General features: G+C 35.6%; 3 protein-coding genes across 4 annotated transcripts; all 3 read right to left on the bottom strand.

The window, feature by feature from the left end:
* Positions 1-18,711: 18,711 nt before the first annotated feature.
* On the bottom strand, positions 18,712-23,544 carry LOC117905454 (extensin-like). The gene is made up of 3 exons (XM_034818372.1): positions 22,392-23,544; positions 19,035-19,650; positions 18,712-18,921 (listed from the first exon to the last, which is right to left on the bottom strand). Exons 1-2 carry the CDS (start codon positions 23,475-23,477, stop codon positions 19,063-19,065), a joined length of 1,674 nt encoding a protein of 557 aa, XP_034674263.1. The 5' UTR covers positions 23,478-23,544; the 3' UTR covers positions 18,712-18,921; positions 19,035-19,062.
* Positions 23,545-25,529: 1,985 nt separating this feature from the next.
* LOC117907280 (RNA-binding protein 2-like) lies at positions 25,530-43,399 on the bottom strand. Of its 2 annotated transcripts, none has more exons than XM_034820773.1 (8): positions 43,294-43,399; positions 43,091-43,164; positions 28,593-28,726; positions 28,206-28,491; positions 28,023-28,084; positions 27,843-27,924; positions 27,083-27,234; positions 25,530-26,117 (listed from the first exon to the last, which is right to left on the bottom strand). In XM_034820773.1, the coding sequence occupies exons 2-8, from the start codon at positions 43,152-43,154 to the stop codon at positions 26,112-26,114; spliced, it is 786 nt and encodes a 261-aa protein (XP_034676664.1). In that variant the 5' UTR covers positions 43,155-43,164; positions 43,294-43,399; the 3' UTR covers positions 25,530-26,111. The 2 variants fall into 2 exon arrangements, with proteins under 2 accessions (XP_034676664.1, XP_034676665.1); XM_034820774.1 differs by having other exon boundaries at positions 43,091-43,161; positions 43,294-43,392.
* On the bottom strand, positions 43,307-46,384 carry LOC117907278 (G-type lectin S-receptor-like serine/threonine-protein kinase LECRK1). Its single transcript, XM_034820772.1, has 2 exons — positions 43,836-46,384; positions 43,307-43,351 (listed from the first exon to the last, which is right to left on the bottom strand). Exon 1 carries the CDS (start codon positions 46,113-46,115, stop codon positions 43,839-43,841), a length of 2,277 nt encoding a protein of 758 aa, XP_034676663.1. The 5' UTR covers positions 46,116-46,384; the 3' UTR covers positions 43,307-43,351; positions 43,836-43,838.
* Positions 46,385-72,089: the final 25,705 nt, after the last annotated feature.

The following is a 72,089-nucleotide window of genomic DNA, read 5'->3' as shown; positions in this document are numbered from 1 at the left end:
TGATGCACATCTTACAAGTTCAGCAACATGGTCCATCTCACCAATATCCTTAAAGATCAAATTAAGACAATGAGTTGCACAAGGTGACCAACTGATGTGTTTATGCTTCTGAGAAATCAATCTCCCCGCGACCACATAATTTGATGCATTATCATTTACTATATGAACTACATTGAGTGAACCCACCCATTCAATCACCTCATCAAACAACATAAATAAATTAGTTGTATCCTTGACAATGTCTGAAGCATTAACAGATTTCACAAATGATATTCCTTCAGGACAATACACAAGGAAGTTGATGAGGGTTCTTTGTCTATTATCTGTCCAACCGTCACCCATTATTGTATACCCGACTTTTGCCCAAATTGCACGATAAGAGTCCACAAGAAACTGAACTTCCTTCTTGGCATCCTTTAAAAGATTAACCTGCAACTGATGGTAATTTGGACCTTTATATCCAGGACCAATTGCAGATATAGCATCCAACATTAGCTTGAAGTGGAAGGAATTTACAACATTAGTAGGAATGCATGCATCATAAAAGAATTTCCCAATCTCCATATCTGCTCTCCAAATAACTTCTTTCCTAGCTAATACACTCATCATGGAAAGTTGAGCTCCTTGAGTATTTCTTGGTCAAAATACTTATCCATTGTTGGTTTTTTTCTTTTCCCATTACTAGCTTCCATAGGACTTTGCATTTCTTGAACCTCTTCTTCACCTTCTGCCATATTCCCTTCAAATTGTGACACATTAGGACCATAAAGATTTCTATATTCATATGCTTCGTGGGTTGCTTTCTTGGAATTCACAAACTCTTACACAAAAAATTTCATTCGAAATCTGACATCAGAAGGAACCGATTTACATGGACTAATATCTCATTTCACTCCAGTAAGATGTTTCATTCTATGAATATCCCCACCTTTTGCAATCTTTTTACAATACAAACAAATAAGAGTTTTTGATTACTACTCAAAAGTGCTATTTGATAGCTTGTAATTAATCCTTTTCAACACTTTTGAGTAGTAGTTATTGCCTTTTAACCCAATTAACATGTTAAGGCCCCTTTGCAATCAATTCTAATCAAATTGTGTTAAGTTTTGGTGTTTTGATAGCTTTTTGATCACCAAAGCAATATGATATTGAGGAGAGTTAATTGGAATCCTTGTCAAAGCAATGGAAAGCTCAGAAGCATGAAGAACCAAAGCTTTGAAGTCCTTTGCCATAAGCAAATCCGGAATGCAAGGAGGGGAAGCAAAGAGAAATCTGCCATGAAGCATTCTTGATGACAGTCATGTCAGCCACTTTTGGAGCACTTCCTGAAGTTCAATTTATGCATGTTATATGTCATTTTAAAGCTTAGGAAGTCAACAATCCAATACTTCAAAAGGTGTGCAATTCGGAGTTGAAATGAAGGAGTTACATCCATTGGAAGCTGATCACTCCAAGCTGAAGGAAGAATTTTGCACAGCGTTGCGAAATCACCCTTTTGTTGCGAAATGATTTCGCAGCCTTTTTGCACAGTGCTGTGGAATTCCCCTGAAGTTTCACTACGTGATGGAAGCCAAACACTGCAAGATGAAAGCCAACTTCGCAGCGCTGCGGAATCAGTCTTTTACTGCGAAGTGATTTCGCAGCCCTTTTTGTGCGTCTGCGAAATCTCGTAGACCTCGTTTTCACCTGCGAAATGGTCCTTAGTACTTCCCGATATTTGTAACCGACACTGTGAGATATTTTTCATTAGATTTTTGTTGTTTAAATCCCCAAACTCTCCTTGTAAGCCACCAATTATAGGATTCCTTAGCTTTTAAGTTAGGAAAAAGGCTAAATATCCATGTAATAGCTATTAATGTAATATTCATATAAATAGAGCTCGGAGAGCCTGTTCTCAGGGTGATGAACCTTTTGTAAAAGTTTGAAAGAAAGTAAAATACAGAGCTTGAGCTCTACCTTACCTTCTCACTTTGATTGTATTTTTCATTTACTTAGTTATGCACTCTCTGAGGAAGTTTCCCCCAGAGAATGAGTAACTAAACCTTTTAGTTCCTTGGAGTTAAGGTTGCCGGGAAAGGTTCCAAGTGCAAGAATCAGAAGCTTTGTGGTTTCAGCTATGAATGAAGAGAAAGTGTGTCTCGTGAATGGTTTCTATGTTTTTAGTTAACTTAAAACGCCTTGGAATCACCTGGGCCAACACTTGGTAAGACAAGTGATCTCTATCCATGGAGATGCACTAGTTTACCCCTTGCGAGCCTCTGGGAGGTGACTTGAAGGTAGGATTTTATAGAATTGCCAACACTTGGTAAGCTTTTGGACTCTAAGGAGACATCCATTAGTTATCTCTTGCGAGCTTGTGAAAGGAAGTCCAAGGTTAAAGATCACCTTGAATGGTAAAGGCTAAGTGAGAGGCTCGAACCATTGCAAGTTGCATCAGTGAGAGATATTTAGAGCCGAAATCCAATTAAGGGATGCATTTGTACAGCACCGGTTAGAGAATTGACTTTATGTTAATTCTCTAATGCGAGGAAATGAACCAACTGACCGGAGCTATGCTTTTGCATGAGGAACCTCCCCTATGAACCTGAATCTCCAAGGAATGTTTTTCTTCATAAGTAATTTCCATTACTTGCTGTGTCGTTAGTCTAAGTCTAAACCCTTTTTCAACCAAAGTTTGTGTTTTATTTCTTAAGCTAACCTTGAAATGAAACAGCACCAATTCACTTTGAATTGGTATTATTTTCAGTTTGAAAACTCTTCCTAGTGAACGATCCTAGAGCCACTATGCTATAGTAGCTTTTTCTTTGCTACCCTAGTTCATGGTGTAATAGGTTATAAATTTTGTTGATTACTCCCTCCATCAAGGAGCACCAGCTGGACAAGAATCAGCTGATACACCAATTGGGCACGAATCAGTTTTCCTTCCATTTGCATATCTTTCTTCAAAAACATGCTCCCATGCAGGGTCGATTTTACTTCTAGTTGTTTGTGAATTGGTAGTTGAATCTTGACCAGAGGATGGAGTCAAGTTTGATTCCATTTTTTTATTTCTCTATCAAATTAGAAACAAAAATCTCACATTAATCTAGAGAATGAAAGTTATCAACAATTTAATGATTTATAATCAAGTCATCAACAATTTATAAAAATCACATATTAATATAGAGAATAAAAGTCATCAACAATTGAAAAAAATGAGAAATTTACTTTCAAACCAAATATTTATCTAAAATTTATAATTATTAAATATTATAAAATGTAATTTTTGAAATTCTTGAAATTCATAATATAATTATTAAATATTATGAGATCTAGATAAGAACAAAAAATCTGAATAGTTGAATATGTATAATGAGATCTAAATAGTTAAACAAGATATAAAGAAATGAAACTAAAGTATATAGGTAGATGCAAACAATGAGACTTAAAATTATATATGTGACATCACTTGATCAATGGTGTCTTTAAATAAATACCGAAAAAGTATATTTCTGTAACGTAACCAGATGCAAACCTCCATTCTACATTCAACTCTATTAGAGGTATGAGGTTCAATAATAGTATCGGTCACCAACCAGATGCAACATCATCCCCGACTTTGTTATGACATGAATCAATATGTAAATTGTTCCCCACACCAGCCAAATGCAACATCATGCCTGACATTTTTATAACACGAACTTGTATGTAAATTAATTCCCCACACCACAGTATCCTATACAAAATTCCATTTGAGAAGACACAATGAGGGAAATGAGAAGACACAATGGGGTTAAATAATAATATCATACCTTGATTTCCACTTTTCCAGGTTGTAGGCTTGTAGCTACTACAGGGGAGGTTACAGTTGGCCAGAGGGGGTTTACAGTTGGGGTTCTAGTGGTAGGGGGTGGCTTGGCAGCTTGCAACGACCAAAGAGGAAAAAGTCGGAAAATATCGGCGAAATATCGTCGATATATCGCGTGTCAGAGGCGAGCGAAGCGACATTTCGAGGAGATATGTCGGAGGGGCGATTTTTTGCCAAAAATCGCCAAAAAATCGGCGATATATCGGCGATTGGCGATAAATTGGCAATTTATTAAAAAAATCGCCTATGAAGCTCTTTTATCGGCGATTTTTTGGCGATTTCTGGGGAAAAATCGCCCCTCTCTCTCCAGCGTGATCTGACGGCCCAAATCACGCCCGTGTTGATCCGACTGCCAGATTTGAATCCCAACGTTAACAAAGAGATCCAACGCCCAGATTGCTTCCAAATTATGATCCGACGGCCAGATTTGAATCCCAACGTTAACAAAGAGATCCAACGGCCAGATTGCTTCCAAATTGTGATCCAACGACCAAAATTAATTTTGAACGGTAACTTAAGGTTCTAACGGCTATTTTGGCCCAAATTTCGTCTATAAATAGCCCATTTTGCATCAATTTCATCCATTTTTGCTTTGATTCTTCATTTGCTCTCTTATTACTCCAATTTTTTCCAAGGTTACTCAATTATTCAATCATTTTAAGGTATGTTTGTTTGAAATTGTAATTAATTTTGTTTGCATTAATTAATTCATGTATTTTTAATTAATTAGTATGTTTACATCTAATTGTAATTAATTTGTATATTTTTATTGAATTAATTTAGGTTAATTTGATTATTTAATTATAAATTGATATATTTATTTTAGATGATTATTTGTGATTTAGATTCACATTTAGAATTACATTAGTTAACTTAGCTAAATTATTTAATTAATTTAATTAACATGATTAATTATGGAATATTAAATATGGAATATTAAATATGCTCAATTTTTTTTATTATCGCGATTTATTTTCATATTCAATTATGATTAATTTCAATATTTAGTAAATTTATCATAGAATTACATTTAGATTTAAAAAATTAACTTAGCTAAATTATTTAATTAGTTAAATTATGTGGAATATTAAATATGCTCAATTTTTTTTTATTATCGCGATTTATTTTCATATTCAATTATGATTAATTTCAATATTTAGTAAAGTTGTCATAAAATTACATTTAGATTTAAAAAATTAACTTGGCTAAATTATTTAATTAGTTAAATTAACATAAATTACTATATGTAGAATATTAAATATGCTCAATTTTTTTCTTATTATCGCGATTTATTTTCATATTCAATTATGATTAATTTCAATATTTAGTAAATTTATCATAGAATTACATTTAGATTTAAAAAATTAACTTAGCTAAATTATTTAATTAGTTAAATTAACATGAATTACTATATATAGAATATTAAATATGCTCAATTTTTTTTCTTATCGCGATTTATTTTCATATTCAATTATAATTAATTTCAATATTTAGTAAATTTATCATAGAATTACATTTAAATTCAAAAAATTAACTTAGCTAAATTAGATAATTAGTTAAATTAACATGAATTACTATATATGGAATATTAAATATGCTCAATTTTTTTTATTATCGCGATTTATTTTCATATTCAATTATGATTAATTTCAATATTTAGTAAATTTATCATAGAATTACATTTAGATTTAAAAAATTAACTTAGCTAAATTATTTAATTAGTTAAATTAACATGAACTACTATATATGAAATATTAAATATGCTCAATTTTTTTTTATCGCGATTTATTTTCATATTTAATTATGATTAATTTCTATATTTAGTAAATTTATCATAGAATTACATTTAGATTCAAAAAATTAACTTAGCTAAATTATTTAATTAGTTAATTACCATGAACTACTATATATGGAATATTAAATATGCTCAATTTTTTTTATTATCGCGATTTATTTTTATATTCAATTATGATTAATTTTTATATTTAGTAAATTTATCATAGAATAAAATTAAATTTACATTTAAAACATTAACTTAGCTAAATTATTTAATTAGTTTAATTAACATAGATTTAAATTTAAGTGTATTTTTCTTGCAATAGATTTAGCATGGCTAGTGAAGGTGGTTATGTCGTGCCAAGGCGAGATCCGGCTTGGAAGTATTGTTCACCAATTGAGGGTAACCGAAATGGAACAATTTGTAATTTCTGTGGGTTGGTAATGAAAAGTGGAGGCATCACGCGATTCAAGTCTCATTTAACGCATAAGGACCCGCATAACAACACCAAAAAGTGTCCAAGAGTGCCACCCGAAGTGAAAGAAGAGATACGATTTTTGGTGCATGACAAACAAAAAGCAAAAGCAAAGAAAAATGTTGATATTGAAGACATTCGTAGTCAATTATGTGGCACAATGGGAACTCATCATACACATTTAGTAAGCGAAGATAATGATGATGAAGATGCTGAGGATGAAGATGTGTATATGTATCCGACAGATATGCACCCAGATGAGCAGGATGCATATCGATTTGCAGTTCGTGCCTCAGAAGCATCTAATTGGGAACGTGAACAACATGAGAATATTGTAGGAAGCAAACGCAAATTGGGAGAGCCTTCTATGAGAAAATCACAGAGTATGCGACATTCGCATCATTCACCCCCTATTGCTCCTTCGCTTTACAAGTCTTCTGCAGCAAGACAAAAAAATATCAAAGATATATTCAAGGGTGGTGCAATTAAAGAAATGATGGGACGCTTAATCAGCAAATTCTTCATTTATGAGAGTGTCGCACCCGCAAAAGCAAAGTCTCATCACTTCAAGAATATGATTATTGGTGCACAACAAGCAGGTAATTTCCAATTTATCAAATGTTATATTGTGTTATACTTTTAGTAAGTATAGTATTTTGTGACATGTTTTACATATAAAGTGCAGGAATGAGAATCGAACCTCCATCTCCATATGAAATAAAGAACAAATACTTGGAAATGGAGTACAAAGAAATGGAAGCTTATGTGAACCAACAAAGGGAAAAATGGAAAACATATGGGTGCACAATAATGTCAAATGGATGGATAGGGCCCACGAAATTAAGTATTATTAATTTCATGGTTTATTCTAAAGGGACCACGGTGTTCCTTAAGTCAGTCGATGCATCGAACTATAAAAAAGACCACAAGTATATATATGAGCTTTTGAAGACTACTATCAAAGAAGTCGGTAAGGAAAATGTGGTCCAAATTGTCATAGATAATGGGTCGGCATTCATGAAAGCAGGGAAACAATTGATGAAGAAGTATAACTTATATTGGACTCTGTGTGCGGTGCACTGCATCGACTTAATCTTTGAAGACATCGGTAAAAGACCTAGTGTTATCGAGGTGATAAACAATGCTCGCAAGATAACTAACTTCATTTACAATCATGGTTGGTTACTAGCACAAATGAGAAAGTATTGTGGTGGAGACATTATTCGACCAGGAGCTATAAGGTTTGCTACCAATTATATTGCTCTTGACAGTCTTCTAAAAAAAAGGGTTGCTTTGAAAAAAAATGTTTATGAGTGATGAATGGGCACAACACAAACTCAGTCGAACAAAACTTGGACGAGAATTGGAGCAATTATTGTTTGACCATACGTATTGGGACAGATTGAAAAATATAGTTTCATTATATGAGCCATTATACGTGGTGCTTCGACTTATGGATTCTGAAGTTGTTCCCACAATGTCATTTGTGTACGAACTTATGCACGTGATGAAAGAGAACCTTATTCGTCAAGGAGCTGGAGATTGGATGTTCAAAATAATACAAGATCGTTGGGAGAAAACACTAAAACATCCACTTCATGTAGCAGGTACTTAAGTACTATATATCTTTATAAGTTTTTACTTTGTATTTAAGTTTCTTTAAAAAAAAAATACTAACTCTACTAAATTTTATTGTAGCATACTTCTTGAATCCAAGATTTCAATATAGGAGTGGAGTTGGTAGTGATTCGGAACTACTTCAAGCTGTCCATGATGTTTTTGCAAAATTAGATCCAACTACTGAATCGCTTGGTCAATTTGGAAATGAGGTGAATAAAAAATTGTTATTTTTGTCAATAAAACAATAATTTCATTCATCTATTTATTTTAACGTTTACTAACAAATTAAATGTTGAATACATAGCTTGTACTTTTTCGAGATGCAAAAAGAGGATTCGGTGATCGAGTGGCAATTGCAGCAAGGTCAACCATGGTGCCCGGTGAGTCTTTATAGGAAAAAATTGATTATCATTATTGTAAATTCACCACATAAGTATTTATATGATTATCAAATTCGTTGCAACTGAATGGTGGTTTATGTATAGGAATCACACACCCACATTGAGAAAGTTTGCCATTAAAGTTCTCTCACAAACCGCGTCATCTTCTACATGTGAGAGAAATTGGAGCACGTTTGCTCTTATCCACACAAAGCAACGAAATCGTTTGGCTTACCCTCGATTGGAGCAATTAGTTTTTTGTTACTATAATATGAGGCTAAATTTATGCGATATGGAGGCAAAAAATGATCGAGTTGCTGAAAAAGATTACCTTGATCTTCTTGACATTGCAGCCGAGGTGGGTGAAGAAGAAGATAATCAGTTGTTCCAGTGGGTTAGGCCTATACACTTGGATGACGAAGTTGGAAATCTTGATCCATGAATTGCCGCTCATGCTCGAGAATTTGGAGTTAATGTTGAACGTATGTTGTCCGAAGAAGTTCACTCTGAAAGTTTTAGCAAATATACTGATGATTCACCTCATGCAGCATTGCATTCCCACCAAGAGATTGACTCCACAAGTACTGCAAGTACTTCTGCTTCTGGTTACGATGGTTCAAGAGGTGGAACTGATGATGGAGGTGATAATGGGGGAGAAGATATTGATGAACGTCGACATAGTCAATATCCAATCAGCCAATTTACTTGTGAAAATGATTTCACACACTGCACACAGGATGAAGACCATGGCTCTAGAAGAGCTAGTCCAGGCATAGGAGCTATTGGGAAGCCTTATAGAGGAAGAGAACGAATGATGGAACCATATAACGAGGAGTTACTTTCAGGGAGTTATGAATCTATGAGTATAGGGACCCAATTTAGTGACTCCTCGAATGAGGCTAACGTCTACCCTCCTCATGTGATGAGTTATGGTCAACCTTCAAGTTCAACAAATGAAAAGTATGGTATGTCGCGTTATTCCCCTTCCAGACAAATACCATACCAAGTTCCATATTAGATGGAAGAAGGATTTGGCGTTAACACATGGGTGAACTTTGAGTATCCTATCCATGTAGAGGCAGTAGGCAGGACTCAAGAGATATATGTATAGCATGTTAGAATTTATAACCAATATTATCGAGGCTCATTGAGTTGGTACCAATATTGTCTCCAACAGCAAGCCAGGGTTCCTTCATCTATCAATCCCATTGAACCACATCGATCCTCATTTTGGTACTAAAGGGACATTGCAATGTAATGTGTACAAATTATTGATATTTAATGAAATTAAGTATTTTATGTGACTTTATAATGAGAACAATTACGAAATTAACATTTCTTATAGATCGACATGATATAATTACATCTAATATCGCAAATTATATCATATGTATATCAAATTTTTCAATAAAACAACTTTAAAATGTCTATTATACTTCTAATTATATTATTATGAGGTTTTCCTTGCATTTCCATGAGTTTTTAACAATTTTAAGCCTATCGATATTTTTTTCCAGAATATCCGCCAATATATCTCCGATATATCCTTAAAATCGAAGTACCAATATATCCGTGATTACTGATATTTTCATCATTGGCAACGACACAACGAGGAAGACGCGACTCGGGCGATGGTGATCTTGCAACGACCGGTGGAGGGAGATTTTGCACGGTGAAATGGTCGACGGTGGGAACCTGTCGCGACGTGTTAGGGACGGGCTGGGAGGCAGGCGACAACTACGGTTTGGAGAGGGAAGGTTTGGAGAATGAGGTTTAATATCCTCCAAAACAGCGTCATTTTGATGCCAGAAACATCAAAACAACGTCATTTTGATGCTGAAAAAAAAAATTTTGAATCGAACCGAACGGTTTGGAATGAACTGATCGGTTCGTCCGGTTCACCGGTCAGACCACTAGTTCAACCGGTCCAATCCCAATTCAACCTGTTTCCAGTCTAATTGATCGGACCGAACCAGAACCATGACTAGTTGATGGTCGAACCAACTAGTCCGATCCGATTTTTAAAACAACATGATTTTAACAATCACCGTCGATGCAATAATTCCAACTAAATTAACAAGGGTTAACAACAATGGTAACCATATAACAACAACTCCAATAATCTTAGAATCATTTTCCAAATATACAAAAAAGTTGGTCATAATGCAAAGGTTTACAAAAATAGAAATCAACCATAATTTGAAACTCAGATAAACTACACAAACAATAGACTACAAAACAATACCAATGTTGCATTGATTGATCATCCATTCTTTGATGATGATAATGTTCTCCATGTACTCTTAAGTTTGGGTCTAGAATACAAAGAAATGAATATTGCCATAAGAGCCTGAGATACCTTGATCACTTTTGAGGAGTTATATGACAAGCTTGCTGATCATGAACCCTTTCTTAAGAGAAAAAATAAATTCCAAGAAAAAACTTGGTCTTGCTTAATTTAGCCATAAAACCAACACGAACAAGCAAAAAAAGAACAATAACAATCATAAGGGACAAAAGCACAACTTCCATAACGGAATACAATAATAGTCTAATCAAAACAACAGTTTCAACAATCATTATCGAGGCAATAATTCCAACTAAATTAACAAGGGTTAATAACAATGGCAGCCATCTAACAACAACTCCAATCAACTTAGAATCATTTGCCAAATATGCAAAAAATTTAGTCACAATGTAAAGGTTTATAAAATAGAAATCAACCCTAATTTGAACCTCAGATAAACTACACAAACAATAGACTACAAAACAACACCAATTGGGTGATGGACTCGAGCCATCTCTCATCACATCACCTCAAACCTTGAAAATCTTCCTATTCACTCATTATATAGAGGTAATGAGGGAATCCTTGTAGTAATGGACTACATTGGCCCATCACTTACATTGGTTCCACATTTCTTGTTACTCTAAAATCTACCTTTAAATTAAATAATATTTTATGTGCCCTTAACATTAAAAAAAAATAATAAATAAAGTTAATTTTGTTTCTTAGTTTTGTAAACATAATAAGACATTCATTGAATTTTTTCCAACTTGTTTTGTGGTAAAGGATTCAACAATAGGAGCATCACTTATCTAAGCCCAAGCAAGAGGAATATTTATGAATGGCTAACCTTGTTTTTAACTAAGGCAGTGATTTTTCTAGTTTTCACTTCTATTGGTGAATCTTTCCTCCAGTGATATTGATGTCCTAGTCATCTAAGATATCAAATTCTTAAGAAATTAGTATCATCTAAGTCACTTCCTATGTTAGAGTCAAGTCTCATAATTATTGTTATTCTTGTCTTTACAGTAAAATTCACTGACTTTAATTTTAAATTTCCTCTCTTTCTCGTTCCAAACCTTTAGAATTGCTTTATATTGATGTACAATTCTTGTTCCATTACTTCTTTTAACAATTTTTTTATTTTATTATTATTTTTTTTATCATTACACTAAATAGTCATGGCTTTACGTGTTTAAATAAAATACGAAGTGATGCAAGTGTTTGAAAAATTTAAACTTGTTATGGATAAATTTTTTCAAACACCCATTATTACTCTTTGTCTTGATACTTTGGTGAATCTTGGTTTTCATCCTACCTTAGAAAAACATGGTATAAAACACCTCATATCACTACTCATACACAACAAATAACATCACATTGTAGACATTGGCCTTACTCTCCTATGATTAAGCTTCTCTTCCTTTGTCCTACTAGTTAACTACTTTTCAAACCATCACGCACCTCATAAACCATCTACCCACATTGATTCTTAACTATCAAGTCCTGTTTGAAAAACTCTTCACCATATCACCCAATTACATGGAAATTTGCACTTTCGATTGTTTGTGCTACCCATAACTTCGACCTTACATCATTCACAACCAAGAACAACGTTCAAGGCCATGTGTATTTTTAGGGTATTCAACAATACATAATTGTTATAACTGTAAGATTTTCTCGTCGAGTTTATTTTTCTTTTCCAAGACTTGGTCACAAATTTCCCTCAAATCATGAATTCCTTGGTTTCCCTCAAATTATGATGGATTTGGATACCTTCATCGAACACATTCATCCAATGAACTAAGATACCTTCACAACACATATTCATCATCCAATGAATGGTTTCAACATGGATCAAATCATGATGGATTTGGATACCTTCATGGAACACATTCATCCAATGAACTAAGATACCTTCGCAACACATATTCATTCATCCAATGAATATGGACACCTTCCCATACCACATTCATCCCCTCTTCCCATTTAGAAAATTGTCTAAATCACTCTCCATCATGAAATAACAATGGTAATTGAAAAAGCTTTCTTCAAATGTATTGATCAAGATTTAATACAATAAATATGAATAGAAAATATTGCAGAAGGAAAGGCTAATTGTAGATTCATAATTTAAGGTTGAATGCAACATTAGCATGGCAATAGCCATGTCCCGTATCTGGAGGACATTTGATACCTTCGATAAATAGCTGCTCTTTGGTTTCCGGGAGCAGCCATTGTTGACTTCAAGAATGGGCTAATCAGAGGTGAGGATACTTGGAATATAAATAAGGAAAAAGGAGAGCAATGCTCATCCAACATTCCAACCTGATTCTTATCTGTAATGTGATATTCTTCAATGGTTTCCAGTTTGGTTCACTTCAATGTGATCTCTCTCTTTGCTTTCTGTTATTTCATTGCTTCTATACAAGGGATACTATGACTCTTAAAACAATAGAGCTCCAAAATTGTTAGAATAACATCATCTCATGAAGTTTGAAGTTGTTTACTCTAAAATGTAATGGCAGTCATATTCAAATGCTGCTTTTTCAAAATTCAACCTAAATCATTTGAATCTTGATCAAGTTAGGCAAATCTAACATCATCATCATCCACGTGCCAGTGCACATCTTTATGTTTCCAAAAGAAATGGATTAGTTGATGAATACTATGGTTTTAAAACATAAATTATTACCATAACGAAATGTGTAGTACTTCAATTGTTTTGAAATACAATAGTTCGACCGTAATCATTGAAATTAATCTTGTCGGTGTCATACAAAAAAATGTAACACTAATCAAGTGGTATTAATGTACCGACGTAGTTCTGGAATTTTAACCAAACAAATTCAAATTGCATTCAAATTAAGCAAAAATCCAAAATAAATTTAGATATATGTTGAAAACTACATTAATCCACATTATTATCTTTGGAAATATCCATGAGCATAATCCTCCATAGAATCCCTAAAAATATTTGGTCAATTCAGAATTTTCATGAATTTTTCAACACCAATGGTTTAGTTTGGTGGGGTTGTTGACTCGAGTAACTTGTGGCCTTAATCAATGAAATTTTTTAAACTACATAGATTAAAATAAATTAAATATTAGCTGTCTCAAGTCTCATTCACCCATATATGACCATCATTAAAAAAAAAAATTATAATCTCGAATCAATCATACGATATCTCAAAATTAACTCAAAGATTAAAATATTGACTGATGAGGGTGAAATCATTCTAATCATATTGATTAAATAAGAAATGGACAATAATAATTGGATGAATGGGATGAGAATTGACTGGCACTTATTTTAATTTTAGCTTTTACCATAAGATTCAAATCCATGACTTTGAGATGTCCACAAATGACATAGCATGTGTCGATTTATTGGCCTATACCTAACAGTTATAACTAGTTATCCATCTTCATCACTAATATTAAACACATTTTACCATGCCGGCGTCCCAAAATTGCATACCATTCAATTCACTTTGGATTGAATTTGTTGGCCATGTTGCCTTACTAAACAATGAACAAAATAATTAAGAGGAACATTAATGAAATTTCAAATGGTAGAGTGACATGTCGATGTTGCTACCCATATAACTTACTAGAGTTATGTTTGGTTAAAAAAAAGAAAAGTATTACAAAAAGCAAATAACATATTAAAAAAAGACAAATTTTTTATGTTTGATTTTATGGTAAACAAATATGAAAATAATTAAATATAATTTAAATTAATTAGACATATTTAAATTTAACAAATTTGAAGTAATAATTTTTTTTCTTTATTTTTATGTTCTTTTAATTTTTTTTTTTTTGAAATCTAAATATAACCAAGGGATAGGTTCATTTTTATTTTTTATTTTTTATTTTCTGAAATGTTGGAGCTTGTTTGGTAATTGTTTTTTAGAATAGTTTTTTATTCTCTAAAAAAACAAGAAATATGTTTAACAATTAAAAATTATTTTCTAATTTCTATTTTTAAGAATAGAAAATAAGGCATTTTCAAATAATATCTTTTAATTGTTTTCATTTTTTTTATGACTATTTTAAAAAATAATTTACAAACATGTAAAACAATTAAAAATAAAACACTAGATATAAAAATTATTTTTAAAACATATTTAAAATATATTAAAAATAAAAAACAACTTTTATTTTACAAAACATTAAAGAACAATTTTCAAAAACAATTACCAAATAAAACATTGGAGTTTTAGGTGGATATAAACAATTACGGTAGTAAAGTTTTGTGCATAATTGTATTGTTGAATTTAGATGTATAGACTGATCTTATTTACATTAGTCTTCTATTGCTAGTCAATCAGGGTATACTTAACAAAATAATAATTTATAAAAATAAAAATATATTTTCTTTCATTTTTATTTTTTAAAAACAAAAATAGTTAATAACTTTGACATGAAATATAAAATATAAGAATATTAAAACTTATCTTAAAAAATAATCACAACCGACACTAAATTCTAAGTTTTTCCTTGTAATCTAATAATTAAATAATTTACATCATAGACCTTATAAGTCAAATTAATGAAAGCATCTCCATTCATTAATTTTTTTAATATTTGATAAATTTTAAAACACAAGTGTGCATGTAGGGAACTCCCACAAGCGTATTACTACATCACGCATATCAATGCTTGCCTCACTATGAGGCAAAAATTAAAACTTTAGATCTTATATACTTTCTTTTATATCCAAGTGATTAAGTCTTCGCATATCCATGCAAGTATGTGTCTGTTCAAACGTCTGGATAATTAGATTTTTTTTTAAATGCACATGATTAAAAATAAATTAAATAACTGATTTTATATATATATATATATGAGATTTATTTAAGCTGATTTCGTTTATTTTAATTTTTTTAATTTGAATATATATAAATTTTAATTATATTTTATTTTTATTATTATAATGAAATCAAACATGAAAACTAATTTTTCATCAATCTAATTCTTTGAAAGAAAAAAAAATCCATGATGATGATTTGAAATTTTATAAAGAAACAAAGCGATTAAGATGGATTGGGAGGTGTGGAGGTTGAAAAGAAAATTAAAGAAGCACCGTTCGAAGAATCACATACAACCTTCCCACGCGAAAACGATATAAAATGTAACCCACCGCATCTACCAAGAGTCGGTCCATGTTCATGGATGGAGACCTTTCACTTGCAGATCAATTCCACTGAGAGCACGTGCCTCTATTTATTGCAGTCTTTCAACGTTCAAAACCCACTAGTCATGATTAAGATATATAAGAAAGAAAATAATAATAAAGTTAGACACATCATATGACTAGAGCTCGTTTGTGAGTAATTTAATTACAATGTTTTTAATTTATAATTTTTTGAAAAAAAAAAATTGATTATTAAATGATTTTTCATGAATTATTTTAAAGTAATTTTGGAAATTTTTAAAAGCTTAAAAAAAATGATAGGACACAAATATGCCTTATTATAGCCCTAATCTTGCAAGGTCTATAATGTTGAAAAAAAGGGCCCATATGATAAGGTATGACTTAGAACTTTTCAACATATTTCTGAGAGTAGGTTCCCTAAAATTAACGACAAGGGTCCTTAAACTCATTTTGAAGTTCGTGTTCCAGGCCTAGAAATCTTCAAGAAAATGCCAAAAAAGAAAAAAAAAACAAGAATTTTGTGGTGTTGTAGGTGAGAATTTTTCCAAAACGTATGAAAATGGGGCAGTTTTAAATGCAAGTGGGTTGAAGGGTGGGTCAGTGAGATTGATTGTTTTTAGCCGTGCTGGGAGGGTTTCCATTGATCTCTTCTCTCTTTTACTTTTCATGGTCTGCTTTTTTAGGTGAAGATTGAAGTAGACCAATTCAATCTGCACGGAGACCTAGTTTTCTGGCTGCCATAATGTCCTCTTTTTGTGCTTTGTTATTTTCCATGCCCAACTCAGTCAAGAGAAGGACAAGCCCACTTGAAGGGTTCTTAGTTCTTACTAATCAATCCTTTAATGCATGACTTAACATGTAAATGACCTATCAAGTCTTGGCAGCAACTCCACCCCGTACTCCAGGTCGGTTGAATTTTTCCACTTCAATCTAGAAACAAATGGATTGACCTGGTTCAAGTTTGGAGATAAATACTAAGATTTTAATTTATTTTTTCTTCCTTAATATAATTAATTAAGGGCTATTGGTAAAAGAATGACTTTATAAAATAAGGGTATGTTTGTTAATTTTCTTTTTATAAATTTAAAACAATTTTTTGCTTTAAAAAAGAATAGAAAAACATGTTTGATGATCATAGTTTTAGAAAACATCTCCTAATTAATTTTTTGATTTTTCTTTTTAAATAATTAAATAAATATGAGAAATAATTAAAAATAAAGTGTTATATGTAATAATTATTTTTAAAAAATATTCTTAAAAATTGTTTTAAAAAATAATTTTGAACAGCCTATTTTTAAAAATAAAAAATAAAAACAAACAAACAAACATTTCCTGAAATTTTAGAAGGAATTGTCACTCTCATATGAAGTAATTGTCAATCCAATGAAGGTTCTTCCATCTACTTGTTCTTGTCTTGATGCAGAAAGGAGGATAATATTATAAATGTGGTGACAGAATTCGTATCTGAGTAGGTGGAGCGGCATTGAACGCTTGCTTTCCTTCACTCAGACTTTTCAACCAAATCTTGTAAATGAATAGGGGCCCTAGGGTTTCACTTTCATGAGTCATCAAGACAAGGCCCCCACCACCATTTTATTGAGATTCCAGACCATGTCTGGTGGTGGACCGTCGAGCCACTGTATCTGATCACCTCCTCATTTTATGCTTCCTTCACCATCGTTACCAAACCCAGCTCCTTTCCATTGTTTGACTTTCCTCATCCACTAATATCATCTTAGCTTTCATGCATGCATGGGTCTAAAGTTATAATAATACTAACGCTCGGTCAAACAGTTACCTAACTGGCTTGTTTTTATTTATAATTATTATATTATATGGTTTAGGTGTAATGGGTATTATTTAATATTTATATAAACATAAACTTTTTAATATATTATTAAAATTCAAATAAATGGGTCAGTTACTTCAGTTTTGTCTCCTTGCTGTTGTATGTATTCCTTTATGAGTCATGACCCTGCTCCTGCTGCAGCTGCCCCAACATTGTTATTACATATGTGTAATCATTAACTAGTATAAGAGTAGATGGATGGGTATAACAGATTAGTAATTGAAGATGGAGGAGTCGTGCATGACATCATACTAGAAACTCTTGGTTTCCAAAAAAGACCGATGCTTAGCATCATCTAGAAAGGAGGGTCCAATACTAAGCGTACAGCTACTGCCTGAATTGCATACTAGTCAATGTAGTCATATTCCAATTGGAAATATGTTTTTGTTATCACTTTTTAATTATTATTTTGGTAACCAATGTTAGATGATGATTGGATGGAATATTGCTTAGAGTATTTTATTTTATTTTTCTACCTCATCCTCCAAACTTATCAAGATCATGAAAATAGTGGGAAGAGTTTTCAAGTGTTGTTATAATTAATATTTTCAATTTATATATATGGAAGAATGAATTTTTTTGTTTTTGACAAAATATAGGAGCTTGGTTTGCTAGTGTGATTTAAAATAATTTTTTGTTTTAAAAAATTTCTAATACTATTTTGACTGTTGTTCTCTTAAAACAATTTGGTGAAATACATAATCATTTTTTAGAAAACAAATCAGAATTATTTTCATCAATTTTTAAAAGTAAAAAGAAAACATGAGTTTGTTTGATCATGTTTTCTAGAATTAGTTTTTAAAAACTCTTTTTAAATCAAAAAATAAAAAATAATTTTTAAAAACAAATTTTCAAAAACATGACCAAATGGGGCCTAGGTTTTGAAGAATTTTTTAGATTTTTTTTCATTTTTTTTTATTATTTTTAAGTAATAATTGAAAATATAAAAAATACTTTGTAAACTTTTATATGGTACGTAAATATTTAACACTTTAATAAAATTATTTTTCATATTTAAGTTTAATTTGATTCAAATAATTAAAAATTGTTTTTAAGATCGAGTTATTCTCAAAAATGATTTTTTTTTAAATGTTCCAAACAAACCCTCAAAATCTATTGAAAAGTCAAACATATTTCCCAAGGACATACAAAAAATACTCCCAACTTCTCCTATTCATATTAGGCATTGAATAGTTGGGCCCCTAATGAAAGTAAAGACTAAAAAGAGACAAAAGTAAAACGGGAAAGAGAATTTGAGAAATTTATTTTATTATAAGTCAACCCGGCAGTGCAAAAAGGTTGAAATCTACACGCATAAATATCAAATACTATTTCTCTAACACGGAGAACACTAAAGTACATGAAGCAGTGTAACTGCAATTCAGCCATGTGAATGCATGAAAATGCAGGCCACCTGCTTAATTATTCGTGTCTAAGATTACAACATGAATCAAACATGGAGAGCAGCAACCCTTCCTTTTATTTATTTTTGATATTCTTCTTCTTCTTCGTTCCAACTTCCAACCTGCAACAACTTCTATGTCAGGTTTTTGCCACTGCAAAACCTATGGATGAACATAAAACAATGCAGAATTCAGAAATGGAATTTATGGAAAAAGTAGTAAATATGAAGCCCACCTTAATGATTGCATGCAGCAGAACCACTCTAGTAGTGGTGAGGGGGAGGGGGTGAAGAGTAGTCGTATTTGGGAGGTGGTGGTGGAGGAGACTTGTACTTGTAAACTGGAGGAGGTGGTGGCGGGGACTTGTACATGTAAGGTGGTGGGGGTGGGGATTTGTACTTGTAAACTGGTGGAGGTGGTGGTGGTGGGGATTTGTACTTGTAAACTGGTGGAGGAGGTGGTGGAGACTTGTACTTGTAAGGTGGTGGTGGTGGAGACTTGTATTTGTAAGGTGGTGATGGTGGTGGTGGGGATTTGTACTTGTAAACTGGTGGGGGTGGTGGCGGAGACTTATACTTGTAAGGTGGTGGTGGTGGGGGTGGAGAGTGCACCGGAGGAGGAGGTGGTGGGGATTTGTACTTGTAAACGGGAGGAGGTGGTGGTGGAGACTTGTATTTGTAAGGTGGTGGGGATTTGTTCTCGTATTCATCAGCAGAGGTTCCAGATGGCAAACTGAGATAGACAATCACCATTACAAGAGTGGCAAAGAGAGAAGCCATTGAAGACCCCTTCGCTCCCTTCCCTCCACTTCCCATTCTTACTACAAAAAGGAAATTTGGCTGAGCTATACTCTAAGGCCACCACCTCCACCCTTTATGTAGCTTACTCATTTACCTTTCTAACACTTCAATTCATCGTAGTAAAATCACTCCAAAACACCCAAACATTAATTTCTACTAGTAAAAAAAAAAAAGAAATCATTGCTACGTTTGAATGGGATATTTTATGATTAATTTTTGTTAAGAAAAAATATATATATAAATTAAGAAAGAAATTTGAGTTGGATGAAATTGACTTGGTGCATCGGGGTGATCGATGGAAGCTGCAAGCTAAAGAATAAAGTAGTAGTGTCGCCATTCCATCTAGGCTTCCTGGTGCAATTTTTCAAAGATAAAGACTTCCATGCCTACATATTTCTTTGTGAGAGTTTCAAAATTTATCTAATTAATTAATTGACTAGTTCATACAGTAATTAATAAACGTACGACTAATAAAAAGGAAAATGATAAGCCTTGAAAATGTAGTTTCTCCTACTTAGCTACCTACCTCGACAAAATCGTATGCTCTATTTAATTACTTTGAGAAAATTTCAAATTTTTTCTAAATTTTTTCCATATATTTTTTTAACATTTACACAATTAGGGTTTATTTAACATCTGTTTTTAAAAGCAATTTTCTATTTTTCAGAACAAAAAACCAATAGAACACGTTTGATAATCAGAAATTATTTTATATTTTTTATTTTTAAGAACAAAAAATATTATATTTTTAAATAATATCTTTTAATTATTTTAACTTATTTTTTTAAGATTATTTTAAAAAATAATTATATCATATAGAATTATTAAAAATAAAGTACTAGATATAAAAAAAAATTAAAACATATTTAAAAATATTAAAAATAAGTTAAAAACATTTTAAATTCTTAAATAGATTTTTGTTATACAAATATTAGATAATAACTTTCAAAAACTATTTTTTAGAATTGCTTTTGAAAGCAATTACCAAATACACCCTAGCTAGTTTTTTAGAACTGCTTTTGAAAGCAGCTTCACCATAATGTATTCCTTCACCATGCGGCTGCCTGCCGGCAGCATCATTAATTATATATTTTATTATCATTAGATGGAGGATTATGATTTTTTAATTAAACTAATATTATGGTTTAAATTACATATGAATAAATAAATAAATAATAATATACAGGGAGATGTAAGGCATTCCAGCTAGCATTACTCGAACCATTTACTAGCTGACATGGATGGTCCATTTTCCAAACAAGATCACTTTTTATTGTCCTCATTACATCACTCAGCTAATAAAACAAACACATATGTTACCACACAAAATCTTATTTACCAATTTCCCCTCTGCTACCTAGCTATCTAAGATTCATGTCTAGATTCTATTTCCCTTTTTTTATTTATTTAAAATAGACAATTCACCCCGTTAATGAGACATTTATTCCTACTGTCGGCCAAGTAAATCCTGAATTACTTGGGTACTGTTTGGGAACTAATTTTTAGAACTGTTTTCTATTTTTCAAAACAAAAAACACAGAAAAAAATTATTTTATATTTTTTATCTTAAGAATAAAAAATAGAGTGTTTTCAGATAATATCTTTTAATTATTTTATATTATTTTTATTTATACTTTTTAAAAGTTATTTTAAGAAATAATTATACAAACATTCAGATATTAAAAATAAGTCAAAATATTTTAAGTTTCAAAACAAACTTTTGTTTTACAAAAATCAAAAAACAATTTTGAAAAACCATTCTTAAAAATTAATTTTTAAAATTATTTTCAAATATAATTATTAAACAAGCCCTTAATCTTAGAAGAAAGAAAAAAAAAACTGAAAAATGAAGCCAATATTTCTTATTTTTAAACATTTGGAAGTTTCTATTTATGGCTGTAAAAAGAGTCAGACATGAAATGGTGAATAAAGAATTTATAGAAGCTCGTATTTTCTTCTTGTCAACATGTTTCCTTTTTAAGATGGAAATTAGGAGAAAATGAAATACACCAGACCCATTACCATTAGGGTTAGGTGTTGAATAATTATACACATGCTAATGAATTAGATGCACACCCAGTGAAAAAGACATATCAAGACAGTATCAAACAAAAATAAAGGGGAAAAAGGAAAAGAAGATAAGGTACCACGTGAAATGTATAGCAGATTAATTTTCCCTCTTGTTGGGAGAGAATCAAATTTGATAATTGCAAATTTGTTACGCTATTTTTTTTTTTTAACATTTTCGTTGATTAGTACACAAAAATTTTAATGTACATAAAAGATAATTAACATTTTGTATAGGAATCTGTTCAAACGTGAGCTTGCGTATGAAGGGAGAAAGAGTTCACATAGGGGGCGGAGAGAGAATTAATTTGAGAAAGATATTGATGATCTTATTATAAAATCAACCTCAGCATTCGCCAAAAAGGTTGAAATCTACGTAGACACACGATTCGTCTAAACACGCAAAAATACATGGACCAGTGCGACTGCAACTTGGATGAATACATGATGATAATGCTGGACCCCTAGTTTATTACTTTTCTATTTAACACAAGATAACATCAATCAAACGCAGAGACTCGCTTTCCTTCTTTGTAAAAGCTCTGCAGCAAGCCCCCTTTTCTTTATTTTGAGATTCTTCTCAGTTCTGCTTTCCAAACTGCAATATATAGTACATAAAGCTTGTGTCATTAGTCCATTTTCTTTATCAGGTCTTTGAATCTGGTGAAATATAATTAAAATGCAGTAGAATTGAAGCTTACCTGAATAGTTTGAAAGCGGTTCTAGTAGTGGTGAGGAGGAGGAGGTGATGCATAGAGGTATTTAGGAGGTGGGGGTGGTGGGGACTTGTACATGTAGGGTGGTGGTGGTGGAGAGTAGTACTTGTATGGCTTCTTGGGCGGTGGAGGTGGTGGGGACTTGTACTTGTAGACTGGAGGAGGAGGTGGTGGAGAGTGGTACATGTATGGCTTCTTGGGTGGTGGTGGTGGAGAGTGGTACATGTATGGCTTCTTGGGTGGTGGTGGTGGGGACTTGTACTTGTAGACCGGAGGAGGTGGTGGTGGAGACTTGTACTTATATGGTGGTGGTGGTGGAGACTTATACTTGTAAACTGGAGGAGGAGGTGGGGGAGACTTGTACTTGTACGGTGGTGGAGGAGGTGACTTATACTTGTATGGCTTCTTGTGCGGTGGTGGTGGGGACTTGTACTTGTAGACCGGAGGAGGTGGTGGTGGAGACTTGTACTTATATGGTGGTGGTGGTGGAGACTTATACTTGTAAACTGGAGGAGGAGGTGGGGGAGACTTGTACTTGTACGGTGGTGGAGGAGGTGACTTATACTTGTATGGCTTCTTGTGCGGTGGTGGTGGGGACTTGTATTTGTAAACCGGTGGCGGTGGCGGAGGAGACTTATACTTGTAAGGCGGGTGGTGTGGTGGGGAGTAGACTGGAGGAGGTGGGGGTGGAGACTTGTACTTGTAAGGTGGGTGGTGTGGTGGGGAGTAGACCGGAGGAGGTGGGGGTGGAGACTTGTACATGTAAGGTGGGTGGTGTGGTGGGGGTGGAGACTTGTACTTGTAAGGTGGGTGGTGTGGTGGGGAGTAGACCGGAGGAGGTGGGGGTGGAGATTTGTACTTGTAAACCGGCGGCGGCGGTGGTGGAGACTTGTACTTGTAAGGTGGGTGGTGTGGTGGGGAGTAGACCGGAGGAGGTGGTGGCGGAGACTTATACTTGTAAACAGGTGGAGGGGGAGGCGGGGACTTGTAGTAGTAAGGCGGTGGAGGAGATGAGTAATGGTAGTTTGCAGAGGTTTCAGAAGGCAAGCTTAGGGAAATGGTGACCACCAGAAGAGTGGCAATGAGAGAGGCCATTGAAGGCCCCTTCCTCCTCTTCCCATTTTCAGTACAGAAATGGGGGGTGGTGTTCTGCTCTGAACCAGGCCTTCTCCACCCTTAATATAGCTTAGGTTTTTACCCTCTCACAGATTCACACCTCACCCAATCAGTGAAAAAATTACTTTAAAAACAGTTGTAGCATTTGTAAATGAATTTGGGTTTGAATTGGTCATCTCCTTTTTAAAAAGAGAATGGACCACTCATTAATATATGAGTAGGAAGAAATTGGCTTGGCTGTGGGGACCGGTTCTATTTTCTAGATATGAAAATGAAGAGAGAGAGAAGGTGTGCATGCAAGCTCAGCAAAGGAATAAAGTAAAAAGGTCGTGTTTTTTGATGCAATCATTCACAGAGAAAGTCTTCCTCCTCGTATAGTCGTATATACTAGAGAGCTTTGAATTTTTGTCTTTTTCACCTAAATTTTCCATGGTTTTTTTAGGGTGCAGGTCCCAGGCGGCCCGACTTCACACCCACGGCCACTATCTCTCGTCTCTTTCCCTCTTAACCGGAGTGGTTTCTCTTCGACTCTGTTCACATTTTACATGGCTTTATAGCTTCCATGGACGTGTAATCGACGCCAAAATAATTATAAATTTGAATCTAATAAATTCTTCCTTATTTCCTAAATAACAAAAAGGATAAATATAAAGGGTATGTAATTCATTTGCATAATATTTGAGGTATAAATCATATTGTAAATCAAGCCGTTCATTTGGAAACAAAAAAATAAAATAAAAATAATTTGAGGTTTATTTGAAAACATTTCTAAAATTTTTTTAAAATTTTTATTTTTATTTTTTAAAATAAAAACTGTTTCTAGCAACCAAAATAGTACCTTATTTAATCATTTGTTTAATAAAATTTCAAAACAAAAATTGAATCAATAGTCAGGCAAGCCCTACAAGAAAGAAAGGATCAAAGCACTTTAACAAAGCTTTTTCAAAATTTATACTTTCATGTGGCTTAAGAGTACAATACTTCGAAAAAAATAATAGAATATTGTGAAGAGTAGAAATTGAAATTAAAAAAAAAAAGTCAAACAGTGAAACAGTGAAACCTAAAACACGTCATGGATGCCAGTCCTGCTGTCCTTTCTGCATGAATCACCTACTAGCATCATTTGGGTACGGAAAGATTAGGTTGAGATGAAGAAAGGTGAAACGTAAAGTAAAAGTGGCTTTAGGCATATCCAATTCGAGTATAAAAAGTACAAATCAACATTCCAGTTGTTACCACTTACTTCTCACTACTCACTATTCACTACTTACTTAGTGCTGTACCTCTCTCCTCTTACCTACTACTCTGTTTAATTCTTTGAAATTCTTGCAGTTGGGTAATCATCACTGTCAATCACAGCCCCTCTTTATATTTTTGTTTATGTTTAAGGCGCATTTATTCACTATTTAGTATTTATGAAAGGAGAATATTTGAGCAGGGAGGCCATCAGTTAATAAATGGACCTATCAGTAATAATAACAGAAATATGTTACAATTTTTATAAATACTAGTAGAAATTAAAAGAGTTCATAAAAAATAGCATGGCTATTGAATCAATTTAACCCATCAACTTACTTGAATATAGGCATGCTGCCTATATGTGATGGCTTCAAGCTGATTAGCAACAGTCCAATGAGTCTGAATCAACCCATCTTTTCGTAATAATTTATCTACAGCACGGTCCTTAGAAGTCCAAACTCTGAACCTAACGTGAATATGAAACCCATAGTAACAACTCGCAGCCATCCATGACCGTATGAGATATAGAAATGCCCAATCCAGCTGACACCAAGTAGTATCCCTTTGTTTTTTAAGGTCAATACTCCCCAAGAGGCGGTATCAGGACCGATCTACTATAAGAATAGTAGACATAAAATATAAGATGCTCAGATTATATGGGTCTGGCTGGCAGACATTGTGTGTGTGTAATATATATATTTCTAGTAGTAGCATGTAGTTGTAATAGGAAATGTAGCGATCTGTAGTTGACTAATGGAGATGTATAGGCACGTCAATTCCACCACCAAATACTGAAGAAAAATCAGATGCAGTTAGGATCACCATTCTGTGAAGATTAATGAGGTGGGACAGCTTGTAAAATGTCAACATCTGCTTCGACACCAAAGACATTGTTGTCATTTGGGAATCGGAATTCGGAATTCGTCGCTATCGACGTTACATTCCAATGAATGTATCATCATAACCTTAATGGCAAAGGTCACATTTTCACTGGTTTCACATAGGCTTTAACAGAAAATATAGAGTTTCATGCAAAGGATTCGAACACACCCAGTAAGTTTAGGGTTCTGATTTTTTCTTGGTTGCATGTCAGAGGAGGAGGAGGATTTTAATAGTACCTGTTCACTACAATGGATTGGTGATGCTCAACAAAACCTTGGTCAGCCATTCTAATGGCTGTGGAAACTTGTCCTACGAAGTAAACTATATCATGTAAAGCCCAAAACTATTCTGTGTTTTAACTCGAGCCATCCTCCATCAACAGCTCTGATTGCATGTGGTTTGGAATTCCCAGACTGTTTCCAATTATTATCCATTAGTCTTCTATTCACTACCAAATAAATGATGCAACCTTCACATCTCTCTACCTCTTCCTCAGCGCTACAGAAAGAATAGGACAAAAAAAAAAACAATTATTTAAGCCATATAAAATCTCTTAATGAAAATCAGCATCAACTGCAAAAGGATTATAGTAAAAAATATAAACTACTGCAGCTTTCAACAAAAAAATCCTGATCATCTGGAAATTCAAAGCCCAAATCTCAGCAAATTCCATGCAAAACCGGATTCCTCTTCCACAATAGCTTACAACACGAAACCTAATGTATCTTCTGTCTGAAAAACAAATCGATGTTTTCTTTTGTTTCTCTTTAACTTTTAATCCCTTTTTTAAACAAATATATATATACATATATAAAAGGGAGGGAAATAGAAGACTTCCAACAAGACATCCAATTAAAAAGAATAAAAATCGATCTGATTCCGATCTCATCAATCATCCATTCATATCAATAAAGAAGACTTGCACTTCCCTAGGTGAAACCTGCCTACAAAGCGTTTAGAATAAGAGAGGTTTGAACAAAATTCATTGAGAGAAAGGATTCAAAGGATATAGTTGAAGAATTTAAAAAAAAATAATTCCTTCAAAAAAAAAATGTTGGAGTTTCATAGGGTTGGGATCTCATTAAAATAAATGCTAAGTTCTCTATCTTCCTTCTCTGCAACGTTGTACGTGTTCTTCTCTCATTTATTCTCTTCTCCTATCTAGTCCATCAATCATGGTCAACTTTTTTTTTATTTTTTTCTTTTATTTGATAGTTTTTTAATAGTAGAATCTTCTTGATTTTTATAACAAAATTATTGGCACTTATGGTTGGACATATAAGAACTTCTCAAAATAGAAAATTAATCTCTAAATATTGTATGAACTGACCAAAGAAATTAAAGCAAAGCCATCATAGAAGATATAGTGAGTGGGCAGGATTGAACAATCTAGATTGCACAATACAGCTATGTTTATAATTTGCCAAAGAACAATCTATGAAAAAATATATAAAAGTACATACAAGTACATGAGACTTCATTCTGCTTGGGCGCCCTCTCTTGAAGCTGGTTTTGCGCTTCCCACGGGATCCAGAGCCAGACCTTGGATCTGGGTACTGAGAAAACTGCAATCTCATTTGGGCAGAATCACAATCATGTTCGTTGATCCTATAACCTGTGGAATTGAACAATTAATTCAGGACATTGCTAGGCACCAGTAGCATAAGAAAATGAATCAACCTAACACCATTTAAATCTACATCTTGGTAGGTTCCCCTTAAGAGATACCCTAATCCGTTTTTTCCTCATCAGTAAGCATTGAACCCCCTGCCCTTCCAGATTTTCTACCCCTTACAGGTGAGGTAGAACAGCTTCCTAGGAGTATCATGATTAACATTGGTTATTATAATCACAACTCCCTTTGAATAGCATTCTTTATCAGACAACACAAGCAAATATGAGAATTGTTTCTCTGGCCCAAATAATAGTTCTCATCTACATCTTTAATAGGCAGCAAAAGCTTAAAAATGATTACATAAATACAAGGCCAAATAACATCAAGAATAATAAAGAACATTCCTATAAAGCAGAGAATGCATAATAACAATCGTGATCACCATACATCTTCATATATACATATACATACATATATATATATATATATATATTGCCCTACCATCTTCGTATACACACACAGTACACTACAATGACAGAGATTTCCCTTCCAGTGGCAGAAACTGTCGGAAAATTTATTCATCAAGGATGAATTGGGAAAATGATCACCTTGCAAAGCACTCAATGCAGTTGCAGCACAGGCTGGGCTTGTAAAATCCACGAAACAAAGGACAAGAGGATCTCTACCACGCTGCAAAGCAGTATGAAGAAGAGAATCGCAGTGATGTAACGAAAACTGACTAGCCAAGTGGGCCTAGGAAAGTGGAATGTTTATTACAAGTAACTTACATGCTTGGATTCTTTGCTCACGAGTCTTACTTCTTTATACCCCACAAATGGGCGAAAAATATCTAGGATTGGGTAAAGGAATGTCAACAAATAGCAGCAGGAGGGTTTAGATTGAAAGAATGGGATGAAAAAAACATGAATCACAATAATTCCTTGGCAATGTTACAACATCTTGAAGGATACGAGCTACTTCCCTCCTTGTGCTGTCAGGAGGAAGCCCCTCAACATAAAGAGTGCTGGATGCATCAGGAGGTAGAGGAACCGTTTCCCGGCTTGGTCTGATAATTGCATCCAGCTGATGACCAAAACGCCTGCCTCGACCACTTGGTGGTAGATCAGAATCCAGGGCCTCCAAATGATCCATAACAGCAGGACCAGAAATTGAAAGACCAGATATTGCTTCACCAGTTGCTGTTCCTAACCCAACCCCACGAAAATCACTAGCTGCTCCAGAAGTAAAAGAAGGAATCTGCTTCAAAAGCAATAGGATGAATGCTTTAGCACACCAATAGGTAGATTAGTTACATGTCTGATTAAAATGAACATAGGCTCAGGTTTAAGAGCACAAACATCCTGGAAATATTGACCATATGCCAATCCAACAGTCTTTGAGTCCTTTACAGATCGGGGGCCACCAAAATCATCACCTTGAACTAAATAATTATGGACCTCATTGCCTGAAGGCAATCCAGAATATGGGAGATCTGCAAATGTTGAAAATAAAGGAGTAAATTTTGTACTTATGTTTCATTTTATTTAGCATGGTGATGCAGTCATCCAAGCAGGAATAGCTGAAAGGAATTCCAAAAGTCTTCAACAGTGAGAAGGATTCAGTTTCACTTCTTATAATATGTCTTGCACTAGACGCGTATATGAAGCAAACTCAATACTTCAAATTTTTTATTGATATTGTCTAACACAGTTGAGCAAGGAAAGGCATTTAGAATAGGGAGTGTGATTGAACATGGTGTAAAACACAGTTGGGATACCTCTATTCCCATTTAAATAAAGAGAACAGCATAGGACTAGTGAAAGAGATACCAAACCTAGGCTACAGTAATAAACACAGCAGTTATAAATGTAATATCTTAAAATGACAGGTCAAATTTTTGATAGCTAGAAAAGAAACCAAGTTACAAACTTTAAAAAATACAAGCAGTATGGCTTAAAACCCTTTTTTTATATATAGGAAAGAAATTAACATATTAAAAGGCATGAAAAAAAGGCACACAAAGTACACAAGGCACATACAAGTGCACTACAAGGCAAAGAACAAGAAGAGAGAATAAAATCAACCATAGACATGGATCCATCCTTTAAACCCCCTTTGACCCACTCCAAAAAATTACACATAAAAGATGATTTGAACTCTAGATCCAATAACTCAGCATTATCAAAAACCCTCCTATTTCTCACTTCTCAAATAGTCCAAGACAAACACAAGGAGCAACTTTACAAGCTTTCTTCCTCTTCTTCCCAGCGAAATGTCCATGCCAGCTTAGTAATGTTGTTTTAACTAATGAATGTAGCATATATGCAATTCCAAACAAGGAGAAGACCAAACTACCATAAAATTCTTCCCTTAGTACAATGAAGGAGTTTGTGCTCACCAGATTCCTCCTCACCTTTACATATAAAATTGTTGAATTATTAGGAGTTTGTTGCTATGTTTTTCTGTTATTTGTTTCCAATACATCCAAACTGATTACTAATCAGGTTGAGCTATCTAGGTATACTGATAGTTAGGTCCTAGAGTTGTGCTTGTTAGTTTAGGTCCTAAAGTTGTGCCTGTTAATTCCAGGATTCTTGGTATTTAATTACATGGTTAAGCTGTAGATTTAGCCTATTTATTTATTTATCAGTAATTTTCTAGTTGAAAAAAAAACTAACCAAAAACTATTTTTCCTCCTATTCTACATTCATGGTATCAGAGCATAGGTTGTTTTTTGGGAAATCGTGATGGCGAGAACAGCCATGACTGGGCAAAGGACTACAACATCCACAAGTGTTGCTAGTACAGGTACACCTCCAGTTTCTATTGTAACCCTTAATGAAGTTGAAAATCCATCTCTTCAATTGATCGTTCACAAACCGAATGGTAAAAATTACCTAGAATGGGCGCAGTCAATCAAGCTTATGATCGATGGCAAGGGAAAGCTATGTCACTGTTAGGCCACCTGTGCACTTCACCTACACTAGGCGTAAGAATAATTCTGGAATTGCAAGCAGTAGCTGACGTGGAAGGAATGATTGCAAATTCTGTTAGAAAGGAGGTGTTGGGTATTTGGTTGAGATTTTCTGTTAGGACCAGAGGGGTGAAGGGAATAAAAGGTGAGGTGGGATTTGGGGGGAGGGGATGGAAAGAATGATATAGAATTGGGCTTGCCCATTTGGGAGAGAACTAAGCCTCTCGAAAGCTTGGATATTTCATTTCAGACATTAATAGAGAAATACCAGTTATTCCTCTACTTTTTCTCTGCGTTTTCTGGTTAATTTCTTGCCTTGTGTGTATCAGTCACCTGATAGGCAAGACAACAAAACTAGCAGACAATGATCCAACATTGAAGACTTGGAGGTCTGAGAACTCGTTAATGATTGCATGGCTTGTCAATTCCATGGAGCCAGCAATTGGTATGACATATCTGGTTCTCCCTATTACAAAAGAAGTCTGGGAAGCCGTTCAAGAGACATATTCAGACCTGGAAAACTCATTCCAGATTTTCAAACTAAAAACAAAGTTGTGCCATTCAAAACAAGAAAATCAAGAGGTAACAGAGTATTATAATGAGATGAAAGCACTATAGCAGGAGTTTGACCTATGCTATAATGAAGTATGGGACTGCACAAAGGATAGTGTAAGGTATATAAAAAGAATGGAGAATTACAAAGTGTATGTGTCCTTAGCAAGACTAAACAAAGACCTAGATGAGGTTAGAGGTAGAATTCTTGGCAAAAAACCACTACCATCTCTTAGTGATGTGTTTTCTAAATTAAGGAGAGAAGAGGGTTAAAGAAAGATGATAATGGGAGAAAATAGTCAGCTTACAATTGAAGTTCCTGCCCTAGTAACAAGAAACAATCAATCTGCTCAACCTGGACAACCACAGCAAAATTGAAGAAGTGACAAGATCTAGTGTGATCACTGCCATAAGCCTCAACACACTAGAGAAACATGCTGGGAGTTACATGGAAAACACAAAACTGAAAACCGAGATCATTCAGTCAAACAAACCATGATCCAAAGGCGTTTCAAGTAGCTGAGGAGTGTAGTGGCTTGGGAGGAGCCGCAGCGATGTCTTCTTTCAGTAAGGAATAGATTAACTATATAAACTTTATCAACCCACAAATTCTCAAATAATGTGTCTTCCTCTTGTTCTTTGGCCCAAAAAGGCAACTACTGTTAAGTTGTTACATTTAATGTACTTGCTACTTCTAGTTGTCCATGGATCATAGATTCAGACGCAATTGATCATATGATCGGGTGTTTTAAATCATTTTCCTCCTATAGTCCATATGTAGGAAATCAAAAAATCAAGACAGCTTATGGTTCTCTTTCAACAATTGTTGGGAAAGGATCAATAGCTACTTCAAAATCTCTTGTCCTTCATGTTCCAAATATTTCTTGTAATCTCACTCATGACTTAAAATGTAGTTCTTCTTTACTCACTGTGAATTTTAGGAAATGGACTTGGGCAGGACGATTAGCAATGCTAAAGAAAGTGATGGACTCTACTACTTTGAAGATGGAAGTAACTTGTGTGGACAAACTCATAAGACTCAAATAACTAGTCTTAAATCATTTTTTGAATCTAGTAGCAATGAAATAATGTTATGGCATTTTAGGTTAGGCCACCCTAACTTTCAATATTTGAAGTATTTGTTTCCAAATTTATTCAAAAATAAAAATTCCTCTTGTTTTCATTGTGATATTTGTCAAATTCCAAAACATTATCGTGCATCATTCCTTATGCAACCTTACAAGTCTTCTAAACCCTTTACTCTTGTTCATAGTGATGTTTGGGTCAATATAAAGTTCCAACAATTTCTAGAAAAAAAAAAAATGGTTCTTAATGCTAATTGATAATTATACACGTGTTTGTTGGGTTTATTTGCTCAAAGAAAATTCAGATGTTGAACAAATTTTTAAAAAGTTTTACACTATGGTAGAAACTTAGTTTCAAGAAAAAATACAGGCGTTTAGAAGTTGACAATGGAAAGGAGTATTTCAACAAAATATTGGGCACATATTTCTTGGAAAATGAGATTATACATCAAAGCTCTTGTTTTGATACTTCACAGCAAAATAGAGTGGTGGAAAAGAAAAATAAACATATTTTAGAAGTAGCTAGATTTTTAATGTTTACAATTAAAATACCTAAATACTTGTGGGGAGAAGCTATTCTTATTGCCACTTATTTGATCAACAAAATGCCCTCAAGAACTTTGAATTTTAATACACCAATAAAATGTTTAAAGAGGGTTTTCCAATGTCATGTCTAATTTCTGCTTTACCTCTTAAAATTTTCAATTGTGTTGCTTTTGTACATGTGCATAATCATCATTGTAGTAAGTTAGACCCACAAGCATTGAAATGTGTTTTTGTTGGATATTCTCCAACACAAAAAGGGTACCATTGTTTTAATCCAAAAATAAAAAAAGTATTGTTACTATGGAAGTCACATTTTTCTAAGCTCAATTTTTTTAATACTCCTCTTCATTGGGAGAATGGTTATGAAGGCTCATTACTTGAATTGGAGGGGAATGACATGGTTTCTAATAAAAAATCAGAATTTTAAACTTCTGGCATGGTTTCTGATAAAAAAATCAAAATTGTTAAATTCTGATTTTTTTAGTGAATCCAAATGTTTTAATGGACTTGGATGCTTTACATTTAGAAGTAAGACAGCCTATTTCAATGCCCATAAGTGGAGTTCATACTAGAACAGAAAATGATCCAGGAACTAGGAAAAAAGGTGGATGTGAAATTGTCTACTCAAGGAAAAATCTAACTCAAGGGAAAGATGCTATTACAACTTTACAAGGCTAAGAGTCCAATCTGAGACCAGATCCGAATGCTATAGAAACTTCAAGTCCAGGTACTTCTCTTGATTTGCGTCACTTCTAAACCAAAAACTGATTTCTCTATCAATATTCCCATTGCTCAAAGAAAAGCTACTAGAACATGCACTAAGCATCCAATTTCCAATCATGTGTCCTATAAAAATCAGTCACCTTATTGTATATTTTTAGGTTCATATTTTAGAGCTTCCTGTATATTTTTAGGTTTTATCTCACAACTATCTAGTATGGATGAACCTAAAAATATACAGGAAGCTCTAAATGTTCCTGAATCGAGAGAGGTTGTCTTCAAGGAGATGAAGGCTCTTAAGAAAAATGGCACATGGGAAAAAGTAAACTTGCTTGAAGGAAAGACACCGGTGGGGTATAAATGGGTCCTTGGAATGTTATAAAGCTAGGTTGGTCGCGAAAGGTTTTACACAAACTTATGGGATTGATTGATTATCAGGAGACCTTTGCTCCAATTGCAAAGCTAAATACAGCGTTGGTTGTAAACTTAGATGGCCCCTACATTAGTTAAATGTCAAGAATGTATTCCTTAATGATGAATTAGAAGAAGAGGTCTTTATGGATGCTCCACTAGGATTTGAGGACAGCTTTGGAACCAAAGTGAGCAAATTAAAGAAGTCACTATATGGCCTAAAGCAATCTCCTAGGGCACGGTTCAAAAGATTTACAAGGTCTGTTAAGAATCAAAGCCACAGTCACTAGCAAACTGATCATACCTTGTTCATAAAGCATTTTGGAGATAGTAAGACAGCTATTTTGATCATCTATGTGGATGACATCATTCTTACTGGAACTAATGACATTGAGATAGCTAGATTAAAGAGGAGCCTTGCAGCAGAGTTTGAAATTAAAGATTTGGGGTCTTTACGGTATTTCTTGGGAATGGAATTTGCTAGATCTAAAAAACGGGATCTTTATTTCACAAAGAAAGTGTTTTAGATCCACTTGAAGAAACAGGAATGAGCAGGTGCAAGCCAAGTGATACTCCAATTGGAGCAAAATCACAAACTTGGAGAACAAACCGAGGGAGTGTTTGTTGAAGTAGGAAGGTATCAACAACTAGTAGGGAAGCTAATTTATCTTTTCCACACAAGACCTGACGTCGGATTTGCAGTTAGTGTTGTGAGCCAATTTATGCATTCATCATATTAGAACACTTAGAAGTTGTGTACCAAATTCTAAGATACCTGAAAAGTACACCAGGAAGAGGACTTTTGTTCAAAAAAGGTAACCAAAGAAATGTGGAGGTTTTCACAGATGTGATCGGGCTGGTTCAGTTACAGATAGAAGATCCACATTGGGTTATTGTACTTCCCTTTTGGGGAATCTTATTACATGTAGGAGCAAGAAACAAAGCGTTATAGCTCATAGTAGTGTAGAGGCCGAGTTTAGGGCTATGGCTAGTGGAGTAAGTGAGATTTTATGGCTGAAGAGAATTTTTGATAAACCAAAGTTGAGTTGAGAACCTCCTATGAAGCTCTTTTGTGATAACAAGACTGCAATCAGCATTATAAACAATCATGTTCAACATGATTGTATGAAGTATGTTGAAATTGATAGGCATTTTATCAAAGAAAAACTTGGAAGTAAAGTTATTTGCATGTCGTTCATCACCACAAAACAACAGATAGCTGATGTCTTAACCTAGAGTCTATCCAGGCCTAGGTTTGAAACTCTTGTTAGCAAGTTAGGCATGGTGAATATCTATGCTCCAACTTGAGGGGGAGTGTTGAATTATTAAGAGTTTGTTGCTATGTTTTTCTGTTATTTGTTTCCAATAAATCCAAACTGATTACTAATCAAGTTAAGATATCTAGGTATTCTGCTAATTAGATCCTTGTGCTTGTTAGTTCCTAGTTTCTTGGTAGTCAGTTACATGGTAAAGCTGCAAACTTAGCCTATTTATTTATTTATCTGTAATTTTTCAATTTAAAAAAAAAAACCTAATCATAAACTATTTTTCCTTCTATTCTGTGTTCAAAAACATCTATTCACCAAAATCCATCCTCCATTCTTTAAATTATCCGTAATTCAAACTCGTTCCCAAGAAAAAAAGCTTAGTTTTGTTGGAACCCATGAATTCTAGATAACATCCACCAAAAAATATTTTGGTCTCCCATGATCCAAACCAAATAATAGGACTTGAATGAAAAGTTGCCTCTCTTCAAGGCTATCCACATTGCCCCATCTTTAGCATCCCTTCTTATTGATTTTCCTCGCAATCTTAGAAAGAAAATTGCAACACCATCCAACTCCCGCTCGTGTAAATGTTTTGAGAAACACAAAGTCCAATGCCAACCTTTGTTAGCCTACTCTCAAGCATCAACTACTCAAGCATCCTATAAGGTAATTATAGCATACAACTACGGGAAAAGAGACCCTCAAAGAAGTTACCCCACATCATGTGTCCTTCCAAAACTTTACCCTCCTTCCATTGCCCACAACATAACGAAATCTTAGTTTGGAACACTCCTCACCCTATCCTTGTTGCCTTCCACAGCCCTACACCATACCCCTTCCTCACCTCCATAGAGTAACATCCTCCTTCTTTCACAAACTTCCCTATAATAACTTGCTTCCAAAAAGACTTCTAACACAAACCTCTAACAACACTTGCTTAGGAGAGCCTTGTTCAAAACAAAGCGATCACAAGTGTCCACCTCTCCTTTCTTCTTTGACATATTGACTTTTGACCAATTCACGACATGAGGCTTTTTATCAAGAGTTCCTCCTCCCCATAGAAATCCCTTTGAATCTTTTCCAAACACAAAAACATTTGGAAGGAGGGTTTACCAAATGCAAATTTAAGGCTTTAAAAGAAATTTTAATGGTTAGACCATGCTTTAGATGTATAACAAGAAACCGAGTTACGGTTTTAGGACATTTTTTTTTTATGATTACAACTTAATAAGTACGAAAATTAGGGTTCAAACATTTGCAACCAAGGTCTATCAAACATGGATTTGAGGTTATAAATGCATTTTGAATGATTTCAAGTTAACTCAAAGGTAATAAGTGGGGTAAAAAACTTAATCAAGAGGTTTGGACACCATGTACAAATATTCAATTGACAATCAACTTCAACTAGTCAAAACCATAGTTCTGATAGGCATAAGGCATTCTTGAGGTGCAAAGATCCCTCGGGGCCTAGGCACAAGTTGCAACCTAAGGTGTGCACATGAGCAAAGTGACGCATTAGCTGCATAACAACCAAGGGCATATGTGCAATTTTAAAATATTGTTTAAACTTGTGTGTGTGTGTGTGTGTGTGTGTGTGTGTGTGTCACCAAATATGATCCAAAATCCAATCCAAGTAACAAAAAAATCAAGATTTCAAACATTTAAAAGAAGCATCCAACAAAAAGTAATGCAACAATGCAAAATTTCAATAGAGTAAAAAATTTAAGAATAGAAGCATAAGAAAACAAAAAACAAAAACCAAAATGGATGTTCAAGAGGGTTTAGGTGCTAATAAACTAACTAACAAATTGGAGAAGAATATAACACTATTTAGCATTGACATCTGTCAACACAATGTCACAAGCATAAACATATTTGCCTTCAATATTTCCCAAAAAAGAGAGCAAAACAACATTGTTTTGTCCTCACCAATTCAGTTCAAAAAAAGGGAGCCAAAACGATGTTGTTTTGCAGTAAGTTTGAAGGGAAAAAAAGAAAAAAGAAAATAGACAAAGGGTGCCTCTTCAACAAAGGTCGCACCTTGGCAGGCACTGCACCTTAGCTAGGGAGTCATTGCACCTTGGGCCTTTGCATGCCTAAGAGCCTTTAACAAATATGATTGAAACAATAGTTGGATTGATGATACAAAAGTAGTCCTTCAACAATTATGGTAAAAAGTTCCAAAAGAGTGCTGATAGGCATAAAATAGTAATGTTTTAAATACCGAACCAAACCATCCAATTCAACCGGTAGGAATGTCAACTGGCGGCCTCTCCAATCCGGTTAACTGGATTGAACTGCTCCTTCATTGGACCGGTGTTAAACCATCCAAAACAACAGTACGGCCATTGAACCGGACTAACCATCCAGTTTCCCTTGAACCAGTCAAGGTTAATTTGACCAAAATCATAATGGACCCCCCTCATTTCTGGCCCAATGTGCCTTCCAGCAAGAGCCAACTGAATGTCTGTCCAGCTCCAGCCCAACAATATGTTTGTAACTTCAACGATAAACAAGGTATTTGTACAGGAAATATAGTTTGTAGACTTCCGATGTGGGAATGCTTATAATATTATAAGGAAAAGAAACTTCTCTGCATGTTGGGGGCTTGAACCATGGATCTTGGATAAAAAAAACACAGTGATTGTACCACTGGTTTATGCAACGAACTTATTAAATGTTTCAATAAAATAAAATATATAAATTATTGATGTTTTTTTTCAAATTTGTATCATTTAGGGCTATTTAACAAATATAAATATTTACATTCACAATTATTTTTACAATGATAAGTATGAAAATAATATAATAATTTTTAAAAGTTTAAATAATAAAATAGATAAGAGATAAAATTAAATATTAAAGTTTTCTTTTCATCTTAAATATGTTTTTATAGTTAAAAATTATACATATTTTATTTAATAAAATTTATTATATTAGTACATTTATATTTATCATTACCATTTAATTTAACGTATCAAATATAAAAAGGAAATATTATTAAAAAATTTAATTATATATATTTTAAAATTTTAAAATTTATTTTTAATTTTAATAATATATAAATTATATATTTATTTCGTCACAGATTAGACCGCGGGTAACCGCTGGTTAGATAGTGGTTTAACTGCTAGTCTGATCATTGAATCCTAAACCGATAACTTTTCTAGTTTAATAACCGATCCAGTTTTGATAACATTGTAAAATAGAAAGTTCAAGTGCAATTTTAGTTGGTTTGAGTTCTATGATAAATGAGAGAGAGAATGGAATACTCATAAAGGGATTGAATTCAATTCTTCTAGTGGATTGTCAATTGTCAATCTTCATCTAGTTAAAATAATAATACCAATCAAAAATTTGAGATTTTAAACTTGATTGTTTGGTGTAATAATGCCAACCATAATTAAAGCGATTTTTGTTCTAATATATTAATTATTCATTATGCCAAACTTTATAGCGTACTAAATTGTTGACTCCTCTCAGAAACCAAATATAGCTTCAACTAAATAAATAAATGGAAAAACTAAACAATCAAGCCATCTGGACATTTAGTGCTTCATCCAGACTCTATATTTTTTAATATACTCTCCTATACCAAACTGTTTATTTCCCGAATGCATTCCAATAATATCAGGGACATGTCATAGAAATTTGGAATGAAAATTCAATAAAATCTACATTACTCAACTGTTTATTTCTTATCCGTTCCAATAATATCAGGGACATGTCATAGAAATTTGGAATGAAAATTCAATAAAATCTACATTACTCAACTGTTTATTTCTTATCTGTTCCAATAATATCAAAGACCCCAATATAAAAATGAGGGAAAAAGCAACCATTCTGGAGTCTGGATATGCCCACATGAAAAAAATAAAAATAAAATAAAAATCTATTTCCTGAGGGGAACTCAAACTTTGGAGCTCTCACTCCCAAGCAGAAGCACCTGCCAGTTGAGCTGTCTGGGGGAGCGCTATTCTATAGATTCTTTCGTGAATTAATCTCTTTTAGTGCTTCATACTGACAATAGATGTAAATTAAATACACTCTCCTATACCGAAACTGTTTATTTCCTGAATGCATTCCTATTAAATCAGGGAAGTCATACAAAATTGAAATGTAAATTCAATAAACTTTCCTATATTAACCAACTGTTTATTACCTTTATATTTTCCAATAGTATCAGGGATCTAATAGAAAAATGAGAAAAACAGCACCCACACTGGACATGTCCACCCAAAAAAAAAAAAAAAAAAATCTATTTTCTGTGGGAACTCGAACCTTGGGCCTGCTCTTTCCAAGCAGGGGCACCTGCCAATAGAGCTGTCCTGGGAAGTGCTATTTTATAGCTTTTGTGAGTCAATCTCTTTTAGTGAGAAATTTAACTAGATAATTGCCCCACAAAAGTAATGATGACTGATATCATGCATCAAAAGAGAGGCAAAATAATGTGCATCTTTGGCTTTTAGTAGAAAAGAATTGAAAAAAAAAAAAAAAAGAAAAGAAAACCAAGCCCAAAGCAAGACGCTCTTTGAAAAGAAAACTTAATGAAAACTAATAAAGGGCACATAATACATTAAGAAGAGTTGTCTGCACATGCGACAGACACCAAAAGGAAAAAATAATGAAAATAGCCACATTTTGAATTCATAAAAGTTTTTTACTGCTAATGAAACCACAGAGAATCAATTTACTACCAAAAAGTCAATGGACTCCTCTCAAACACAGTAAATCTAAATGAGATATTCAATTTTCATAGGACAACCATCTCCAAGATAAATTGAAAACAATGTTGAGACAGGCAGGCAGGAGTCGTATTTCAAACGCATTGTTTTAAAAGGTGCAAGGTGCGCCTAAGGCACAAAAGTCTCCTATAGCTTCGGCATAGGGTGCAGCACAAGACGTGCACTTGAGTGAAGTGAAATGCAACATAGGATGCATATCAATTTTATAAAATATGATTCAAAATCTAATGCAATCAATAAAAAATTTAAGATTCGAAACATTTAAAAGAAACATTCAATAAAAAAAGTAATGAAATTATATAAATTTCAATATACAATTAAAATTTTCAAAGATAAAAGTGTTTAAAAAGGAAGAATAAAAGTCGATAAGGCACGCATCTTCAATAAGGTGCATGTCTTGGCTAGGAAGCACTATAACTAGGGAGTGGTTGCGCCTTGAGCCTAGGCGCAGCTCAAGGCGCACTTAAAGCACACCTTTTAAAACTATGTTCAAACGCAAACCAATGTGGCAATATGATCCAAAATAGCCATATCTTAGTATGAAACCAAGGTTTAGTTAATCTCGGTTTTGATGATAACAAAACAAGGTTTAAAACTAATGATTATATTTCAAGTGTGATTAGGCAAGACAATTTCCAAAGTGGCAATCACAAAGACAAATCAAGCTAAAGAAAAATCATGAAGAAGAAGAAGACCTCAAAGATAAGTATTTTTCAAGACCCAAGCTACATAAAATCTCTTTGTAAGGTTGTTGATGTACTAAGTTCTTCATGCATTACATTCTTTACTTATGCACCAAAATCATCCAAGAGTTTTATCATTTTTAAATCCTTTAAAATTGGATGATTTCATATTTTTAACTAAAACCTTACATCAAATGTTTTCCAAACTTGTTTAAGAGGTTTTAAATTAAAAAAATTGGTTGTTGAGCCAAAAACGACTCAACCGGTTGAACCGGATGAGGAACCGGTTGACCCCCACCTCAATTGGTTGAGGTCCAGTCAAGGGGCGGTCGAAGTCCAACGGTCACATGCCAAACATTAAATGCTAACGGCTAGTCAACTGGTCGATCCCCAACTCAACCAGTTGAACCCCTAATGGCTAGTTTGACATTTTTCCTCTATAAAAAAGCTTCAATTTTATTATTTCATGAGCTTAATCTTTCTAAACCTTTCTTGAATATATTTGAACCTTGGGAAAGTGTTTTTGAATGCACCATTGTTCTAAAAGTTGCATATCATTAGTGCACCATTCAATCCTAATTTTCTTGTATCGTTTGAGCCTAAAGTTTTGTACTAGGATTTTGTTAAATTATTTGTATATCTTTGAAAGGAAGAATCTAAGTGTGAGGTATCACTTAGGGATTCTCAAGTGTGGGGTATCACTTGAGAGGTTGTTTAAGAGTGGGGTATCTCTTAAGGATTGTAAAGGGTGCTTGGAGCCAAAAGCCCAAAAGGATAAATTGAAACCATGATCCAATTGTATTACTTGAAGGCTTGGTTTGGAAGCCTTAAATTAGTGGAACCTCAAGCTCAGGATTGAAGCTAGAGGAGAGTGGATGTAGGCCGGGTTGTGCCAAACCACTATAAAAATCTTGTGTTTATTTTCTCTCTTCCCTACACTTTTACTTTATATGCAATTGTTTTTATATTGTTTTATTATATATTTTCATATAATTGTCTCTTGCATTCATACTTTTAAATTTGAAAAAAGACAATCACCCTATTCACCCCCCCCCCCTCCTCTCTTTAGGGTGATTACCTTAGATTGGATTAGCCTAATTTTTCTAACACTTGGTTTATAAAGACTCTTGAAGATTTCCAACAAACTTGATTCATTTTTTCCCTAATCCATATAAAAATGAAATTATTTCATAAAACAGAAATTTCTAGGATGCAAATGAAACATTAGATCATTATATTTACCAAATCAAGTAATACATTATTGGCATATCTATACTTATATGGATAGTAGCTGAGCTGAACTTTGTAGTCATAGGCTCACAATCATTGCCATCTTTCCTATCTTAAATTACAAAAGGCACCAAATTTCAAGTTCAGAGATGTGTACATAAATCCATGATTTTGAACCTCAATAAAGCTGATTCCTTCTTATTCCACAAAAATTCAAAAACACTTTATATAATCAGATAATTAAGTGTCCATTTAGATATACTTCCTATTTGCTATAGGTAAAAATAGAAAATGGTAGCAAGTTCTATATAAACTACGAAAACTCTTAACAGTTTATATTAAAAAAAGGTAACGGCTTTTAAAAATTGTTTAAAAAATTTGAAGTATTAACAAATTTTTACTACATCAAATTTTAAAATTTTTTAAAGTAATTGTTAAGGACATAAGGTAAACGGTAAACCTATACTTTTTGTATAAGAGTTTCTACATTTTATATATAAGTTATTACTACTTTCTATTTTTAAAAACAAAAACAAGAAGTGTATCTAAATGGACACTAAATTATTTGATGATTTAAATATATATATATATATATATATATATATATATATATATCATGATCAATTACTTCATGACCAGATAATTGATCAATAACCCTTTTGGTATATATATATCATGATCAATTACTTCATGACCAGATAATTGATCAATAACCCTTTTGGTATATATATATCATGATCAATTATTTCATGACCAAATAATTGATCAATAACCCTTTTGGTGTTTGCAATAAAATCAATGATTCAAAAAGATTGAATAACCAACAATTCTAGCTCACTATGGTCAGACTTGAAATGTTGCAGCAGTGTGCAACTACAACCAACAACCAACCTAAGCAAAAATAAAATATATGGTCTGTGTTAATGTGACTAATAAGAAAGGCAACAATAACATGAGTTATGGTAAGATCAGTATGGGCTTACATTTTAACAGATTATCTGTACCTATATATATATATATTGAAAAGGAAAACATTGGTCATCTTTCCAACCAATAATTTTGAAAATCTGTATGCTGGTTGAGTTAGGTTGAGGTCACATACATACATTGCCCAAGACCAATTCAACAAATAAGATAAAATTTTAAAATTTTCTAAAGCTGACATGTGAACAGAACAATTTTTGTCCAACCAAACACATCGAGTTCAATAAGTCCAACACATAGACTCAAAACCAAACATAGGAACTCTACACCCATCATAAATATCAATTCCCGCCATTACAGGCTAGCGGTTGAACTTGGAGGGCCCAATTCCAACTCCACTGTTTGATTGCTCTACACACCAACATACTAAGAGCTAAATCCAAAGACTCAAAATCCACAACGACAATTCAAAAACAACAGTAACATTTTCAAATTCCCCATAATTGAAACCGCATCAAGTCCAACATTCAATTGAAAATCCCAATACAACACAGTAGATTCAAAATCACAAACAGAGTGCAATGTAATAAACACAAAAACAAATCAAAACAAACAAACCTAAATCAATTGCATGAAGTTCATAATTCCAATCAAATATCATCTAGGTTCAAGTGATACAAATTAAACTGAAAAAAAAAAAAATGAGGAGAGGGGAAACCATAGTCTGATCGAGGCCGCTTGGGCACGCCAAAGTATTGCCTACTCCAGAACCTATCCGCCATCCCAGGTCTTCTGTAAGACCAATCAAAATCAATCAATAAATATAAAAAGAGAATAACAGGGATGAAGGTGTTGAGTTGACGGAGATGGTTGAGATTTGTAATGAAAAGGGAAAAAAGAAAACCCGAAAGAAGAATGTACCTGCGATGGTGGAATTGGGATTTTGCTGAAACCCTAGCTGTCCTCTCCTCTGCGCTTGCTTAGATTTTCAAATTTATGGCACACAAAAATGAAGGGAAAAATATTAATACTGGGTTTTTTTCAATTAAAAAAAATTGACGTGAAAATATTAATATTACGAAAATGAAAATGAATAATATTTGTTGCTTTTATTACTAAAATAACGCATATATAATTACAGCCCAAAAAATATACACGAATTGTACATTTAAAAATATTCAATTTAAAATATACAACAAATTTAAAAAAAAAAAAAAAAAATCTTTTTTTTCTAAATTTTTCCAATGTGATTTTAAAGAAAAAGTGATGTGGGTGAAAATCGGAAGGTCTGAAAATTTTCGTCACAAATTTTGAAGACATTGAAGTGGTTTAATTGATAAGGTGAGGTTTTGGCCATTTATATACCACATTAGTGTAAGACATTGTGGAACAGATGAAATAATTGAAAAATAAGCTCAACTTATACATCTGAGACGTTGAGATTGGTACATCTAGGTTTTTACATTTTAGCTATGAGCCTCTCTAGACATGGAACTAGCAAAGGAAGCTCTAGGAGGAGCTGGTATGTCTACTGTCCCTTCCATCATAAGCACCACCTTCTTCATCAGAGGGCGAACCGATGGCTCGTCCTGAATGCACCAAAGCCCCACCTTCACCATCCGTTGAAGTTTCATCCCATCCACCTCTTCATCGCGCACCAGCTTGTCCAGCTCTCTTGCCTCGAAGCAGTCGTAGACATAGTCTACAAGTACTACTTCATTCTCCGAAAGATTCAATTCTAAGCTCCTTCGACAGCAAATGATTTCCATCAACATGATCCCGAAGCTGTAGACATCTGCTTTTACCGTTATAGGCAAGTTCCTGTGCCATTCTGGTGCAATATAGCCCCTTGTTCCTCTTATTCCTGTGTAGGTCCTGGTCTGGTTGTGCATCAGCAGCTTTGCCAACCCAAAATCTGCAATTTTTGCGCACCCTTTCTCGTCCATTAGAATGTTTTCGGGTTTTATGTCGCAGTGGATGATCTGGGTTTCACACTCCTCGTGCAGATAGAGGATGCCTCTGGCTACACTCAGGGCTATTTCAATTCTTTCCTCCCATATTGGCTTTCTTTCGGACTTGAAGAGGAAATCTGCAAGTGATCCATTTGTCATGTATTCGTAGACAAGAAGCCTATTACTTCCGTCATGGCAGTAGCCCAGCAGTCGAACTAGATTCTTGTGATGGGTTCTCCCAATTGATTTCATCTCATTTTGGAATTCCCATTCGCCTTCTGCCATCATCTTCTCGAGTCTCTTGATGGCGACTGTCTTGCCATTTGATATGGCCCCTTTGAAGACTGTTCCAAAAGCTCCTTTCCCCACTTCATCCCTGAACCCATTTGTTGCTTTTTCAAGCTCATGGTACTTGAATGGTCGTAGGGCGACATCTTCCGCCCATCTATCATTTCCCTGATTCGAGACCCTTTTGTATGCGTACCTGTAAATAACAACACCGGAGATTGCTAGGAAAAATGAAATGCTTGTGCTTAGGATGACAATTATTCGCAGCTCCTTCCTGCTTTCTTTGCCTACCGAACTAAAATTACCTACTTTGAATAAGGTTGTGACTCCGCCTTCTTGACTCCCAAATCTTAATGGAAGCGTTTGTTTTCTGCACTGCTGGTTTTTGTACAGTGCGGCTTCGCAGTTACCGTCACTCAAGCAGTTCTCTATGCAAGCCTGTCTCGCCATGGAGAGAACAGAATAGGGGTCGTCTTCCCATGTAATATCTTCCAATGCAATGATATTATACTCTATATCTCCATTCTTGCTCATGCTGACATTCCTCTCGCAATCGGAGTTATTCTGACCCGGCTTCGTGAGATAGAAACCAGGAAGACATACACATTGAGGGTTCTGATTTGTAAGAAGACAGTACCCATTCAGACCACACAAGCCTCTTGGGACACACTTATTTGTGGTTGGTGACCACTCCACTGTCCAATCACCATTCTGATCCGAACTGCTAGAATACAACCGCAATATACCATCTGCATCTATGGTCAAACGGTAGATACCTGTAGAGAAAGGACTCCCTTCATACAGATTCATGATATTAAAGCCAGTTCCATTCCGCAGGTAGAGTTTGCCATTGACATCAAGATTTAGACTCACAGTCGCTCCAGCAGTGAATGTGGAAGTATTCCAGTATGCTGTTTCTGGTTTTGCAACATCTATCGGGTATTGAACCAAGTTCCCATCGCTCTGCATAATGAGTTGAAATTTTCCAGCCGAGTGATTAGTCTCAGAAACGCTTGAGACCAGCTTTTGCCCCGCCAAAAGAGGCTGCCCTGGTAAAATGGTGTCTGTTGGAGTATCAAAACTCTGCCATATGACACTGGAGCTTGAATTTTTTAGGACAAAATTGCCATCATCGAGCATGGAAGCTGAGGAAGCAGGCGGAAGATCTCTGTCAACAATGGCTATGCTTTCCCCTTGATTCTGTTGCAAGATGAGCTTGCCGTCACTTGTGAAAATCAGTTGAACATCTCGGGAGAGTGGTGCAGCATCCCGATTTGCAGTCCATATGACTGTTCTTCGTGAAATTCTGTTAAACCAGATGCCAACAGCGTAGCCATTGCCTTTTTGGTAGAATCCAAAGGCAAACTGACCAGAATGTGAAGACCAATTCGAGGGGCCAGTGGGAGAGAGAGAAGAGCCCAGGGTAATGCTTGAATTCCCTAGTTGTCCTGTTGTTGTAGAGAATTCAGAGATGAAGAGAAGAAACAGAATAATCACAACCATGTTCAGATAGTTGTGCTTCCTATGCCTTTGTTCCCCTGATCATTTAAAGATAGAACAATAATCTCAGAATTCAGAAGCCTCAATTCATGAAGGAAAATTCTTGCATTTCCAGAATTGGAGTCTTCATGTCTTCCAGACTCAAAGGTCATGGAGTTAATGGAAATTGACATACTTTCTGGGAAGCATAGCACTTTGTCCACGTCAATGACTGAAGGCTGATCACACTGTCCAACAAATGGAAAAGAAGAGTTTAGAACTAGTTTTATTCAGATCCTTTGGCCGTATTTGTGGAACAATCAGATAATATTGTTATGAAGACTGACTCAATGGCAAGGAAAACACCAAGATGTACATATCTTCCTCGTTATTTCCCTATTCAATGCATTGAAAAGATGAGCCTTTTGATTAGCTTGACTTTGATTTGCCGTGTATGTCTAATATAAACGACCCAAACCAGTCAACACGCCAAAATTGTTTACTTTAGGTTTCAAGGGGCCATTTGAACACTCCTTTGAAATGCAGTTAGTGCCAATCCTTAGTAGACATTTCGTTTTATTTGGACTTTTCGTCTTGGTTTGGAGTAAAGTTAATAACATCTCAATTTCATATGAAGATAGATGAGCATCAAGCAACATTTTTTTGTGTATCTAAAACAAACAAAGGATAAGACTGCAAACGCCTCAATGACAAGGGGTTTTCATTCATTAAGCATATAGGAGTCATGCATTGACTGCTATTTAATTGGTTTTTCGGCCCTAGAACCACGTTTGGTTTCCTCACCCACCACCAGCAAGATGTTGCAGCACTATTTAGATGACCTCAAATCTTCGTATACATCTACTCCTCTCATCATACATATTGAATTTGGGCATCAAAAAATGTTGTGAATCCTCCTCTCTCAAAATCTGAGAAGTATATTGTATTGGAAAAAGGTTCACGAAACCAAGGAGCTGTATTAGTGAGAGAATGAGAGTTAGAGCTAATACTCATTACGAAGAGAGAATATTTTTTTGTTGCCACACACATCTCCCAAGGATATACACATGTCAAGGACTAGCAAATCTATAAATAGATTAAAAGGCTCATAAGGAAGGACCATTAAAAAAATACCAAAACATTTGGCGCCATCTGTGGGGATTTCCGAGCAAAAAGCCATATCCCCGTCACATAATGGTGGTGTCTCACCAAGCTCTACGAATGATTCATCCTAGACTTCCGAACAGCAACTACAGTAGCCAAAGCAATTGAAGGACATGAGGATGAAGATGGCATTAACATGTTGTGGAAATCCCACCAAATTACGTTCCTCAGTTGCCCCACAGCGTTCAACATTTTATCCTACCTGAATGCCACTCCTACTGCTGTCGTCAAGAATCTAGAGCAGAATTGTCGAAATTCATCTTACCCCGGCTGCAATGTGTCCCGATACTCTCTGGAAGGTCTTAGTGCCATTTTACCGAAATCTAGACTAGAAAATGACTTTTTATCAAGTGCATCTTTACTTATTCACTTCAATAGAGTTTGCTTCCATGGTTGACATATTTGTTACCTTTTTCAGCTTCTGCTTTAAAAGTTGTATGGATCTCCTCTCAATCTATGTTTTGATCGATGAATCTTAGTTGTACAAACGCCGATTTGTTGTTTTGAAATAGTCAATTGCTGCCAAGGATCAGATTAGAGTCGGGTCATCATGGATAAAAGCTTTGTTGTAATATAAAGAAAATCAATGATGCAGATGTAGATGCAGTGTTGATGGTGAAGATAAAAAAGACACCAGAAAAGGAAGAGAAAGATAGAGTAGGAGAGAGTAATAAAGAGGTTGTTGATCAGAACTCTATGGAACCACCTAAGGATGAGGGAAAAAAAAAACTCCAACAACAGCATCGACATTACCGACAAAGGTGGAGAAACCCTCCCGTGGCTCATACCCAGAAAGGGATACAACCGAAGGAATAAATAGAGACTTGGAACTAGCGGGGTCTCAGAGTCGGTGAACTGTGTTCTCTTACTCATAACTAGAGTGCATAAGATCGCATGTCTTTTCTGTATGTGTGAAGTGTAGGCAATTCATAATGCATATAAACAATTCATTCACATGTAACTTATGTCATACTTACCTCCAGCCATTGTTGGGTTGCAAGTCTTTGGTTTCCAAAACTCTATCTCTCCTTATGGATGGTGTAATTTCTGAAGATTTTCAGCAGCATGAGAAAGGAGCTCGGGACCAAGACCGCTATTTCAAATACAAAGAAAACATGGCTTGCCATCAAAAGCACGTTTCTCTGATTTGCCACACGATGAGCAGTTGATAGAAACGTCCTCCTTAACCGCAGCTACATGATGAAGGACGTGGCCAAGTGTTGGACCACTTCAGGGCAGCGGAACGTGGGTGGTGAACGTGGTGTAGTTGATAACATTCTCCCACTTGGTCCACACTTTTAACCTCATGTCCTATCTTAGATCATCATTTTTCTGCATTAAGTAACAAATATATGAATCATGGCAATAAGTCCTCTATATAACGAGTGTTATCTTCCATGTATTACAATGTATTCATTTCTTAACATTTTACTTTATGTGACAATATTACTTAATGAATAAACCCTATGTTCATTCTTGGTCCAATGAAGTTGAATTTTCTCAAAATTAAATAAAAGTGCACATCAATATGAGAAAACATCATAATAAGAGTTTGTACAATAAAAACTACATAAGGGAACTAAGTCCCATGTTCATTACATGATCCTTGAATTTCAACGGTGGCATGCCCTTAGTCAAAGGATCAACGATCATCAATTCAGTGCTAATGTGCTCAATAACCACTTTCTTTTCTTTAACACGTTCTCTTATGGCTAGATACTTAATGTTGATGTGCTTGCTTCGACTTCCACTTTTATTGTTCTTTGCCATAAAGACTGCAGCTGAATTTTCGCAATATATACTCAATGGCCTAGATATTGAATCCATAACTCTAAGCCCGGAAATGAAACTCTTAAGCCATACACCATGTGAAGTAGCCTCAAAACAAGATATGAACTCAGCTTCCATAGTAGAAGTAGCAGTCATGGTCTGCTTAACGCTCCTCTAAGATATAGCTCCACCGGCCAATATAAAAATGTATCCAGATGTTGATTTACGTGAATCAACATAACCAGCGAAGTATGAATCTGAGTAGCCAACTACCTCTAAATTGCTTGTTCGTTTGTACATAAGCTTGTAATCTTTGGTTCCTTGAAGATATCACATCACTTTCTTTGCAGCTTTCCAGTGATCTATACCTGGGTTACTCTGATATCGTCCTAACATTCCAACAGCAAATGCAATGTCAGGCCTTGTGCAGACCTGAGCATACATCAAACTTCCGACTACAGAAGCATATGGAATGTTCTTCATTTGTTCCCTCTCAAGATCGTTTTTCGGGCATTGGTTCAGATTGAACCTATCACCCTTCACTATAGGAGAAACACTAGGTGAACAATTCTTCATTTGAAATCTCTCTAAAACTTTATTGATATAGGTTTCTTGAGACAAACCTAAGATACCTTTAAATCTGTCTCTATGAATCTTAATGCCAATGACATAAGATGCCTCACCCATATCCTTCATGTCGAAATTTTTAGAGAGGAATTGTTTCACCTCATGAAGTAAACCCTTATCATTGGTTGCAAGTAAGATGTCATCCACGTATAAAACAAGAAAACAAACTTTACTCCCACTGACCTTAAGGTATATGCATTGATCCATAACATTTTCAACAAAACCAAATGAAGAAATTATGTTATGGAATTTTAAATACCATTGGCGAGATGCTTGTTTCAAACCGTATATGGATTTCTTAAGCTTACAAACCAATTGCTCACCATCACTAGAGGGGAATCCTTCAAGTTGTTTCATGTAAACCTCCTCCTCTAGCTTTCCATTAAGAAATGTTGTTTTCACATCCATTTGTTGCAATTCCAAATCAAAGTGGGCTACTAATGCCAATATAATACGTAAGGAATCTTTCTTAGATACAGGAGAAAAGGTTTCTGTGTAATCGATTTCTTCTTTCTGAGTGAACCCCTTTGCAATAAGTCTAGCCTTGTATCTCTCAATGTTGCCTGATGAGTCTTTCTTTGTCTTAAAAACCCATTTACAACCAATGGTTTTTACACCATTAGGCAACTCAACAAGGTCCCAAACATCGTTGCACCTCATGGAACTCATCTCATCCTTCATGGCATTGTACTACAATTCTGATTCTTTGCAACTCATGGCTTGTGAAAATGATTTGGGATCATTTTTAGCTCCTATATTATAGTCAGATTCTTGTAGATACACTACATAATCACTAGAAATTGTTGACCTCTTAGTTCGAGCAGACCTTCTTAAGGTTGCACCAATATCTTCCGAAGAAGAATGATGTTCAACTTGTTGTTCAGAAGTGTTAGGCAACTCCTGATCAACTTGGTCTACTGGAATGTTATCAACAACTTGTGGAACTTCAATGACTGGTTGAACTTCATCGATTGTTCGTTCAACATCCGTTTGTACTTGAGGGGTGTTATGAACAATAAACAATCTATCGCTTGAAGTGGAAGGTTGAGACTCTGTATGATCAATATCAGAAACTATGTTTATAAATTGATCGCTCCCACTAACCAAGTCATATTCAAGAAATTTAGCATTTCTTGATTCCACAATCCTAGTGCTGTGAGATGGACAGTAAAACCTATACCCCTTGGACTTTTAAGCATATCCAATGAAATACCCACTAATAGTCCTTGGGTCCAGTTTCTTCTCTTGTGGATTATAAATTCTCACTTCAGACGAGCATCCCTAAACGCGCATATGTCACAAACTCGGTTTCCAACATTTCAATAACTCAAATGGCGTTTTTAGGACAGCCTTGGTTGGAACTCGGTTTAATATATACACAGCTGTCTTAAGTGCTTTAGTCCACAAGAATTTAGGAAGTTTGAGCTGCTAAGCATACTCCTCACCATGTCCAATAAAGTTCGGTTTCTTCTTTCTGTTACACCATTTTGGTCTGGAGAACCAGGCATGGTGTATTAGGCAACAATCCCATGCTCTTGAAGAAACTTCGCAAATGGCCCAGGTGATTGTCCATCTTCCAAGTATCTACCATAATATTCTCCACCTCTATCTGATCTCACGATCTTAATTTGTTTACCATATTATTTCTCTACTTCTGCCTTGAAGACTTTAAAGGCATCTAAAGCTTCATTTTTATTATGAAGTATGTAGAGATACATGTATCGTGAGAAATCATCTATGAAAGAGATGAAGTATTTCTGACCATGAGAGTCCATGTCAAGACTACATATATCAGTATGTATGATATCTAGTATGGTGGAACTCCTAGTAGCACCTCTCTTTGACTTATTGGTCTGCTTACCCTTAATGCAGTCCACACAAGTCTCAAAGTCAGTAAAATCTAGAGTACTAAGTACCCCATCATTCACCAATCTTTTGATTCTATCTATGGAGATATGACCTAATCTCCGATGCCACAATGTAGAGGAATCCTCTTTTACAACACATCTCTTAATGCCAGTTTGGACATGTAATGAATTATGAGCGGTATCATTTTGTAAGAATATACAATAAAGACTATCAGACAAGATACCATTCCCAACACAATTAGATTTATAAATCAAACTGAAAGATGTTTCTGAAAAATGAAAGGAATATCCAAACGGTACAAGTCTAGAAACTGAAATCAAGTTTCGTGAGAAACTTGGTATAGAAAAGGTCTTTTGCAATTCTAAAACAAAACCACTATTTAAAGTTAAATAACATATCCCTATTGCTTCCACATGCGAGCCCATCTTGTTTCCGGATAAGATGAATTGCTCACTTGTCACTGGCTTCCTTAGGTTTTGCATACCCTACAAGGAATTTGAAATGTGGATTGTAGATCCAGAATCAATCCACCATGTGTTAGTGTTTACATTAACCATATTAGATTCATAGCAAACAAATGAGATAGGGTTACCTTTCTTCTCAAGCCAATTCTGAAATTTCAGACATTTCTTCTTCACGTGTCCTTTTTTTTTACAGAAAAAACACTTTTCGTCTTTCTTAATGTCAGATTTGGGAGGAATTTGTTGCTTCCCTTTCTGACTAGCTTGAGATTTTCCTTTCTTTCCTTTCCTTTGCGTCACCAGCATGGCACTTTCTCCTTGTTCCATCATTAACCTTCCTTCCTCTTGAACACACATGGTCATCAATTCATTGATAGACCACTTATCCTTATGTGTGTTGTAAGAGATTTTGAAAGGTCCATATTGAGGTGGAAAAGTGTTAAGGATAAAGTGCACCAAGAAAGATTCAGACATTTCTACCTTGAGTTTCTTCAATTGAGCCACAATGTCCCTCATCTCCATGATATGTTCACGCACACCTCTTATACCAGTGAGCTTCAGGGATGTGAACTTCATAATTAGGGTGCTTGTCAAGGCTTTATCTGAAGTGACGAATTGCTCGTCAATAGCCTTTAGCAATTCACGGACATTTTCATGTTGCTCGATTGAACCACATATACCAGCACTGATTTTTGTCTTAATGTACATCACGCTAAGGCGATTAGATTTCTCCCAGCGTTCGTACAATAAAATTTGTTCAGGTGTGCTGGTATCAGTGATCTTATGTGGTTCCATCTTTCCTTATAGCATAATCTATGTGACTATGTCCATGCACCCTAATTGAAGAAGAATTCTTTCCTTCCATATCTTACAGTTATCTCCTCTAAGTTCGGGAACCTCACAACGAATATCAAATATGCTAGGTAAAACTGCACAAAAGGATTACAAGCTTATTAAAAATTTGAGGCTTTAATATAAATTCATGCTTTACCAATGTAGAACATGCTTAAAATTGAATCTAATTTTATTAAAAATTGCATGTGGGTTAAATCTTTAATTCAATCAGATTAATTATCTTTATGATAAACTTTATCAAACTATTTTATTGAATTATGAAATTTATTATGAATATAGTTTGATATTTTCTGTCTATAATCTTTATGATAAACCTATTAAATTAATTATTCCTAACTCCTACGGGTAAATTAGGAAAAATTAATTTTAATATTTTATCCTAATTAATTATATAAACATAATGAAAACCCTGTGGGGTAAAATCATCATATTTATATAGTTAATTACAATTAATGTCCATAATGTGATACAGATTTACTTAATATATAATTTTTACATAATTAAGGTCGTTGTGGCTATTCCTTAATTATTAAAAAATTATATGGTTCACTAGACATTAAGATTATATGATATATATATATTTTAATATATCTTATACAATTTAGATAAAATTTGCATGCATCAATAGCTACAACATTTAATTTATCTAACACAAGATTAAGCTACATTTTATACATACAAACAATAAAATTAATGATTTAATATGCATGTATAAAGGATCATATATAATTCAGAATTAATTTTAAAGGATTTCAGATTATGAAAGGGTGCCTAAATCCATATAAAACTTAATCAATTCAAAACCCAATAAAAAGTAATTCATGACCGGGCCATTAGAACCTAAATAGGCCCAAATTTCTTATTTAATTCATGGCCCAATACACAAAGCCCTTGATTTTGTAAAATGGGCCATTGCCCATGCATTTAACTAATGAGCCCAATTACATTTTTTTTTTTTTTATCCCTATGGCCCAATTTCTTTAGTGGGCTTCATTGGAAACCCAATATATCTCTAGATTCTCCATCAACTTAATATCACAAACCCATCTTCCTAATTTTCAGCGGTGGACTGCTTCATCCCCAACAGCGCCATGCATGTCGCGGCCAACAGGATGGGCTGCACCCTCACTGGTAGTGATGTGATCGCCGCCACAAACGGGATGGGCTGCATCAATCGGAGTGCAGCCCGATTCCCTCATTCACAGGCTTGGAATGGGGGTTGAATGGTGCTTTGAATGTTGCTGAATGATGCTCGGAATGGGCGCCTAAAGCGCCTGAAACCAGCACCAGCAGCCACTGTGAACAGCACCTGAATATGGCGCTCAGAATAGGCTCCTGAAGCCTAAGCATTTCTGAAGGCCTGAGTGGTGATCTGATAGATCAACTTATGGATGTTTCTGTATAATTGTATCTTATAACCAAAAGAGAAACCATAAACTAAGCAAGTCTCCAGCAAAATAGATATCAAGGCAGAGATAAGATTTTCAGTGCTCTGATACCAAATGTAGGCAATTCATAATGCATATAAACAATTCATTCATATGTAACTTATGTCATACTTACCTCCAGTCATTGTTGGGTTGCAAGTCTTTGGTTTCCAAAACTCTATCTCTCCTTATAGATAGTGTAATTTCTGAAGATTTTCAGCAACATGAGAGAGGAGCTCGGGACCAAGACCGTTATTTCAAATACAAAGAAAACGTGGCTTGCCATCAAAAGCACGTTTCTTTGATTTGCCACACTATGAGCAGTTGATAGAAACGTCCTCCTTAACCGCAGCTGCATGATGAAGGACGTGGCCAAGTGTTGGACCACTTCAGGGCAGCGGAACGTGGGTGGTGAACGTGGTGTAGTTGATAACATGAAGTTTGTGTTTTTTATGTCCTTAGTGATCATTCATTTGCCATGGCAGGTATGTTTGCCTGTTAGGTCACTGTTGGAAACAAATAATAATAATAATAATAAATAAATAAATAAATAATTGTTCTTTGCTTGAAAGAGGATTGCTCAGGAGTTTTTCCTGATTCTCATCTTTAGCGGGTTGTGTCTTGCTTCTCTCTCTATTTCTTCCTACTTGTCTATGGCCATTGAAAAGAAAATTCGAATCATTAGTGAATAATAATAATAATAATAATAATAATAATAATAATAATAATAATAATAATAAATAAATAAATAAATAAATTACAATAACAATAAATAAAGAATAATAATAAAAATAAATAATTTTATCAGGCTGACAATGAATACATTAATCGTATTAAAATGTTTACAAGATTATTTCAACAAGATGAAATGCTCATCTAGGCGAAATGTACACCATGTTGCACAAGGATACATGAATGGTATCTCTCTGGACTAGACTAGTTAATTCATTAGGTCCTATATGGTTAATTAATCAATTAACAACCTTTTGAACCTATATTAAGTTACCCAAACTCATGGTGAGCTTAAGTAATTTAAGCCTAATAGGAAACCTATAAATAACCCTTTAGGGGTTAGGGTTTCCAAATCTTGTCATTCTTCCCTTTAGTTTAGAGAGAGAACCCTAACCTCCATCCTTGAGATCCCTACTATCTCAGTGCTTAGGCACAAGGAAAAGTGGTCAGGTAGAAAATCATGGTGTTTATGAGATCCATTATGACTTTGGAGTTATCTACATCAATTGGAATTGATCTGGGAACATCTAAATCAAATGTATGTGGCTTTATTCTCTATATCTATGTTTTCTATGGTATTTATATTATTTTGAATACATGTTTATCCGTTGTGATATATTTGGAGAGATTATGATAAATTTGTATGCACCCTACACAATCCAAGGCATGGGAACGAAATAATCCAAAGTTCCCAACAAACACAACTCTAATGGTTTTATGAACAAGTATAAGGCCAGGCTGGTGGCCAAAGGATTCCACCAGGTTCTAGGTTTCGATTTTCATGATACCTATAGTCCTGTCATCAAACCTACTACCATTCAAGTGGTGCTCACTCTTACCATCTCCAATAACTAGGCTATGAGACAACTTGATTTTAACAATGCATTGCTCAATGGCATTTTCAAGGAAAACATCTAAATGACCCAACTTCCTAGCTTCATTGACACTACTCATCCTCATTGGGTCTGCAAGCTTCATCGTGCTTTGTATGGCCTTAAGCAAGCCCCTAGGGCATAGTTTGAACGTCTCCACTTGCTACTGCATCAACTTGGTTCTCATTCTTTCAAAGTTGATAGCTTTCTTCCTTAAGTTTGAGGCTAGTCACTCTCTCTATATACTTATCTATGTGGATGATGTTCTCACCACAGAAAGCTCTCCCACTTAAGTGCAACAATTTTTCAATCAACTACAAGCTTCGTTTGGCTTGAAAAATCTTGGCAACCCATCCTATTTCCTTGGACATGAATTAAATAACAGTCTTCAAGGTGTTCTTTTATCACAACACAAATACATCACTGAAATCCTTCACAAAGCTCGTATGGATGGAGCTAAGCCAGCATTGACATCCATAATTAACGACGCCTCTCTTTTAGCATATGTCGGGACTCTTTTTGAAGATCCTTACCTCTATCGTTGCATTGTTGGTAGCCTTCAATACGCCAGCATTACTCATCCAGAGATCACATATTTTGTCAACCGATTTTCTCAATTCATGCAACACCCTCTAGAACCCCATTGAAAGCCGTGAAATGCATCATTCGTTACTTAAGAGGCACCAGTGATCATGGACTCCTCTTTAACTAACATTCTTCTCTCAAATTAATAGCATTCTCTAATACAAATTGGGCTTCCAATATTGATGACTGCAAATCAACTAGTGGATATTATGTGTTCTTATGGTCCAACTTATGGAATGCTAAGAAGCAAACCATAGTTTCCCATTCTTCTAGAAAGACTAAATATCGTTGTATTGCAACTACAATAGTAGCACTCACCTAGGTTCAATCCCTACTTGAAGAGCTCCATATTTTTCCTCCACACCCTCTAGTATTGTGGTGTGATAACCATGGTGTTATTGCCCTTGCCAACAATCCTGTGTTCCATGCTCACACAAAACATATCGAGCTTGACGTTCATTTCATTCATGAAAAGGTCTTAAACCGTACGTCAACTCTCCATTCAACATGTTCCCTCTCTTGAGCAAGTGGTAAATATATTCACTAAACCACTCCTTGTCCAACACTTCTAGCATATTCGCAACAAACTTCACGTAACATCTCTTTCACATTTGAAGGGGCATAACATATCCATGCAAGACAAAGTCGAAAATGGTTCCTCAACAAACGTTTCAGAAGAGTCCACGTTCAGCTTGAAGGGGCATGTCAAAGGGATGTCTTCAACGCCTTGAACTGAAGATCAAATGCAGTAACAAAGTTACATGAAACCCACTTCAAGAAACTCCTAAATAAGTGTTGTGTGTAGGATAAGTAGGGAACGGTTAGAGTTATTAAGGTGTTGTATGTTTGTTAGAAAATGAATATTTTACAATTGTCAAAACTATGTATAAATATGAAAATATCATAGTACTGAATGAAAGGGTAAGGCATGAAATTGTTTTGTAAATTTCTCTTTTTTCTTTTCTTTCTCTTTCTTTGCAACACTTATCAGGAACGATCATTGAAAAAAATACCAAAACACATATGTTGTTGCAACCATGTCATCTAACATTTTGAACGTCATATTACATGTTTGATCATCTCATTCACATATATTAATTGGCTTGCAATCTAGGATATGCAAAATGGTTCATGTGGGACTATCACTAGCTTGCTCGATGTTCAAATGCAAACATTTTTCACTCAGTGGTGGAATTGATTGCTTTGGTTTAAAGTCTCATTTGGGTATACCAGTCAACTTAGTTGCTCTAGTGTGCTCTTCAATGAGTGTAGCTAGTAAAAAAAATGTTGAGGGTCCACGAATTATACAAGAATCAGGGTGTATTGCCAATCATAGTTGTTACTTGTAGAATCTAGTTTTCTTATGACAAGTTTTCAAAGCTAACTAAAGCTCTTTCAATTCGCTTCTCATGTTCCCTTTGTTATTCATCCAATCTTCTCTCAAGCTGCAATAATTGTTATTCCCTATCATTGGAATATTTTCTCATTGTTCTCTTGAAATCATTATTTAAACCATGCTTTTGCTTTTTGATTCCCACAAAAGATGTCAAGTGTTGTGTCTTTGAAAAAACTCTAGTTCCATAGTCGGTTATTTATATAGGATTTTATTATGTCATATGTAATGTTTTTGGTGGAGAATCAATAACAATAAAAAAAAATATTCTCATGTTTTTCATAAACCAAGTTTTGTGTTTTCTTATAGACGAGTTTTGTCTAGATTTTGTATTTGCTAGTAAACGAGATTTGTCTTTAAAAGATACCAAGACTCATGTCTCTAAAAAGATGGATCTCATGTCAAAGTCTTAAATTTGAATTGCTCGCATTATCTAATATATAGAATTTTTCGAGTTCACTTCAAATGAGATCAATCTCGTTATTGTGAGATTATCTAGACAATAAGCCAAATACGAGGAATGCAAGAACTTGCAATATCATTAGGGAGAGACTCGCGCACTTGGTAGCATAGCAAGGAAATGCATTTGGATGGACAAGAACTAATGATTACCCTCAAAAGCTATAGTTGGCACCAGACCTTGCAACAAATGAGTGACAAGCTAGAGAAGGGTTATTGAGAAATCTTGCTCCAAAAGATATCATATTTCTTAGGGCAGCATAGTGACAACAACTCTTAAACTTGTTAAGTTTATTTAAGGTTGAAGCAAACTAAAGACTTTTAAGGTTAAATTAATTATTTTTTAGTTGTTGATGAATAATATATTCTCTTGTCTAGCTTCTCAATTATGTTGTCAGTTTTTCTTTATTGGTATTGGGTTATGTTTTGTTTGTCGAATTTCAAATATGTTGAAGTTTGATCAAATCTGTGCGACATTCCAAACTAATAGATTTACTTGGCATTCCTACTCATTCTGTTTAAGTACATGAGTGGAGGCTACATTTAAAAAAATGGACCGTAGGGAGTCTTCATAAGATAGCACTTTTTATACTTTTGTAAACTAAAAATAAGAAATAACAGGAGTTCAAAATATCCATCACTGGGTTTTTAAATGAGTGATAGCTAGTTCTAAGGCTCCATGACTCCACGGCTCCAAGGCTCCACAGATCCAAGGCCCCAAGGCTCCAAGGCACAGAGGAGTAAACTATCTCAAATGGAGCAGTAAAAAAAGAAGTCTCACTAGAAGGCACTGGTATTTCTACTATCCATTATAGCATCAACACCACTGTAGACCCCTACATTTTGTCATTCTAGGACATGTCCTATTATGTGTTCATTTGGTACTTTACAACAATTTCCTATTAGCCTATTATTACTCATGTAACTTATCTTTTATAAGCCACCTTGAAGACTCTAATTGAGAAATCTATCTAACCTCATTGTGACCCTTGGCAGCCCTAATTTAGACTTAGGCACTGTCCTAAACACCTTAGTGTCATGGACTTAGTCGTTCACTAAGCTCGTGCGGCACTTAGGCAAGTCAAGACACTTGACCTTGTTAAGTCAGCCTTGCTTTCAATGCTTAGCTTGCTAGGTTAAGACGCTCGCGACTCGAAAGCTTAAGAAGCTTAGTAGGCAACTCTTAGAGAATGGAAGCTCTTATTACTCAAAGAAGCCTTTACAAGTGCTTTGAAGACTCACTTGCTTGGTGCCTTGGCCAAATGAGGCCCTCACCTATTTATAGGCACCAATGGAACTCTCTGGAACCTTGGAGGGTTCCTTACAACTCAAGACTATTCTAGAATGTCCTACATCATTCTAGGTACAAGCCTATATACAAGTATATACAAGAGACTTCTGGAATTCTCTAGAAAGTCCTAGATTCCTCTCATGCCTTCCTTCATAGTGTAGAATTGTGTGGATTCCTCCAGGCTTCTCTAGAACCTTCCACACTCTTCCCACTCTAGGAGTCTCCAGAAGCTTCCTGACTCTATATAAGGCCATGGGGAGGCTCATTTGAATTAGCTTGTGACACTCTCCCCCACCTATGCCGCAGACGTCCTCGTCGCGCCTTCTGCCCGGAACCGCCCAATCTGCTCCTGGAACTGCCATAGTGCATCTCCTGGCTCCCTACTAGCCTCGCTCTCTGGTAGTCCCTTCCATTTCACTAAGTATTCTGTAGCAGGAGGTAAACATCGTCTCCTGATGACCCGGTCTGCAATGATGTGTTCCACCTCCTTGTCATAGGAGGTCACAACCGCTGTAGCTGCCCTCTTAGACAACCCTCGGCTCGGATCATCCTTGTCTTCGTGATAAGGTTTTAAGCAGCTTACGTGGAAGACATGATGAATCTTCAACCTTGGTTATAGCTCAACTCTGTAGGACACCTTGCCGACCTTCCCAAGTATGGAGAAGGGTCCTTCATACCTCCTCACAAGGCCCTTATGCACCGACCTTAGGAATTTGAATTGTTGAGAAAGGAGTTTGACAAGCACCATGTCTCCGACCTTGTACTCCGTGTGTCGTCGCTTCTTGTCAGCCCACTTCTTCATTTTCTGAGCGGCCTTGTCCAAGTATGAGTGCGCTATGTCAGCTTGCTCGTGCCACCCTTTCACGAACTTAAAAGCCGCTGGACTTCTCCTCGTATAGCCAATCGTTAGAGTGTGAGGAGTTAACAGTTGCTGCCCTGTGGCTAACTCGAATGGGCTCTTATTGGTCGTTTCACTCCTTTGCAGGTTGTATGAGAACTGGGTTATATCTAGCAACTTAGCCCAATCCTTTTGGTTGGCACTCACGAAGTGCCTCAAGTATAGCTCCAATAAAGCGTTCACCCTCTCAGTCTGCCCATCCGTCTGTGGGTGAAAGCTTGTGGAAAAGTGAAGCTCTGAACCCATAAGCTTGAAGAGTTCCGTCCAAAACTTCCCAGTGAAACGCAGACCGCGATCACTGATGATGAACTTAGGCAACCCCCAATACTTGACTACGTGCTTTAGGAATAGCCTCGTCGTCTCTTCTGCAGTGCAGTCAGTCGGGGCTGCTATGAAAGTTGCATACTTAGAGAACCTGTCCACTACCACTATGATAGAGTTGCTGTCCTCCGACTTAGGTAGCCCGATGATGAAGTCCATGGTGACACTGTCCCATGGGCGCTCTACTATAGGTAGTGGCTCCAACAGGCCTCTAGGCTATCGTTGTTCCACCTTGTCTTGTTGACACACAAGACAAGTCCTCACATAAGCCTCAACCTCATCTCGTATTTGAGGCTAGTAATAAGCCGACTCGAGTAGTGCCCTCGTGCGTCGTTGCCTAGGGTGCCCAGCCCACTTGGTGTCATGGCACTCCTTTATCAGATTCCGTCTTATGTTCCCCCACTTAGGCACATAGAGTCGTCTCCCCTTGGTGTAGAGTAGGTCGTCTTCCACCCAAAACCGCTTAGTCTTCCCTTCATGAGCCAGGGTGATGAGACTCTTAGCCATTGGATCATGTTGCAGTCCTTCTCTTAGAATATCCATTATGTCTCCTTGGGGCTGACTCGTCATGGACGCTAGCTCCGCTTTGCGGCTTAAGGTGTCGGCCACATGATTAGCACTTTCTGGCTTATACTCCAGCGTATAGTCGAACTCGGCCAGGAAGTCTTGCCACCTAACTTGTTTAAGACTTAGCTTCTTCTGTGTCTGGAAGTAGCTAGTAGCAACATTGTCGGTCTTCACTATGAAGTGAAACCCTAGAAGATAATGTCTCCAAGTGCGCAAGCAGTGGACGATGGCAGTCATCTCCTTTTCTTGCACCGTGTAATGCCTCTTCGTGTCGTTTAGCTTGTGGCTCTCAAATGCGATTGGGTGCCATTCTTGAATAAGAACTCCCCCAATAGCGAAATCTGAGGCATCTGTGTGTATCTCAAAGACCTTGGTGTGGTCGGGTAGTGCCAACACTAGCTCCTCAGTCACAGCCTTCTTTAGATCCTCAAAGGCTTGTTGGCACCTTTCGTCTCATTCCCATGTCTTATTCTTCTTAAGAAGATCAGTGAGTGGAGCGGCCCTTTCCGAGTGACCCTTTATGAACCGTCGGTAGTAATTAACTAAACCAAGGAAGGATCTGAGTTGAGGTACCATGGTTGGTGGATCGCATTCTTGGATGGCTTTCACCTTGTTATCATCCATCATCAGCTTGCCATATCTGATGCGATGCCTTAGGAAGCTCACTTCCTCCTTAGCAAATGAGCGCTTCTCCTTCTTCACGTATAGTTCATTCTGCCTCAAGATCTTGAAGACCTTCCTCAAATTCTCTACATGCTCCTTCAGGGTGTTACTATAGATGACTATGTCATCCAAGTACACCACCACGAACTTGTCTAAGTATAGGTGGAAGATCTTGTTCATGAGGGTGCAGAATGTTGCTGGGGCGTTGGTGAGTTCGAAAGGCATCACTAAGAATGAGTCGTACCTGGTCACACATGTAGTCTTCGGCTCGTCCCCCTTCGCAATCCTTACTTGGTAGTAGCCCGACCTTAGATCTAGCTTCGTGAAACACCTTGCCCTACCAAGTTGATCGAACAAGTCAGCGATGAGCGGAATAAGGTACTTGTTCTTTACTGTCACCTTGTTGAGTGCTCGGTAGTCGATACACATCCGTAAGGATCCATCGTGCTTCTTCTGAAACAAGATCGGCGCGCCATAGGGAGCCTTGAATGGTTGGATGAACCCCGCGTCTAGCAACTCCTTAAGTTGTCTCCTTAGCTCTTCCAACTCAGGCGGTGCCATCCTATATGGCCCCATAGTAGGGGGCTTGGCTCCCGATTCCAACTCAATCTTGTGATCTTCCTCTTTCCTAGGAGAAAGTCTCTTAGGCAAATCGGGCGGCATCACGTCCTTGAACTCATCAAGGACCTCCTCGATTTCCTTGGGCATGGGTTCTTCCGACCCATCATCCCTTTCTTCCTTCAGGGTGGCGAGATAGGTCACCTTTTTCCTCTTTAACCCCTTCTTTACTTGCATAGCGGATAGCATAGGGGTCTTGAGCATACCTTCAGTGACCGTAGGAACCATGCACGACTTCTCTTCCTCTAAGATAGCCATTGAGCGTAGGAAAGGTAGTGGCACAGCCTTGACCTTCTGCAAGAAGTCCATCCCTAGCACCATCTTGAAGTCATCCATGGGTGCCACTATGAAGTCGACCCTTCCTTCCTATGAGCCGATGTGCATAGTCACCCCGCGAGCTACTCCATGTGATGGCTTGGTAGCTAAGTTGACTGCCTTGAGCCATCATCCTTCCTTAGATGCTTGGAGTTCCAGCCTTCTTGCCTCATCCTCCAAGATAAAGTTATGAGTGGCACCTGTGTCTACCAGGGCCTTGGTGGCCTTCCCATTCACAAGGGCCTCCACATACATCAGCCCTTTACTTTGAGGCGTCTTAGGCACCGGGTTGGCCTTAAGGGCATTTAGGAGTTGCAACGATCCCACTTTAGCATCATCTTCCTGCTCATTTTCCTCGATCATAGCATTCAAAGCCTTCCTCTTAGGGCAGTCCCGTGCCTAGTGTGAACCGTCGCACAAGAAGCAATTGGTCCTGGGCGTGAACTCCTTCTGCTTATCCTTGCCTTTGCCTTCCTTGTCACTAGGGCCTTTGCTTGATCCTTCCTTAGAAGTATGGCCTCGTATCCGTTGTCTCCCCCACATTTGGCTTGGTTACCCTGGATGGTGGCTTGGTTTGGAGAGTCTCCCCTTCTATGATCTACCAAGGACTCGGCTATTGCCATGGCCGTGGCTAGGTCTTGGACACCACGTCTCCTCAACTCTTGCTCGACCCAGCTTTGTAAGTTGTCCATGAAGTTATGTTGGGTATCTCAAGCATAAGTGTAGAGAATTCCTTGACATACTCATGGATCGAGCCCATGTGCTTGAGACGCTTCAAACTCTTCCTTGCTAGGTAAGCCACATCTTCGGGATAGAATTGCCTCTTGATTTCTCTCTTAAAGGCATCCCATGTGTCTATGGTGCACGTTCCTCTCTCTATGTCAGCAAATCGTCGACGCCACCATAGAGTGTCATTATCAGTGAGGTAAAGGGTCGCGGTGCGTACCTTAGTGGCTTCATCCGTTAATGCAATGGCCTCAAAGTAACGCTTCATGTGCCACAAGAAATTATCCAGCTCCTTAACATTCCTCTTGCCACTGAACGTGTGTGGCTTGGGCACCTCCACCCTTGGTGCTTCATAAGTGGCCATGACTCGTGTTGACACTGCAGTCTTGTAGATGGCCAGCTCTTGACGAATCTCTTGGTCTCGGGCATCCATGCGTGCAGCCAAGGCCTTCATCCTTGACTCCATACTAGCAAACATGGTCATGACCTTGTCTTGGAAGGACATGAACTCCTCGTGTGACACCGGCTGAACCTGTGAACCTAGCACGCTCTCACGAAGGTCTTGGATCTACTCCCTTAGATCCTCTAAACCCTTCTCCATGCCTTGCTCGATCAAGTCCACCCCTTCCGGGTGTCCGCCATGGCTAGCTCCACCTTGGCTAGCCTTGCCTCCATGTTGGCTAAAGCGTCACGAGACTTATTCTTCCTGCCTCGGCCCCATGCAGTATGCTCCATCTCCCTTCCACGGGTTTGCTCGCTAGTCTCCTCTACGTTAGAGCCCGACATGCTTCCTTTGTTATGCCCACCTCGTAACCGCGCTCTAATACCACTTGTCACAGACTTAGTCGTTCACTAAGCTCGTACGGCTCTTAGGCAAGTCAAGACGCTTGACCTTGCTAAGTCAGCTCGCTCTCAATACTTAGCTTGCTAGGCTAAGACGCTTGCGACTCGAAAGCTTAAGAAGCTTAGTAGGCAATCTTAGAGAATGGAAGCTCTTATTACTCAAAGAAGCCTTTACAAGTGCTTTGAAGACTCACTTGCTTGGTGCCTTGGCCAAATGAGGCCCTCACCTATTTATAGACACCAATGGAACTCTCTGGAACCTTGGAGGGTTCCTTACAACTCAAGACTATTCTAGAATGTCCTACATCATTCTAGGTACAAGCCTATATACAATATATACAAGAGACTTCTGGAATTCTCTAGAAAGCCTAGATTCCTCTCATGCCTTCCTTCATAGTGTAGAATTGTGTGGATTCCTCCAGGCTTCTCTAGAACCTTCCACACTCTTCCCACTCTAGGAGTCTCTAGAAGCTTCCTGGCTCTATATAAGGCCATGGGAGGCTCATTTGAATCAGCTTGTGACATTAGGCTCACTTAGGTACATTGCCCCATTAAGTACCACCTTAGGCCCATCTAGGTTCATTAGGCTCATTTAGGTTACTTAGACCCATTTGGACACCCTTACGCCCCTTAAGACTCACTAGGCCCACTTCGACACACTTGTCCCATTAGACATTTTTAGTGTGACTTGTATGACTTGCATGGTTGCATGGCTTGTGTGGCTTAGTTTTTATTTATTTATTTTTTATTATTATTATCAATCACCTTTTTACTTTTATTAGTTATCTTCCTTTTTATATTATTTTTCTTAGTTTTTTAATTAACTTATTTATTTATTATCTTTTATTTTTTCTAATTTATTTACTTATTTATTTATTCATTCAATTATTTAATTTAATAAACTTCATGTTTTTGCAAGGAAACTTACCATTGGAGTTTAAGAAAATGGGACTCTCCTTGGAAGGTTTTGAGGGAGTTTGAAATTTTGAGGATTGTTTTTTGGGGGGAATATTGGAGAAAGAAGAAAATAGGGGAGTCATCCATGTTGACAAGACCCTGTTGATTAGGAGAGGATATCACATATTGTCAATGGGAGTCGCCTGCAAAAATCTAGAACATGTACCATTGAAATTCGAATCCATCATGCACCACCAAAATAAGGAGAAAATGGGTGCAAGGCTGTTAATGGTAAAGAATAATAGGATTATTTACGGAGAAAATCATATTGTGGATAGCATGTTTGATGAGTGGTTGGTCTATTAATGGTGGAGAGTATCAGGTTTTTGGAGGAACACTAACAGATTTTATGTGGAGAATAAACTACTAGCAAATCAGACTTTCCTCTTAGAAATTTTATGGATAACACCATGTACTAGAATATTGATGAGGAAAGGACATCACGTATAACGAAAGGAAGGATTTTTCTCTAGGAACATGTTGTCAATAGGAATTTTTTTTTTCCATCTACATGCACATGGTGGAAGAGGGAATAACCCACAATATATCACAAACAACCGCGCCATTGTTGATTTTGGGGAAGACGAGCACATGACCGGGTGGACTTCCCTTCCATTGATAGGGATCAGTCATCAAAGATTTTTCTTCCAAGAGAGCATCACTAAAAATTTCGATGACAAAAGCGCAGAAGAATCATAGAGAAAGTCATAAAAATGGTGTGTTTCAGCAACGTTTTGATCGCAATCCTCAACATCCTCACCATGCTCATCATCGTCGCCTCCTTGGTCGTCGGCATTTATTTTCACTTTCATGGCAAAACCCATTGCCAAAAGTTTCTACAAACACCGCTTCTGGTGTTGGGTGCGTTTTTGTTTATGGTTTCATTGTGCGAATTGGTCGGGTCAACGTGCAAGGTTAGCTTCTTGTTGTGGATATACTTGTTTGTAATGTTTTTTATGATTATGGGGCTCTTGTGTTTCACCATATTCACGCTCATGGTCACCAATAAGGGCGTGGGTCAAGTGATATCGAACCAAGGGTATAAGGAGTACAGACTTGGGGATTACTCTAACTAGCTCCAGAATCATTTGGCAAATGACAAGAATTGGGGTCGGATCAAGAGTTGTTTGATGGATACTGACATTTGCAATCGTCTCGGGAAAAAGATAAATGACGATGTTGTTGTTGCATTCTATAGGAAGAATTTGTTTACAATCTAGTCAAGTTGCTACAAGCCACCAACCTACTATGGTTTTGAGTTCAAGAATGTGACGTTACGGGTGTTGCCAATGCCTAGGAATGGAGATGTGCAACATACACATGCGAATATAAGTTTGGCATGAACGGAATTTCTCCACAAGTCAAAAGGAGGAGGAGCACGCATTCATCATAAAAAAAAATGGAAAGAACCAAACGTCATCCACTTTGGAGAGGAAAACGGCCTGCGTCTTTGGACTCCGAAGCAGCCCCCATGCATTATTGAAAAAGGTAAGTTAGATATTTTTTTATTTAATTCTTGTTGAGTGAATAAAAAATAAAAATTTGTTTAGAAATGTTTAGTCAATTAATTTAGTGTATGTCGTGTTTGTGTTTGTGTGTTTCCGATTTCGTTACTTCTAATTTTAATCCATTAATATTCAATTTTCTCGTTGATTACAATTTTAGTTAGTTATTTAGTTAATCACATATTATTGTTTTTGTGTTTTAAGTTTAGTAATTTTAATTTTGATTTATTAATATTTAGTTTGAGCTTTCTGGAATTTTAGCTAATCAATCTAGTTAATTACCTATTATTGTTTTCATATTTTCAAGTTCGTTAAACTTTGGTTTTTGACTCATCATATTTTGTTTAGTGTTTTTACTTTAATTGATCTCATGTTACTATCTCCATATGTTAAGTTTGTTGGTCTTAATCCTTGATTGGTTTTTATCTTAGTTTGTGCGCTTCTTGAATTCTAGATGTTAGTCTTAGTTAATATTTTTGTTAGTTTGTTTGATTTGAAAGCCATTAGTTTGTTGCCTTAGTGATTGTTGGTCAAATCCTTTTTTTGAAAGCCACCGGAAACCCATGAAGGTTGGCCTACTCTCACCACTTTAGTCGGCTTGGTTGTCTAAAGTTTTATTTTGTGATTTCGTTTTCTTCTAGGTTGCCTATGTTGACCCTTGAGTATTGTCGTTTGTAAATTATTTCTGTCCTTTTAAAAAAGAAACATTTTCTCAAAATGTTCCTCATTAAATGCATTTCAAAAATTCATTTAGTGTCCTTATAATCAAAATCTCATTTTCTTAAATAATATGCAACCATGTTTTGATCGGTTCGCATCTTTCTCAGTTTTCAATAAAAGTTATGGTTTTGAGTAAGACATGAATCCAAGTTTGTGGTCCCAAATAAATGGGATAATTCTAGGCTAGATTTGTGTATATCAATTAGGGAATTGGTGGAACCCCTACATAAGAAAATTTTTCAAAACTCATCTTTGTTGTCACCTTTGCTACTTGTTGTAATCATATCTATCTTTTTTTTAGGACTTATATACAAGATGTATGTGATAATTGATTATTTCGTATACTTTGGTCATTTTTGCTATGCTAATTAGATACCAACCATGCTAGGATTTCTTTATTTTATTATTTATTATCTAACCCCTCATGTCTTATAGAAGCACGTTACAAGTTACCTATGCTATTCAGGTATGCTTTTTACCTTCATATCTTAATTCCATAAATTATGTATTGTTTTATACATGATCGTTATGTATTGCCTCATATGCGATTCTCAACCTGTTCAGCATATCTTTTTTATTGTTTGTTTAGCTTGCCATGTTTGATTAAGAGACTAGAGTAAAATACATGTTATGTGTTTTATTTTCTAAACTAACCATTAATGTCTTATGATAGCGCTTAAGAAGCAGTCCAGGTGTGGACTCGTATTTTTCACGTGTGTCTCCACTCGATCAGCGAGACTCACTTTTGTTGGTGAAAAATTTATTTTGGAGAAGTTGGAGTCACCACTTATTTTATTTTATTTTTTAAAAGGGAAAATAAAATAAGAAAGAAAACCTTAAAAAGTGATTACATAATTTTTGGAAAAGCGTGTCTTTGAAAAACCCGAGTCTAGGTCCGGGGATTAGGTTATCTATTAGGAAAGTACCTCTAAAAGGTAGCACTCCTCTAAGCCCTATGAGGTCTCTACTGACTAAGTTAAGGGAAATATGGCGATTAATTGGTTGATTATAGATATCTAGGTAGGCTAGGTGATTTCAAAAAATAACATGCCAAACAAAAAAACCAATCACAATCATAAAGGAGATTTAGGGTGTGTACCTGAACTACTTCTCAAGCACTATCACAAAACATCAAAGTTAGTATAGAAATATAACACACAACATTTGTTTTACCCTAGCCTCTTAATCAAACATGGCAAGCTAAACAAACAATCAAAAAGATATGTTGAACAGGTTGAGAATCGCATACAAAGCAATACATAACGATCATATATAAAACAAATACATAATTTATGAAATTAAGATACAAAGGTAAGAAGTATACCTGAATAGCATAGGTAACTTGTAACGTGTTTCCACAAGACATGAGGGGTTAGATAATAAATAATAAAATAAAGAAATCCTAGCATGTTTGTTATCAAATTAACATAGTAAAAATTATCAAAGTATACGAAATAAAAAATTATTACATACATCTTGTATATAATTCCTAAAAAAAATAGATATGATTGCAACAAGTAGCAAATGTGGCAACAAAGATGAGTTTTTTAAAAAATAATTTTATGTAGGGGTTTCACCAATTCCCCAAATGATATACACAAATCTAGCCTAGAATTATCCCATTTATTTGGGACCACAAGCTTAGATTCATGTCTTACTTAAAACCATAATTTTTATTGAAAACTGAAAAAGACGCAAACCGATCAAAACATTGTTGCATATTATTTAAGAAAATGAGATTTTGATTCAAAAGACTCTAAATGAATTTTTTTAAAAAAAAAACAAAATAGATTTTCAAAGGGATCTTTTGAGAGAAGTATTTTTATTTTAAAATAAAATAAATTAATTTGAAAACAATAGAACATAAGAAACAAAATACCAAGCAAAACAAAAGAAAACAAAATCATAAGTAGAATTTTTGACAACTAAGAAAATTGAAGTGGTGAGAATGGAAGTCAATCTTTACTATTTTCCGATGGCCTCTGAAAAGTAAATTTTACAAGAAACTATCAAAGCAATAAACTATTTCAACTTAGATCAAATAAGCTAATGAGACATTCACCAAAAATTAATGACTAGTATTCAAAAAACACATCAATTGAGAATAACAATCAAGAACTAGCACGTGATCAATTAAATACGCAAACACATCTAGACTAATTAATATGGACCAAACTAAATCAAGGCAAACATGAATTTTCAATCATAAAATTAATTTTATTAATGAACTAATATTATAGAAAATACCTAAACTGAATAGATGATTGAATCTAAATCAGAGTAAACTAAAGGCATGAACTCTTAAATATAGACTTGATTTTTTTAATGACCTAAAATTATAAAAGCAACCTAAAATAATTGAAATGAATCAAATTAAATGAAAGCAAACTAAAAAAAAAAACAAAATATGAATTCATGGAATCAATTTTCTAAAGAAACTTACATTACTAAAATGAAATCTAAGCTTAAAATGAATTAAACACTAATTAGGGCAAATCTAAAATCAAATCCTTAACACATATGATCAATTATTTTAACGAACTAAAATTTTATAAGAGCGCTTAAACCTAAAGTTAAATTAAAAACTAACCAAAACAGATTTTTAAAACTAAATCTCTAACCTATAGAATTAATTTTATTTACAATTGGCTAAATAGATAACACATAAATAAATAAATATAACTAAAAACAAAATATGAATTCATGGAATCAATTTTCTAAATAAACTTACATTACTAAAATGAAATCTAAGCTTAAAATGAATTAAACACTAATTAAGGCAAATCTAAAATCAAATCTTTAACACATATGATCAATTATTTTAACGAACTAAAATTTTATAAGAGTGCTTAAACCTAAAGGCAAATTAGAAACTAACCAAAACAAATTTTTAAAACTAAATCCCTAACCTATAGAATCAATATTATTACCAAATGGATAAATAGATAACACATTGATAAATAAAACATAACTCAAATTTAATGATGACTTACAAATGTACTATAGTAAATTCTAAGAGAATCTTTAACACATGGTATTAATTGTGCTGACTTATTAAAAAAGTATAAAAGAAGAATAACTTACCCAGTTGGATAGGTGTGTGGGTTGTATGTTTCCCAAAGCGGCAACCGTGTGAGCGATTTTCCTTACGTGGGGATGCTTGTTGAATCTTGCTTCAAATGAGTGGTGTGTTCTCTTGACATAGATGGAGATGGTGCCCAGAAGTGCCACCCGTGAAGGCTCTATTGGTGCGTGGACTGCTTCCTTCTCCAAGTGACAGTCATGTGGATGATGTGTGAGCCAAAACCGGTTGGTTATGCATACTCCAGGTTGCAGCGTGTAATGATGCATGACTGCCTAACCAGATAGGTGTGTGGGTTGTATGCTTCCCAAAGTGGCAGCCATATGAGTGATTTTCCTTACGTGGAGATGCTTGTTGAATCTTGCTTCAAAGGAGTAGTGTGTTCTCTTTACAAAGATGAAGATGGTGCCCAGAAGTGCCACCCGTGAATGCTCTAATGGCGCATGGACTACTTCCTTCTCAAAGTGGCAACCATGTGGATGATGTGGTGAGCCAAAACCGGTTGGCTATGCGTGCTCCAGGTTGAAGCATGTAATTGATGCTGAAAGTATAAATAGAAATCTGGAATTTTCAGTTTGACGATGATCAATACAACCTTACTGGTGTTTTCTTGTTATGGTGATCGGTAGTAGTGCTTCCCAAAGCCTTTTATGGTGCGGCCTAACTCTCTTTTCTCTCCCAATCAATCTCACTCGCCTTCTAATCGTCATGTTTCTCTCTCTATCATCTTTCAATGATATCCTTCCCTAAAAATGTGTCTTAAACTGCCTTAGAAAATGGCTTGAATACTCTCCCAAACACGACCTGAAGTGCACATCCAGATTATGGCCAAAAACTTTCCAGATTGTAGCCTAAAACCCTTCTGAAAATGACCCTAGTCTCTTCCAAAACATGGCCTGAATCTTCTTTTGAGCATGGCTTGAATTCCTCATAACCTCACAATCTCAATATCATTAAACCTTGGGCCAAAATATCTCTCAAGACCAGCCTTCCTCCTCTTTAAAACATCTTTCCATATATCATCTTCCAAAAGTCTTCTCTAATCCTCCCTATCGATCGTTTTCTCATATTGCATTTTCCCCTCTTTTCTTTTCTTACGCAGTTGTTTCATAATTACTACTCAAAAACCACACATTTTAGATACTAATTCTCATGAGTTTCATACCTTTTGAGTAGTAATTATGCCTAATATGCTCAAGTAATACATTGCTACCCTTGCAAGATATACTAGTGGTTTTTGTGAAGTTTTGGAGATATTTTAAGGTGATTTTTGAAGCA

This window comes from Vitis riparia, chromosome 18 (genome assembly GCF_004353265.1).
Source record: "Vitis riparia cultivar Riparia Gloire de Montpellier isolate 1030 chromosome 18, EGFV_Vit.rip_1.0, whole genome shotgun sequence".
Taxonomy (NCBI): domain Eukaryota; kingdom Viridiplantae; phylum Streptophyta; class Magnoliopsida; order Vitales; family Vitaceae; genus Vitis; species Vitis riparia.
Note: the sequence above shows the minus strand (reverse complement) of the source record. Positions and strands in the feature narration are given on the sequence as shown.

Coding starts and splice junctions, on each gene's coding strand:
- LOC117905454 (XM_034818372.1), bottom strand. CDS start 23,477: ATGGCCTCTCTCATTGCCACTCTTCTGGTGGTCACCATTTCCCTAAGC. Junction 19,651..22,391: donor CTCCTCCTCCTCACCACTAC/TAGAACCGCTTT, acceptor TGGTGGCCTTAG/AGTATAGCTCAGCCAAATTT.
- LOC117907278 (XM_034820772.1), bottom strand. CDS start 46,115: ATGGTTGTGATTATTCTGTTTCTTCTCTTCATCTCTGAATTCTCTACA.
- LOC117907280 (XM_034820773.1), bottom strand. CDS start 43,154: ATGGCGGATAGGTTCTGGAGTAGGCAATACTTTGGCGTGCCCAAGCGG. Junction 28,492..28,592: donor ATGGTCAATATTTCCAGGAT/GTTTGTGCTCTT, acceptor CTTTTGAAGCAG/ATTCCTTCTTTTACTTCTGG. Junction 27,925..28,022: donor TGAGCAAAGAATCCAAGCAT/GTAAGTTACTTG, acceptor ACTGCTTTGCAG/CGTGGTAGAGATCCTCTTGT.